Below are 72,089 nucleotides of genomic sequence, written 5' to 3'. Positions count from 1 at the left end.
CAAGTTGGTGTGGTTGAAAATAGTGAGCCCATACTTTCATCCTTCTACTCGCAGTAGGTTTCCCACCAGTCCTTGATGTGGGGGGCTGCTTTGAGAAGAGTGAAAATAATCTTTTCCCGACTGGAAAAATCATGAATAGAAAAATACCCATCTAGTAGATTTAACAATTTATCTACGACATTTGTGTCTATATGACCCTCGAATATGGGTATTTCAAAATCAACTTGTACCTTGAAGGGTGTGGCATGTCCAGAGTAGCTGTTGGAAGTCGATGTGTCGCCTCTGGGTAGTCGCTGAAAGATCTGGGCGAAGTTTTCCATCATCGCGTTCCTTTGTCAGTTGAGGGCTTCTTCGAGCAAGATTTTGATAGGATCTCTTACCCTGTCATCTTTCTTTTCATCTGCCACTGGAGGCTGTCAAGATTTTCCAGGATGGTCTTGCAAAGGTTCGACCAGTTCAAGCCCTAACTCCTTATATCTCGACATCGTTGGGGACATGCAAAGAAAAATAGAGAAAAAACAGACTGCTCTGATACCACTGATCTGAATTTAAACAGGAACGCAACATATTACAGATACAACCATAAATACAGATATGCAGAAGAAATAATACTTCATTTCATTAATGTAAAATACTGAAATATGCTTACAGCAAAAAATGGAAATAAACCAGCTAGGGCGATGGTAGCTTATCTCTGAGAAGGGATGTGGTGGTTACATGCCTTTGAACTATCTTACAATGAGGCTCGAAGGCCTATTTATTATTGAGAAACAATGGAAAACCCTAAACATCCAAAAACCCAACCCTAGAAGATGAAACGCCAAATTGTGGGTCCCGTTTGGGTAAATTGGTACATCAACTTCCCGGGGTCGTAACTTTGGTATACGATCTCCGTTTGACACACACAGTATCTCATTAGAAATATCTATCCGAGAACTACAACTTTAGAAAGAACATCATCGGTCCATGGACCCATGTTGCTCCCAGTTTTCCCAAAAAACGTCGTTCAGGGCCTCAAAACGGATCTGGAAGTTCAAGACCTGAAAAGATGCTAAAAATAGTAAACTGTGCTACAATTAAGGAAATTGAAAAGTTGACAGAAACAATGGTGGGGGTCTAAGTGGACTTGGCGGGTGGCCACCAATATCCACCTGGATCAGCTGTGGAGGTGCAGTCTGTTGTGAAGGAAAACTAGACCATTTGCAGGCGGCCCAAGATGCTTGGAGCATGCAAACACTGGATGAGTTAAGCTCAGAAGGAGTAGCCAGTGGACCATAGTAAGCACCAAGCGAAGTGGAAAGTTTGTAGAATCCTGGAGAGACATTGGTGAAGAATGAGACATTGATATTATCAGCCATGGAGGAAATGTTGGATTGAGGTGAAGTGTGGGATTTAGGATCATATTATGTCAACTGATCAATGGTGATGACCTTTCCATTATGGGGAAAGTCCATCTTATGGTGAACCGAAGATGCAACAAAGGAAAATTTTGAGGATGGAAAATATTCTTGAAGTTTAAAAAAATTGGAAAATCTCACTAATCCATAATATGCAAACTATAAAATGTTTATTGTTATATTTATAAATTTATTAAAGTTTATAATGATTTTATATATAGTCTCTATATAATGTTGGCTATTTTAAAGATAAAATAATTTTATATTCTAAAATTTGGCCAAATCATCTTTTATAAAAATTGGAAATTGGCAAATCTTTTTTGTGGAAAAATCATGGAAAATTAGCCCACTAGGCGAATATTAGCCCCTAAAATTTTCCATGGCGACAACTGACATGACATAAGTATAACTACAACCCAAAATGATGTTATAGTCTGGTGGCACATCAATGACCTCAATGTTAATACATAAAATCTTGTCGGCAATTGAGACTGGGCAATTGCGATATAAGCCAAGGGGATGTGAAGGATGGCCATCCCATGCCCGAAGAGTGATGGTGGACAGGGATAGGTTAGTGCAACCAATTTTCTTCCAAACATTGGCAGCCATCACAGAGGTGGAGACACCTTCATCAATGATACATCGTTGAACAATGGCATTTCTAATGGAGATTGGTATTTGAAATGAAATGGAGGAAGGCAGGGGAGGATTTTTTGACTTTTCAACATGAAAGAAAATCATCTGATCGTATTGAGGATCCACGACACCCAAACCTGATAGCAGAGCTTTCCATTGGGAGGGGCACATCTGGAGGACTTCTAGCATTGACATGGTAGCAGGAGATTGTGCCAAGTCATCTACTATGATATATGTATGGGCAGCTTCAGTAGAAGCAGTATTTCTGTGTAACAGACCTTTAGGGATCTTGGGAATAACCTTGACCTTCATCTAAGGGATCTATAAGGTACCTTTCGGTGATGATAGAGGTTGGGTGGAAACTTTGGGTTGGGACTCAATTGCAAACTTAGCGGATGGATTGGGGTATTGACGTGATTGAGTGTGAAGGTTGACTTGCTCGGTATTAACATCATCATAATTCATCATAAGAATCTGATAATCATGGTGACTAGATGGTGGAGTTGGTTGAGCTACCTGACCTTGTGTAGGTTGGGTAGCTATATATCCTTGGTGAGGGAAAGGATTGGTAAGCACTGCCAGTTGAGATGAAGCAGGAGGGGGAGGAGGAGCGGTTGGCTACGATTCTTGATCAGCTGCTTGAGCATCCCATACTTGCAACATCTAAGGTAAAACAGGACACTAATGGGTATAATGACCATATACGCTGCAACATGCACATCATTTCTTCGTACAAAGACCCCTGTTTTGCTTGGTTTGACCACCCTATTACTAGGTTGCAGGATTAGGTTGAGGATTAGGTTGAGGATTAGGTCGAGGATCCTGAGGGGCATTGGGTGGAGGACCCTGGTTGCCTTGATTACCTTGAGACTGTTGGTTCTGATTAACCTTCCCTTTGTTCCTTTTCTTGGGGTTAGGGGGATTGGGTCCACTCTATTGAGCATAAACTTGACCTTGTGGAGGAGGTGCATGTTGTGGCAAAGGGAGAGCAATCATGGGGGGCTGGGGCATTATTGTCAGAGGGGATGGAGCATTAGATAGTGTATACTAATAATAATGGGATGGGGTAGCATTGGGATAAATAGGCAGTGCAACAACTAGCCCTGACATATTTTGAAGAAGATGGGGATATGCATATGGAATGTTAGGACCTGGATAAGGTTTTCCTGGTGGAGGATTGGGGGAGGGATATTTGTAAGTGGAACTGGTCCCTCCCTGAGGTGGACCATAAATTTTCGAAGGTGGAGCATATGGTTGGGGGTGTGAAAAGGTTCTAACTATTCTATCCGCGAGATGAGATTCCCCCATTGCATTGGAAACACCAGGCCAAGGCAGATCGGGGTTGACAATGTAAACATAACCTGATTGGTCTTGTAGGAAATAAGTTCTTGTCTTTCCTAGATGGATTCAGTGGTTATAATCAGATCCAGATTAGCCTAGAGGACCAAGATAAAACCACCTTAAATTTTCCTTGGGGTACCTGTTTTTTATAGGCTCCTTCCTTTCAAATTATGTAATGCCCCTACCACTTTTCAAAGGGAAGTTATAAGCATCTTTGCTGATCTAGTCCATGAATCTGTAGAGATATACATGGATGATTTCACTACCTATGGGTGTGACTTCCTGGAGGCTCTCTCTAACTTGGGAGAGTACTAAAGAAGTGCACTGAAATGAACCTATCAGTTAGTCTCTAGAAGTGTGAATTCTTGATGAATGTAGGGACCATTTTGGGTCATTCAATATCCCAGGAAGGAATGCAAGTGTGTTGGGAATGAAAATTTATGTTAAACCAAAACCCACAGGTGTTAGTCAACAATCACATCTTTAGAGATAAGGATCCACGAGATGTGGTTATTCCATGTCGCGAAACACACGAGGAGCATTGGTTTATCCAATGTCCAAAAATCTTCCCCCCAATGGGATTCGGGTGTGTATCAAACTCGTGACCTACGCTCTGATACCACTTGTTGGGAATCACGATTGTTGTTAAACCAAAACCCGCAGGTGTTAGTCAACAATCGCATCGTCAGAGATAAGGATCCACGAGAGGCGGTTAGTCCATGTCGCAAAACACACAGGGAGCATTGGTTTATAAAATGTCCAATAAAGTGGACCCAAATAAAATGGCTATCATAAAAAGGTTCCTTACTCCTCAAAAGCAGAGGGACGTCAGGAGTTTCTTAGGCCAAGTTGGATATTATAGGAGGTTTATCATGGACTTCAACAAAGTAGCCTCACCATTATTTGGATTGCTGGCCAAAGACTCTGGCTTTTTCTAGTTAGATAGTTGCCAAGAGGCCCTAGAAATCTTGAAGGATAAGTTGACTACTGTACCCATAGTTGCATGCCCAAATTGGGTTCTCCCTTTCCACATCCAAGCTGATGCATCCAACAAATATGTAGGAGTATCTCTAGGCTAGATATATGACAAGTTTCCTTATGCCATTTACTTCATTAGAAAAATTATGTCTAAGGCTGAACCGAATGACACTATGATTGAGAAGGAACTCCTAGTTGTTGTCCATTCCTTGAATACATTCGGACACTACATCAATGGTTATGAAAACTTTGTGCATGTTGTTGGGTGATTTAATGGTCAGTTAAATCCCTGTCATTTAATTCTTCAACCCAGGGTTTCGTAAACTGATGATGTATACCTGTACTATATGTACTAGGTGGTTATATTTCATATTAGATTAATCTAAATTCAATTAAAACTAAGAAATCAAATAAATCTAATCTAATCCAATCCAAAACAAACATACAGAAACTAAAATCACACTTTCATAGATGAAAATCACACCACGCTTATGGAATTGAAAGCACTCTTACTGAAAGGAAATCACACTCACGCTTTCATAATTGAAAGCACACTTGCATGAAATGAAATAAAATAACAAAACTATATTATGTTACCAATGTACAAATATTTGCAAACTATGGTTGATGGGAACCCTCCATTCCTCAGCAAGCACACCAAACTACCATCACATCTTCAAAGTAACAATATGCTGGAGAATCTTGGACTAAACTATTTTGTTGATTGGAAGAATATATATATATATATATATATATATATATATATATATATATATATATATATATATGTTTCTTTTGAAGGATGTACCCCTATTTATACAAAAAATGAGGATGACTGATCAATAAATGCAAATCCCTCAAATCCTTCCTAAATCTACATTTATCTCATGTGGTTACAACCAATCTCCTAAGAATGTGAGATACATATCCTCTCAAAATCCTCTTATCCATGATTATTCTCCTTTGAATATGCATAGATAATGATCTTCATCTTCTATAATTACTCCAAAAATCTTCATGAGTTGGAACTTGAAATTTGAATTTGTAGTTAGGAGGCCAAGCAGGACCCTTCTAGAAGCTCCAAGTAGGCTTACAATATCACAAAAGATATACCACTTTCATGTATATATGAAAACATGTTAATTTTATAATATTTAATCACAAATTCACTTAAAATACTTAAAATAAATGACTTTCGAAAATATAATGCTAAACCTATATGATCATGAAAGTGGTTATTTAATGTAGGGTTAAGTAGTTACAGAGTTATGGAATGCGGGTAAAACGATGGACATTAAGGTGAAAGTGGATGAAATTTTTGAGTCCCAACACATACTGACTATGCTAATATCAAGTACTCAATGAAAAAGTGTGATGTGAATGCTATAATTATTAGATGACAAGATCTTCGATCTAAAGCTAAGTTTATGGAGATTTTGACACTTTGCGTTTTGAGCCTAATTTAGAGAACTTATCACTCCTCCCCGCTAGAAGCATTTTGGACCCCAACAAGATCACTTTAAATTGTCCAATAGGTGAGGGTATAGTTCCCTCACCTTTCCAACCTCCATCCATTTGGCTTTTAAAGTATTTGCACCCTTGAGCCCCACTCGAAGATAGTCGATACTTCCCCTTTTTGATGTCCTTGTTCTTCTATCAAGTATAGTGTCTTGCTAAAGCTCATCAAGGAATTCATGAGAAAATACTTAAATACATGGAATTTGAATATTCTCTTAGTTATATTCAGTAAAAGGAGGCTCATACAACCTTAAATTCTCAACATTAACAACAACATAAATTTGCATATATGAAGGAAAATCCAACCTGAAGGCGTTGTTACCAATCTTTTCCAAAATTTTGAATGGACCATATCTAATTGGTTTTAGCTTTTTAACCTCTTCTTGGAGCCTATCTTTATTAATGTGAAGCCAAAATTCATCACCAACTTGGAACTTGTGATCTTGACGATGCTTATCGTGCCTTTCTTTGTACTTGCCTTGGATTTTCGCAAGTTTTTCTTGAACCTTTCAGTGTACTAATTGGACTTGTTCAATGAAATTTCTTGCTTTGCCTATGTCGCTATGACCTTTAATAGCAACATATTTTCCAAAAATAAAATCCAAAGGGGATTTAGCAAAGTATCCCAAGCATGCCTCAAATGGCGAAGTTTGAGTTGAAGAGTGCTTGGTTCGGTTGTGAGCATGTTGAATATAGTGAAAATGTTCATCCCACAACTTAGGATGCTTGCCTCAATACCCACGAAAAGGATGTATCATTGTTCTGTTCACCACTTCTCTTTGACCATCTGTTTGTGGATGAAAACCTGTACTCTTTTTCAATTTGGTGTCCATGAATCCCCAAAAGATTGACCAAAAATTCCCAACAAAGTGAGAATCTCGATCACTAACAATGGATGTGGGAAATCCAAAATGCACACAAACATTCTGAGAGAATAATTGAGCAGTTTGTTCAGCTGTAACTTTCTTTTTACAGGGCATCAAAATACACATTTTCCTAAACCTATCCACACCTACATACAAATAATCATGACCTATTTTTGACAATGGAAGACCTCCTACAAAATCCATAGAAACACTCTCCCGCGGTCATGAAGGACCTGGAAGTGGTGTGTACAATCCTAACTTCCTATTGCTACGCTTACTGATTGCACATAATGAACATCCTTTATTAAAACGAGACACACTTTCAAGCATATGAGGCCAATAACAATACCTCTATAGATGTGCCACCATCTTACTTACACCAAAATGACCAGCAATAAGAGAAGTATGTGCCTCTCTTATGATGTTAACTCTTTCTCCAAGTGGAATACAAAGCTTGCCAAGATGGTACAACAAGTTATCATGCAAATGATAATCCAATTCCGCTACTTGGTTACCTTGACTCAAGCTTGCATAAACATCTTTAAATTCATTATATAATGCATATTGCTCAATATAACTTTCATGTAAAAAAAAATTATGCTTGAGTAAAGTAGCTGCACTAACAATATGACTAGAAAGCAACTTTATTGTAGATACCTTTCTTATACTTGATTACCAAGTGGAATTGTTGAAGAAAACCCATCTATTGGAAGTGCCTTGATTGCTGCAACTTTGATTGTGATTGCAGGTATTGAAATGCTTGATGATCAGTGTGAATAACTGTTTCCTTACCCATCAAGTAGTGTTTCCATTTTTTCACACTTTGCACCAATGCATGCAATTCCTTGTCATATGTAGGATAGATAATCATTTCACCGTTAAAAGTTTATGAATGAAAACATATAGGCTTACAATGTTGCATGAGGATTGCACCCATAGTGTAGTCACTAGCATCAGTGTGAATCTCAAATGACTATCTCAAGTCTAGAAGTGAAAGTACTGGAGCTGTACTGATATTTTCCTTCAATGCATCAAAGGCCTTTTGATGTTTGCCTCCCCACTGAAAAACCTTTTTCACGCTTGTCAACGCATGCAAAGGAGTTGTTATAAGAGAAAAATTAGCAATGAATTTCCTCCAATATTGGGCTTCTCCCAGAAAACTTCTTACCTCCATAACTGTATTGGGCCTTGGAAAATTCACAATGACATCAACCTTGGAGGGATCTAATTTCAACTCACCTCCTCCAGCAATATGACCCAGGTAATCTAACGAGGTTTTTCCAAATTTGCACTTTGACATATTAAGATACAATTGTTCTTCTTTTAAGACATCAAGTACTTTTCTTACATGCATGACATGTCCATCACAAGATTTACTAAAAATTAAGATGCCATCTAAGTAGACTATGGCAAACTCATCAAGAAATGGCCTCAGTATATCATTCATCACACGCATGAATGTAGTGGGAGCATTACATAAACCAAACGCCATAACTAGCCATTCAAACAAACCCTGTTTTTTTTTTAATGCGGTCTTCCAAATGTCTCCTTCACCTATTCTAATTTGATGGTAGCCACTTCTTAAGTCCAACTTAGTAAAAATATTTTTCATCTTTCAATTGAGCAAGTAAATCATCTATTCTGGGCAGTGGGTAACAGTTCTTTACCGTAATTTTTTTCAATACACGAAAGTCCACACACATGCGCAATGTTCCATCCTTCTTTGGAACCAAGACAATAGGTGAACCACACGGTGAGGAAGATGGTTTGATGATCCCTTTTTTCAACAACTCTTGAATTTGCTTCTTAATTTCTGCACTTTCCATCACTGACATCTTGTACATGCCAATGTTAGGAAGAGGACAATCTTGTTGTAATTGTATCTCATGTTAGATTCCTCTCTTGGGAGGTAATCCGTTTGGTTCCTGAAACATCTCGTCATATTGGTTAACTATGTCAACAAATTCAAATTTCAAATTTGAATCACAACCTTTAAAAGCTTCATTATCAACATCATCGTTGGGTTTGATCATTAGAAGCACAAAATTCTTGCTCTAATTCACTTGTCTTTTCATGTTCCCTGCATTAACAAGCGAAAGATTTATTTTCTTGCTATGAGCTCTCACAATATATTCTACTCCTCCTTTGAATAAATGATATTCACTTTCATGTCTATTGAAGATAGCTTTTCTGTCATAAAGGTATGGGAAGTCCAAAACTATGCCACAGATATCTAACAACACAACGTCAAGCTCCACTTCATCTATTAAATTTGCAGTAATGGAAAATTTCAATTTACCCTTTCTTGTAACCTCCAATTGCGCATTGTCACACACCCATCCTAGTGGATATGGTTTATGATGTGGAACAATTTCCAAATTTAAACTTTTGACAATGTTTTCAGAGACAATATTGGCTTGAGAGCCACTATCGAGCAACGTATCAATCTTGTTATGTTTTGATATCGCCCTTATGTGAAAAAGTTCTATTCTCCTCTTTTTATTTGGAGTTTCATTATGTGAGTTTGAAGAACTAGTGCTAGCAATGAATTCTTTTCCTTTTAACCCATGGTTGTGATTTTAGTTTCATCACCTGAATCAAATCCCAAATATTGTTGAGTGGTTGAAGTTGTTTTTTGTTTTCCTTGTTGTTGTTTTTCTTTGGTCTCATTTTAGGATGAAACTTCCAACAATGAGCTTCATCGTGACCCTCTCTGGAACAATGTTTGCATCTATTTTTCTCTCCTTATTTTTTGATAAATGCATTTTTCATTGCCTTCCCTTTAAAAGCCTTTTCCTTTCCTTTACTCTTAAATGGATTTTTACTACCTTCTTCTTCGGTGTTTTTCCCTGCTCTCTAACGATCCCACTCATCTTGTACCCTCCAAACGGAGCATCAGGAAAAAATGCGTAGTAGCAGTTAACCCAAATCACTCCTGCTCTAATAGATCTCGAAAGCCTATTGACTGTATCTATATTCTTTGACACAATTCCAGCAGCTAAACCATATATTGCCCAGTTCTATGGTCCTGCAAATAATTAATAAATTTTTTTATTAATAATTTAATAATTAAGACTGCACACCATTCGTTATAATTATAATCTCTCTAGGTGAGGGGCATAGAAACTCTCCTTTTACCTCCGTTACTTTACAACGGAAATTCTTATTTTCCGTTACCTTCCATTCACATGACCAGAAACTGTTGAATGTCATCATGCGTAACGATATTATTTGTCAATTAATAATACTTCTTCATGTCTCTACAATGTTTTCTTGACAGCCACTCAAGTAACGAATTTTTTTACAACTACTGATCCTATTTATTGGGTGACCACGCCAGAGATTAATGTGATATCCCCTTTGAATGCGACTATTTAATTTTACTACTAGTAAAACAAACTGGAACTGATTTGAGTTTTTATAATTAGAAATTGTGTTTTCAAATTGATTAAAAGAAATTTAGTACTGGAATATGTTAGGGAAAGAAACTATTTTAATTCAATTCATGAGATATGCCTATCAGAAGGGTGATGGAAATGAGTTCTCAAGAAATAGTTGGTTGGGCAGTTATCCAACCCTAACAGCTCCTACGAAAAACCCATCCCTAAAAGATCCTCTACAGGGGCATTGCGATCAAGGGAATGGAGGAGTAAGAAAGGAGAAAAGATCCTCTGCAGGGGCATCTGCAATCAAGTGAATGGAGGAGTAAGAAAGGAGAATTTTTGTGCTATAGAGATAGATAGACAAGCAATGGATAAGACTCGTTAAGACCATATATGTGCTGCTATTCAAGATGGAGTTTTCTTGAATAATTTACCCAAGTTCGGGTAGCTCGGGGGGAGACTGAAGGCGCTGGAGTGCAAGTCTCAAGGTTGGGAGGTTAAACGAGTTATAAAGTTATAGGCGGTTCAATAAGTTAGATAAGTTTACATCTAGAATATCTTCCTTAATTATTATTAGCAATAATTTTATTAGAATAGAATGCCAAATTACAAGCCACACAAGTTTACGTCTAGAATATCTTGCTTAATTATTATTAGCAGTAATTTTCTTAGAATAGAATGCTAAATTACAAGCTAGACAAGTTTACATTTGGAATATCTTGCTTAATTATTATTAGTAGTAATTTTCTTAGAATAGAATGCTACATTACAAGCCAAAAAAGTTTGCATCTGGAATATCTTGCTTGAATACTATCAGTAGTAACTAATAAAATAGAATGCTAAATTACAAACAAGATAAGTTACATCTGAAACATCTTGCTTAATTACTAACAGCAGTAACCCTTGAAAAAAATGTTAATCTCAAATATAGTCGTATATACGAATAGTAATTAAAGAAAACTGATTCACTAAGCATGTATAAACTGAAACCCCTTTAAGTTTAGGAGTTGGCAACAGGAGACAGAATTTTTGGAAAGCTTAAGAGATAACATTGTGTATCTATTCAGAATAATTCCCAGATAGCAGCATAAATAATGACCCAATACCAGTAGGAAAGAACATCATCTATGTTTCAATAAATACAGAGAACCATTTCCTTCTCAATATTAAAACAAAAACATAACTCTCTTCCAATCCGACAGAATCCCAAAATCTGGGTACAGATAAACGAAACTGGAACTAATTCTTTAGTTGGAAAGGAAGAAATTAGTAGGAAATTGTAAGAAATATAGCCGCAAGGCTATAGTTATCCCCGAAAGGAAAGATTTAAACATCGAAAACCTATAGCAAAGAAACAGTGTGCGTGTTCAAATACATTCAAGCTAGGAAGCAAAGAAAACATAGTACTAAATATCAGTGAGCGAAAGAGTCACTTAAAATTATCTTCCAGTACAGACACCGAGAAATGAGCTACAAGTTTTTCATAAGCAATAACCGTGAATCATACATTAACCAGAGATAGAGACCATCCTCAGAAATTATAGTTCAAGAGGAAAATGTCCCAGTAGTACATAATCAAACTTAGGCCAAGCCGGCTTATTCATGCAACCAGTTTGAGGACAATAGTCGCCACCAAAATTAAAGAACAGTACCATACTTTCGGAAGGAGCAGAGATTTTTGGCCCAACACTCATAAAACTAAAAATAACACCTCAAAGGCTAGAGACTCGTGGTCTCATTAACAAAGAATACATGTCAACTAACTAAACCTAGCTAAAAACTCAGAAGCTCTAAATTAGATCAACCTCGGCTCTGCTAACATATACACGCGACATAACGATTCATGAGACCAGGGGCACGCCCTTCAATTCTTGAAAGATACACAGAAATAAACTCATACTCGTTGAATACCAAGCCGAGTTTCGATAGCCGGAGCAAGGCCTTTGAAGCTGCACCTGCATACCTTGACAATGAGGCTAGTTAGAAAACATTGGAGACTGAATCAAACACTGCAACTCTAAATAAACAATGCCATAGTGTTGTGTTGACTTACCCGGACTGTCACAAAACACCTCTAGTACCCCTGTAGCCGTGCCCAAAGCCATAATAGCCCACTCTATTCAAGAAGGAAGAAAAATCAAGGAGCGAAAGGCCTTCCCGAGCAGCAGTGAGGATGAAAAGGCAGAAGTTGGGTTCAGAGTTTTACCATGGTGAAACCCTCTGCGCGTGGATAGGAGCAAAAACCCTCCATCGTGAGCAACAACAACAATAAATACCTTTCCTGTATTCGACCAAGCATAATACTGCCAACAGCGACCTCCACCATTTGATTCGACATGGCAACGAGAGCCCTTGATGGGGTACATACCTCGAAGCAGCAAGGGATAGCTGTCTGCCATGGAGAAGCATCCCGAGGAGGTTGTCCCCTTGTCCTGGCAAGTGGCCTACGAAAATTAAAGTTCACCATAAAGAATGTAGAGTTCCACAATAGATCAAGTCTTTGGATATTTATGATAGTACCCCGATGCGTAGAATGAGGGTTTGTATAGTTGGAATAGTCAATTAGGTGGTTGACAACCATTGATAAATGTAAACCTTGGAAATCATAAACCTGCCTACAAATTAAGCTATGGTTGTAACAACATCCCGCCAACCCCAAATGTATAGTGATGACATATGTATACAGTGCTTATTGTAGTTAATAATATCATTAATGATAAGTCAATATAATTAGCAATTATGGATATGTTGTGATTTGTAATCATTTTCAATTTTTTTTTATATAGAGACATTGCATATGGTATCAGAGTGCTTAGGTTGTAAAACTGAGACCTCTGGGTAATAAATAACAAGTTTTGTTGTATGCATGTAGGAAGCAGGAACAATCAGCATTAGAAGGACAAGGAACCTACCATCTAGACCTGCAATAGGAGCTAGAGCAGGAGCCCCGCCATTTCAGTAGGGCAATCTTGAAGTATGGGTACAGCTGGGTGAGGAACCTTGAGATATCGGTACAGACATTAGAGAGACAGTACTAGAGTTAAAAGATGAAATGGCCCGTTTATGGGTAGAAAACGAGAGATTGATGCTGGAACAAGAAAAGATTATAAAAAGCTTATCTAATAGACAAAATAATCGGCCACTAGTTCCTAGCCCTGAATGTAGGAATATGTCAGGGGAGCCAGAATTCCGGATGGAAGATGGGGAAACCAAGGGTGGTGAGGAGAATCGTGAAGAAGAGTCTGATAATGTATCTAACCACCGAACCCAGAAAAAACAAAAAGTGGAACTCCACGAGGAGTTTTGAAAGATAAAGCCCCCACTTTTCGATGGAGAGCGGGAAGAAGCAGCAGAAGCATGGCTCATAAATATGAACAAATACTTCCAGCTGTACGAGTATGACCATAACTTGAAGGCTCGCTTAGCCATTTTCCAACTACAAGGAAAGGCCACATTATGGTGGGAGGAAGTAAAGACTGTTTGGGGAATGGATGAACAAAGTATAACTTGGGAGAAATTCCAAATATATTTTAAAGAAAAGTACCTACCAGAAAGATTTTATGATGATAAATCTAAAGAGTTTCATGATCTTCGGCTAGGAAAATTGAGCATGGATGAATTTATAACAAAGTTCACCTCATTTCTTCGTTATGTGCCCTACATACGTGAAGAAAAATCAAAGGTGTAGTGATTCATCAACAACTTACCTTTATTTATGAAAGAACGACTAGAATTTGACAACTTAAAGACCATGGACGAAGTGATCTGCAAAGCATGGATTTGCTATCAGCAGAAAAGACCAAAAGGGGACATGAACAAGAAATGGAATGACAAAAAGATAAATAAATTCGTTCCTGGACATAAAGGAAATAGAGGATCAGGTAGCAAGGGAATTTTCAAGGGATAGACTAACAAAACCTTCAATAAAAATCCACCCAGATTTAAGGTACCAAGTGAAGCAAAAAATAATGAGAAACCGGGAAAAATTGAAGCTGCATTGGCCGCAAGGCCCCCTGTACAATGTTGGGGATGCAGAGGGCCTCACTATGTCAAAAATTGCCCACAGCGCAAGGGAACTGACCAAATATCTCAGCTACAAGAAGCCTCTACAGTAGGGGAAATAGCAAGGAGTCTGCCCAAAATTAACGCAGCCCTGGAAGACCACCAAGTAGAATTTCAGCCGACAATGGTCAAGTTTGAAGGTAAAATTTTTAACCAAACTGTAGCTATTTTGATTGACCCCGGGGCAACTTTAAGTTACATTAGTCCCAATATTGTGGAACAATGTATGTTACAAGCAGTAAAATTTAAAAATCTAGGGTTGGTGCAATTAGCCACAGGAGCTAAAAGAAGAGTTTTGGCCAAGGTCAATAATTTCCCTTTAGAGCTAGTTGGCCAGTCCATTCAGGTATATTTGAATATACTACCCTTAGGATCATATGGTATCCTTATTGGTATGGATTGGTTGGAAAAGCACTGGTCCCTTATTAACTGCAAAACTAAAACCATTAATTTCCGAGACGATAAGGGGGAAAGACAAGAAATACGGGGCATTCAGAAGCCTCTGCAAATAAGGCCTGTAACAGCTTCCCAACTAGCAAAATGCATCAGAAAAGGCTATCTAATTTTTTCCATTCAAGTAGGTTATGTTGACACCAAGGAGAAATCTGTTGTGTTAGAAGATATACCAGTAATACAAAACTTTCTTGATGTTTTACCTAAGGAAATTCCAGGTTTACCCCCAAAAAGGTACATAGATTTTTCCATTGAGCTAATTCTGGGAGCTACCGCAGTCTACCGAGCCCCTTACCATATGGGTATTCCTGAACTGACAGAATTAAATATGTAACTACAGGAGTTTCTAGATAAGAAGTATATACAACCAAGTGTGTCTCCTTTGGGAGCTCCAGTATTGTTTGTTAAGAAAAAAGATGGAACAATGAGAATGTGCATGGACTACCGTCAGTTAAACAAGATGACCATTAAGAACAAATATCCCTTTCCCTGTATAGATGAATTTTTTGACCAGGTTAAGGGGGCAGCCGTTTTATTCAAGATTGACCTCTGATTAGGTTATCACTAGATCTAGATAAAGGAGGAAGAATAGCAAAAACAACATTCAGAACTCGATAATGGCACTATGAGTTCGTGGTGCTACTTTTTGGACTGACCAATTCCCCAGCCACCTTCATGTGCCTCATGAACATCATATTCCATCAATACTTAGACAAGTTCTTGTCGATCTTTATTGATGATATCTTGATCTATTCACGAAGCGTGGAAGAACATAAGGAACATCTCCGCATTGTCCTGCAAGTTCTAAGAGAACACCAGTTGTATGCTAAGTACAACAAGTGTGATTTTTTCAAGGAACAAATCCAGTACTTGGGACATATTATCATAAAGGAAGGAATCATGGTAGACCCTAATAAAATTGAAATCATTATGGAGTGGTCGGTACCGAAAGATGTGGCTCACATAAGATCATTTATGGGCCTAGCTGGATATTATAGGCAGTTTTTGGAAGGTTTTTCTAGGGTAGAATACCCTATTACCTCTCTGCAAAAGAAAGGAAGAGCCTTTAGGTGGACTACTGATTGTCAAAGAATCTTTGACGAGCTTAAGCACCTGCTCACCACTGCTCCAATTTTGAGTATTGTTGACCCTAGTAAGGAATATGTAGTGTGTACGGATGCTAGCAAGGAGGGGGTAGGTGGTGTACTAATGCAAGAGGGTAGGGTCATAGCTTACTAGTCAAGAAAGCTCAAGGAATATGAGCAAAAGTATTTTGCATACAACTTAGAGTTAACAACAGTAATTCATGCTTTGAAAATGTGTCGGCACTACCTGTTGGGCAAAAAATTTCTGCTTTTAACAGATCATCAAAGCCTAATAAGCTATTTCAAACATCCCACATTAAATGCTAGATAAGCTCGTTAGGCTAACTTCCTAAGTGAATTTGATTTTGAAATCAGGCACTTGAAGGGAAAAGAAAACTGGGTAGTGGATGCTCTAAGCCGGAAGGTAAATTGTTTATACGAGATTTCTTTTAGTGAGTCCCGCACTACCTTCTATAATCAGATTCGAGAAACAGCCATGCAAGATGTGGTATGTAAACATTTGTGGCAGCAAGAAAAAGTGGAAAATAGCCACGAACAACAAATGGGGTACGAAGTGACTCCAAATGAGTTGTTGGTTTATAGGAAGAGACTTTATGTGCCTAACCAAAAATTGCTTAAAGAATTAATCTTGAATGAATATCATAAAAGTCTATTAGAAATTGATTTCTGTCCTTAGGAAGGAATTATTTTGGCCTGGTATGAAGAAAGAAGTAGCATAATACCTAGGACACTATTTGGAATGCCAGCTCGTAAAAGCAGAGCACCAGCACCCAATAGGATTGCTTCACCCACTACCCACTCTAGAATGGAAGTGGGAGACAATATCTATTGATTTCATTACTCGACTACCTAAAACAAAAAGGATAAACAACTATATCATGGTGGTGGTAAATAAGCTGAGAAAATATGCTCATTTCATACCTGTACAATCAACTTATAAAGCAGTACAAATTGCTAACATTTTTATGCAAAATGTTTTAATTTGCATGGCTTACCTAAGATGATCATTTCTGACCGAGATGTAAAATTTACGTCAGCCTTTTGGAAGGCCCTATTTGAGGGATTAGGGACCCAATTACATTTCAGTACCGCATATTATCCTCAAACGGATGGGCAGACTAAAAGAGTAAATCAAGTTGTCGAAGATATGTTGCAAGCCTATGTAGTGCAACAACCATCTAATTGGGACGATTACTTGCATCTAGTATAATTTTCCTACAAAAATGGATACCATACATCCTTACGGATGAGACCATTTGAAGTATTATACAGGCGTAAGTGCAGGACACCTCTGAGTTGGATCGGGCCAGATGAAAAACTAATGTTGTGACCAGATATGCTGGAAGAGATGGAAAATATGGTGAAAAGTGTGTGAGTTAGTTTAAAGGCTTCTCAAGACCGGCAAAAGAATTTTTCTGATCGGAAAAGGAGCTTCTGAGAGTTTCAAGTAGGGGAGCACGTGTACATTCGGGTTAATGCCAAGAAAATCACCTTGCAATGGATCGGATGTACTAAGCTAGCACCCCGATTCTGCGGGCCTTTCCATATTTTAGCTTGAATTGGGCCAGTGGCATACTAGCTCGCTCTACCCAGCCACATTCATGTGCATAATGTTTTTCATGTTTCTTTACTTAAGATAGATATTTATGATGCTAAACATATAATAAACCAGCAGGGCATCAAGGTGATTCGGAAAGAAAAATCTCTCAAAACAATCTATTGTAGACATACATACAAATGTATAGATATACAGATACGGAATTAAAATTTAGCAGTTGAATGGATTTTGTTTTATGACTGAATTCTTTTATTTTGTCAAGCAGGTCAAACCGGAAGGATAATTCTTGGTGGAGACAATGGGTATACTCGATCAGAGAGAAGTAATGCTATGGAGACGAGTTATCACCCAAGTGAAAATCCAGTGGCAACATTATGGCCCTAAAGAAGCCACCTGGGAAGATGAGCAGACTATGAGGGAGGTCTATCCACGGTTGTTTCCCATAGAGGAACATTGGGACGATGTTCAATCTTGGGGTGGGAGATATGATATCCCCTGTGAATGTGAATATTTATTTTTACTGCCAGTAGACAAACTGGAACTGCTTTGAGTTTTTATAATTAGAAATTTTGTTTTTAAATTGATTAAAAGAAATTTAGCACTGGAATATGTTAAGGAAAGAAACTATTTTAATTCATGAAATATATCTGTCATAAGTGTGATGGAAATGAGTTCTCAAGAAACAATTGGTGGGGCAGTTACCCAACCCTAACTACTCCTATGAAAAAATTGTCCCTAAAAGATCAAGAGCATGGGAAGCAGGGGGATCTGCGATCAAGGGAACATAGGAGTAAGAAAGGAATATTTTTGTGTTGCAGAGACAGACAGACAAGCAGTGGATAAGTCTGGTTAAGATTAGATATCTGCTGCTATTCAAGACGGAGTTTTCTTGAATAATTTACCAAGTTCGGGTACCTCGGGGGGTGACTGAAGGCGCTGGAGAACAAGTCTCAAGGTTGGGAGGTTAAACGAGTTATAACGTTATAGGGAGTTCAGCAAGTCAGATAAGTTTACATCTGGAATATCTTGCTTAATTATTATTAGCAATAATTTTCATAGAATAGAATGCTAAATTACAAGCCAGACAAGTTTACATCTGGAATATCTTGCTTAATTATTATTAGCAGTAATTTTCTTAAAATAGAATGCTAAATTACAAGACAAACAAGTTTACATCTGGAATATCTTGCTTAATTATTATTAGTAGTAATTTTCTTAGAATAGAATGCTAAATTACAAGCCAGACAAGTTTACATGTAGAATATCTTGCTTGAATACTATCAGCAGTAACTAATAAAATAGAATGCTAAATTACAAAGAAAATAAGTTACATCTGAAACATCTTGCTTAATTACTAACAACAGTAACCCTTAAACAAAATGCTAATCTCAAATATAGTCATATATACGAATAGTAATTAAAGAAAATTATTTCACTAAACATGTATAAACTGAAACCCCTTTAATTTCAGGAGTTGACAACATGAGACAGAATTTTCGAAAAGCTTATGAGATAACAATGTGTATCTATTCAGAAGAATTCCCAGAGAGCAGCATAAATAATGGCCCAATACTAGTAGGAAAGAACAACATCTACGTTTCAATAAATTCATAGAACCATTTCCTTCTCAATATTAAAACAAAAACATAACTTTATTCCAATCCGGTGGAATCCCCAAATCTGTGTATAGATAAACAAAACCAGAACTAATTCTTTAGTTGGAAAGGAAGCAATCAGTAGGAAATTGTAAGAAATATAGCCGCAATGCTACAGTTATCCACGAAAGGGAAGATTTAAACATGGAAAACCTATAGCAAAGAAACAATATGTGAGATCAAATACATTCAAGCCAGGAAGCAAAGAAAATAGAGTATTAAATATCAGTGAGCAAAAGAGTCACTTAAAGTTATCTTCCAGTACAGACACCAAGAAAATGAGCCGTAGGTTTTGCATAAGAAATAACCGTGAATCATACATTAACCAGAGATAGAGACCATCCTCAGAAATTATAGTTCAAGAGGAAAATGTCCCAGTTTTACATAATCAAACTCAAGCCGAGCTGGCTTATTCATGCAACCAGTTTGAGGACAGTAGTCACCACAAAAATTAAACAACAGTACCATACATTTGGAAGGAGCAGAGATTTCGGTCCCAACCCTCATCAAACTAAAAATAATGCCTCAAAGGCTAGAGACTCGTGGTCTCATTAACAGAGAATACATGTCAACCAGCTCAACCTAGCTAAAAACTTAGAAGCTCTAAACTAGAGCAACCTCGGCTCTTGCTAGCATATACATGCGACATAACGATTCATGAGACTAGGGGCATGCCCTTCATTTCTTGAAAGATATACAGAACTAAGCTCATACTTGTTGAAGGCCAAGCTGAGTTTCGACAGCCAGAGTCAGGCCTCTCATGTTAAACCTGCATACCTTGATAATGAGGCTAGTTAGAAAACATTGGTGACTGAATCAAACACTGCAACTCTAAATAAAAAATGCCTTAGTGTTGGGTTAACTTACCCGAGCTGTCACAAAACACCTCCAGTACCCCTGTTGCTGTGCCCAAAGCCATAGCAGCACAGTATAGTCAAGAAGGAAGAACAATCAAGGAGCGAAAGGCATTCTCGAGCAACGGCGAGGATGGAAAGGCAGAAGTTGGGTTCAAAGTTTTACCACAATGAAACCCTCTGCGCATGGACAGGAGCAGAAACTCTCCATCGCGAGCAAGAACAACAATAAATACCTTTCCTGTATTCAACCAAGCATAATACTGCAAGCAACGACCTCCACCATCCGAGTCAACGTGGCAAGGAGAGCCCTCGATGGGGTATAAACCTTGAAGCAGCAAGGGACAGTTGTCCTCCATGGAGAAGCATCCCAAGGAGGTCGTCCCCTCGTCTTGGCAAGTAGCCTCCAAAAAATAAAGTCCACCATAAAGAATGTACAGTTCCACAATAGATCAAGTCTGTGGATATTTATGACAGTACCTGATGCGTAGAATGAGGGTTTGTATAATTGGGATAGTCAATTATGTGGTTGACAAACCATTGATAAATTTCAACATTCGATAAATGTCAACATCGTCATGTGTAAACTACATGTACACTCCGAGTTTCTTGCTCTCGGAAAATAATAACAGGGTATTTCGAACGAACAAACAAATATAAATAATAGCATAATGGGCCAATAAGATTATTTTTCTTTTTAATCTCAAATATAATTTTCATTAACATTAAATTATATATTTTCAAATTTAAAAATAGTTTTGATGGCATTGTTGTTGGATCTTTAATTTTCGCCGAATTTATACATTAAAGTTTAAATCTAAAATTAATTTTCATAGAATTCTTGTCGAGAAAGGATTCCCACATCCTTTATGGACAAAAAAATATTTTAATTTTGAAAAGAAAAAAATATTATTTGTAAAATTTATAGAGTTAAATTTTGAAAGGCAATCAACTGTGAGGGTAGTATAATTGGTGATAATTATGAAAGTAATATAATTGATGATAATTATGAAAATGAAGTATTATGTTCTAAAAATTTTAAATTTAAAAATAAAGTATTATATTTCAAAAGATTTCAAGTAAAAACTAAAAATAAAAAATTGTAATGCAATTAATTTAAATACTTTGTCAATTTTTTTTACCATAAATTATTAATTTAAATTCACTTTATAATTATGATACATTATCAAATCACTCCTTACCATGAATTATTAGTTCATATCCACTCATAACTGTCCCTTAAACAAAATAGATTCCTCTAATATAATATAAAAAAAAAAAAAAAAAAAAATAGATTACTCTAATGTAATACAAAAATAAAAATAGATTCTTCTAATATAATATAAAAATTAAAAATAGATTCTTCTAATATAATATAAAAATTAAAATATATATATATATATATATATATATATATAGATATATATATATATATATATATATATATATATATATATATATATATATATATATATATATATATATATATATATATATACAATTTATTTAAATACTTAGCCAAAATTTTCTTTACCATAAATTATTCATTTAAATTCACTTTATGATTATGATACATTATCAAAGCACTCTTTACCATAAATTATTAGCTCAAATCCACTTTATTATGATCCCTTAAGAAAATAAAAACTCCAATTTACTATTTAACAAACATCCAAATATAACAATGGCTACAATTTTTTTTTAACCTATTCAACATCATCATTTATAGTTAAACTACATGCATATTAACACACAGAAATATTTTTTATTAATATCTAGAATATAATACAGTTGTAATTTAATTGTCAAGTAAATTTTAAGTTTTAAATAATTTTGATAACGTTGTTTAAAAATAGAATTTTATATTAATGATAAATAAATAAATATGATTAATACAATTATATTAAAAATATTAATGTGGTTGATATAGCTGAAGATTTTATAAATATAATTAAAAAATTATTGTAACATAAAGATTAACCATGTATAAAAAGGTTATGAGTCTATTTTAACTTAAGGTTCTTTTTTTTTTAAATGAATGTTATAAATAATAATTAGAAACTTATCATGAAGGAACTAATTAGAATTGGAATAATCTCAAATCCTTAGGAAATTGGTGGGTGGGAGTCATGAATATAAATTTATTAAATTTATTAAAAGTAATGGACCATTTTGCTAAATAAAAATTGCTTATATATAAATGAATGTTATAAATAATAATGAGGAACTCATCATGGAGGAACTTATTAGAATTGGAATAATGTTAGATCTTAGACCTTTTTTTATCCATATTGCAAGTGAGGATGGGAGTCGTCTATGAAGGCCAGGAATTGCTCGCTAAAAAAAATTAAAAAAATATTGCCAGATTTTTCAAAATATCGTCGGGATTTCCACAAGTTTCAGGGCAAAAAAAACATAATCGTTAGACTACAACATGACGATGTCTTTCAGATTAATCACATCTTTTTTTCCACTGGAAAAATCCGTAATATTTCATTAATATAAGAAAGATTACATATATAAGAGCTGTGAATCATTTCTGTTGTTTTCTGTATTGCTGTACATTCTCAAAATTGCATATCTCAGCTGTATTTTCCTATTACATTCCTCTATATGCTGTGAAAATTGATGCCATTTGCATCCTTCTGTTACAAAATTGCGTCATGTTGTTTTCAATTGATAAATATCTGATGTTAATAACTGCAAAAATTATGTGATATTTGGACCCGCTGTAGGATAAGTCGGGTCTATATATGGACGGTGGTAATATTTCCACTCCTGCTGTTCCAAAAGTTCTGTGATCTCCCATAAACCATTTTCCATCAGCGCGGCCTCCTTGGATAGTCTGTCAGCATCCTGGTTATGTTCCCTGTAAATATGAGATACATTGATTTGGTTAAATGCTTCTTGTAACATATAAACCTCATCAAGTATGACATTTAGTGTGTGCGAGTGACAGCTAGAAATTCTATTGATCCAATTTGTTACAATCTGTGAATCTCCATAAATGTTGATGATGTTGCAGTGATGGCTCAAAGCAAAGTGAAGCAAATGCCGGAGTGTGATGAGCTCGGCGAAGTTGTTGGTGCCCTCTCCTAGTCCTAATTTGATGTGATAAAAATGGCTCGCGGATATGTGAAAGATGATGCCTCCACCGCAGCTTTGTGTGTTAGATGCTCCATCAAAGAATGCCCACGGGGTACCCTGGTGTATAACGGGAGGAGGTGTCTGCCTGCGGAGTTTTGGGGCCGGAGGATCCGGGAGTTCATTGAAAGCAGTAATGATACCAGCTTCTATGAGAGGCCAGTGTGCCTCCCGGTCTTCAAATATCATTCTATTCCTGGTTTTCCAGATTATCCAGTTTACAATGATAGGGAGATTTACAGCCTTTGTGCCCACGTTTATATTACCCCAATCGATCCAGGTGTTAATAAGATCAGCACCGTTCCAGTCTCCCAAGTAATGCACGAAAGGTTTAATGTTCTGCCATGTTTGCTGTGTGATGGGGCATCGCATAAACAGGTGTTCGGTTGATTCGGATTCGGATTTGCATAACACACATCGCGAGGGCCCGTGTATGCTCCTGCGCATTAGATTCTCACCAGTGGGAAGTCTGTTCCGGAGGACACACCATGTGAACAGCTTGGATCTGGGCGACGCTGATAGCTTCCAGATATGGTGCCACCATCTATCTAAAACCTCCGGTTTCCTGTCAATGATGATCTGTTTATATCCTTCTTTCGGAGTGTATCTTCCACTTTCTGCCTGCTGCCAGATGAGCTCATCTGGTCCTTCAACAATTCTGATGTGAGATTCGGTGAGCGCAGAATAGTATTCCCTCCAGGTTATATGCCATCTTTGAGGGAGGTTAAGTTGGGCAGCCGTAATCCAGGCCTGGTGGAAGATATCAGAGTTCTCCTGGTCGGCAATCTGAGCGATGGCCTTGATACCTCGGTGGTTGAGGTATGTGACCAGTTCTTGAGGAAGCCTATGTCTACCTCCGCACCCGCTCCATGGATCAATACCAAGACGGGCACTGTGTCCATTCCTGATTCGCCAAACAATATTGTTCCTGATGAGAGGGAGCGAGTGCAGTAGAGCTTTCCAAATAGATGAGATGCCAGCTCTGTTCCAATTTGGGAGCCTGGCCCACTTGATGGTGTTGAGGGGCCAGATGTACTTGTGGTAGGCGATGTCTGTCCATAAACTGTGAGATGTCAGCACTGCCCAGCCCATTTTGGCTGCCAGAGCCTTTGCGAATGATGCAAGATCCTTTAAGCCCCATCCCCCCCATTTCTTGGGCAGTGCGATCTTTTGCCATCCGATCCAAGCAAAAATGCGCTTCTCCTCATTGCATGCCCAAAGATATTGATTGCATAGGCGCTGGATCTTGACTAAGATATTCCTGGGGATCCAAGCCAGTGCCATCCAGAAAACTGGAGTGGCTTCTAAGACAGATTTTATCAGAGTAAGCCTTCCAGCCCTGGAGAGGTATCTGAAATACCAGCATGTAATTTTCTTTTCCACTTTGGAGACTAACCAAACCCAGTCTGCAATTTTTTGGTGTGTGGGTTTAAGCCAGTAGCCAAGGTATTTAAGGCCCCTGTCCAAGGCCTGTGTGGTGTATGGGAAGGCTTGCTTGGCAATGAAGGATTCATTTACAGAGGTGCCCACCATTGTAATGGTAGATTTATCCTTGTTGACCTCCATCCCGGTGGCATGTGCGAACAGCCTTAAGATATTGTTGAAAGATGATGTGTCCCGAATACTGCCATCAAGGAGGATAAGGACATCGTCTACAAACAGGAGATGTGTTAGATAGCATTCCTCTGAGATTTTGAGGCCCCTGATCGTACCATCCCTTTTTACAGATATGATGAGTCGACTAAGGGCTTCCATAACAAGAAGGAAGAGAAGGGGGGATAGAGGGCAGCCCTGACGGAGTCCTCTCTCCGAGTGGAAGAAATGTGATGCAGCTCCATTAATCAGAATACTATAAGTGGGAGTGGTGATGTAGGCCATAATCCAAGTGATGAGCTGGTGAGGGAACCCCAAGTGTATAAGAATCATGTTGATATAGAGCCAACTTACCCGGTCAAAAGCCTTGGAGAGGTCGATCTTGAGGAGAATGCTTTTGAGATGCTTGGTCCATATGGTGTGAATAGCCTCCTGTGTAGTGCCAATGGCTTCATGAATTTGTCTGTTCTCCAAGAATGCAAACTGCTGAGGAGCTATGTGCTGAGATAATATGGGCCTGATTCGATTGGCAATGATCTTGGAGATAATTTTGTAGAGGACATTGCAGAGAGAAATGGGGCGAAAATCTGCGAAGGATGTAGGCGAGTCTGATTTGGGTATAAGCGCAATGAAGGTGGAGTTTATGGCGTGGTAGAGCTGTCCAGAGGTTCTACTCTCCTCCACAACCCGCAGGATGTCAGCTCCAATGATATCAAAGAAAGCCAGATAGAACTCGATGGTCCATCCATCAGGGCCAGGACTCTTTTCTTTTTGGAACCACTTGATGGTATTCTCAAGTTCATTCATGGTAACCGGGTCATTGAGGGCCTGCAAGTCTTCATCGTTTACAAACCTTGGAAAATGAGAGGCAACATTTATGATTTCAGCAAGGTTTGTACCTGCGGGGCTTTTGAAGATGCCTTTGAAGTGGGAAGTGCCTAATTGGGAGAGCTTATTGAAAGAGTCCGCCATGCCCCCATCCGGGAGGGGTAGATTCCATATGGTATTTGCCATTCTTCTCCCATTTGCAAAGTTGTGGAAGAATCTAGAGTTCTCATCCCCCGCCTTTAGCCAGATAGCCCGACTCCTCAGCCTGATCGATTCCTCCCTAGACTTGAGGATGTTCTGCTTCTGCTGCTCTAATTCAACAAGTCGGGTCTTATTCTCCACCGATGTGAAACCCAAATTGTTTTCATCAGTCAGAGCTCTTATGGTTTCCTCCACAGTGATGAGTTGTTCATCATCTTTTGCCTTTTTTACCTTTGCCCACTCAATCACAATATGCTTGAGTTCCGTCAGATTTTTGACAAATCCCCTAGCCAGTGAAGATTCTCTGTCTATGGGGTGGGCAAGCCAGAAATCTGAGACAATTTTAGAGAAGCTAGGATCCTGGAGCCAGAAATGATTGAACTTGAATGGCGCTTTAGGCTTAGGGTGAGGTCCCAGAATCTCCATCAGAATAGGGGAGTGATCAGATATACCTCCCGTACCCACCCACTGCTTGAAGTGATGAAGATGATTAGCCAGGGGTCCCTTCATCAGGAAGCGGTCAAGCCTTCGGGCCAGAGCTGCAGACCCGATCCTACGGTTCCGCCAGGTAGGAAGAGGGTGATGCATGGGGATGTCAATGAGATCGTGTTGTTCTAGCATCCTACGCATAAAATCCGTTATAGAGTCCATTTGTGCAGATGATCCCCATGACTCACGAAACCCTAGAGAGAAGTTTAAGTCACCCCCCAAGATCAGATTTTCAGTGTTCATCAGGTTCCTTCCAAGTAGGTTGCGCCAGAATCCTTCTCTCTGTTGGCAGGGACCGTAAATATTGAAGATACGCAATGACAGACCCAGGTCCTTTGAGAAGATGTCCGCTCCCAAGAAGCCCAGTCCTCCCCAAGAAGAGTCCATTCGGATGGTATATGGGTTGTATCCAATGGCTAATCCTCCAGATCTGCCCGAGGCATCCAGCCCAATAAAATGCCATCTAGGCGCAATGGAGTTGAGGACGTGAGATATGTTCTCAGCAGAACCCAGGGTTTCCTGAAGGAGGATAAAATCCAGTATTTCGACCTCAAAAAGTCGTTTAAGTGCTTGTTTTTTAGGGGGACTAGCCAAACCCTTGCAATTGAAAGATAGACACTTCATGGGGTACCCCGCTGCGAGGGGTTTGTAGCTCTAAGGGCCCCAACTATGGTGGATTGGCGACCAGAGGCTACTTTCGCCCCAGCCCGCCGGATAGCTTTGTTAAGATTTGATTTCCGACCCCTGGTGGAAGAGGGGCCCGGATTAGATGGAGTAATGCCCAGCCCAAATAGGCCATCAGATGATGCAGTGTTCGCGGCACGAGGCCGAAGGGAGTAATGATGTGGAGGTTTTGATCCGGGTATAGTCTCAGAATGAGGTGATGAAGGAGGGGAAAGTGCAGAGGTGAGTGAGGGTGGGACAGTGGATGTAATCAGTGGAGGCGGGGGAATCGAGCATAGAGCCATAGAGCATGAGATAGATTTTGAACAATCAAGCGAGTGTGTAAGGGACACAGAGGGGGGAGAGAGATTCATATCCAGATTTTGTGTTGCTGCAGCGGCCGCCCTTGTCCTTGTCAGAGGAGGTGCTACTGAGTCCTCAGTGATATTCTCTGGTTGCTGTTGTGCTCTGTGAGATGCAGGATCTCCTGGCATTGGAGGAGATATGAGAGGCCCGGTCCTTCTGGGAGCAATAGGAGTGTTCTTTGGAGGGCTGCTCTGACGATTGTTGAGTGGGCAATCTTTGTATAGATGCCCAACTTGGCGGCACCGGTTGCAACGAAATGGGACACCCTCGTAATCCAGGATCTGAGTTCGCCTATGTCGTCCCCATTGCAATGTGATGTCCTCCTCAAGTCCTTCCCTGGTATCAAGATGTACCAATATGCGAGCCACAGTTCTCCTTCGAGTTTCGATGTAGGATCGATCATGATCCAGATAGGCCCCCAGTGCATTTCCGATCTTTTTAAATGCCTCTTCATTCCAGTATTGACGGGGGAGCCCTGGAAGTCTGACCCACAGAGGTCCAGCTGCAATCTGCTCCCGCTCCGGATCAAATAATGGGGTCCAGCGCTTAAGAAGTACCGGGGTCGATTCTATGTGCCAGTATTGCTCAAGTACCATATTCGTGTGCCCTTCGCTTGCAAATTGGAGCGTGAACCATCCACGCGGGAGGACCTCGATCTCCGGCAATTGTGGCAGCAAAGTTCCCCAAATTTATTTTACCCAGAGTGTCAATCGGTCCGCCGAGAAAGTACGCCCACGAACGTGCCCAACCAACACTGTACAGGCAATAGCCATGGTATCCTCGAAGCTCAGCGAGTTTGCAAACGTGATTGTAGTATCCTTCCTGATGGCCCTAACGCATCTCGCTTTCTGCTTCTTTGTGCGAGGGGCAGACGGATGATCCGAGAGAGGGTTTGTGGATCCCGCTGCAGAAGTTCTACTAGGGTTTAGATGGACGACCGGGTACCAAAACATCCCGAGGGTTTTGGCCCAATGTACCGAGGGGGGTTTTGTGTATTTATCTGCAGAGGTGCTGGAATCCGGGGTTCATCATTCAGGATGGGAGGATCAGATGGCGGCGAAGGAATGTCTTCGAGAGAAAGTGATACAGGGGACGAGGCAGCAAGTAAGAAAGCGGTTCCAGGCGAGAGCGGTGGTACATCTAACCCCAGGTAAGGTAGGGCAATGTCTGTCGGAACGCCATCAACCAGAATATTCAACCCAAGGGAACCTTCTGAGTTAGGAGTTCCATACCTCGATGAAGCCGGGTTAGGGTTTGCAAAGACCGGTTGTCCAGCCAACGGATCCTCGGAATAATCCACGAGGTCCGTTGTCCGATGATCCTCCATGCCGGACTGTGACCCGAAACAATCTCCTGTCGATCTGTCATCTAAACCGGTATCCAAACCTCCGATTCCGCGAAAAACTCTGTTATCGTTCTCGAGCTCCTGCGGCTGCGCTGTTTAGATTTACCCGAGACCGTCGCGGTTAGTGGAGATGCGCGGCTTCAGAGCCATCTCTCCCTTACTTTCGGATTAATCACATCATTAGTATTTGGTCTACTTTTAGACCAACTAATGTGGTTCATCTCAAATCCCAAGGAAATTGGTGGGTGGGGAGCCACATGGCATGAATCTAATTTTTTAAATTTTTCAAAAGTCAATGCAACTTAACAAACTTTTTAATACACTACAACGCTTGATATATATTAAGACTAAGCATATGATGAGCATGTTCCATTGAGAATCAATCTAGGCCCTCAATTAAAAATATTAAAAAAAGTCAACAAATCCTTATCAAGCTTAAATTGAAATAAAAACTTTCAAGAATAAATTATCAAATCAATTTCAATTTATCATTACTATTTAAAAAAAATAAAATTTCAAATTTCTCAACATTTCTATATTTATCAAATAATAATTTACTATTTAACCAACATCCAAATATAAGGATGGCTCTATTTTAAATTTAAAAATAGTTTTAGTAGTGTTTTTTTTTAAGTTTTTTTGTCTCGTGGTTCACTATTCAAATAAATTAAAGAGAAATTGAAGAATGAAATTTATCATAAAGTGTAAAAATTTGGGTTAATTTAATTAATCTTGAGTACACAAATTTAAAATATTTAGATATAATTTTATAAAAATATATACTTTTTAAAAATTTTATATGTTTCTATAAAATCTTGGTTGTTAAGTAATTTTTTTCATAAAATTTAGGTGAACCATTTTTATAAAATAATGGAAACATGTAATTTTTTTTGGCCAAAAACATGGAATTTGAGATTAGGAGAAATTTAACCCTTAAAATGTTCTTATCAAATAACATATATAAGTATGGGAAATGGATTAGACATATAAAACTACCTAAGAAGAAATTGTGTTTCTAGGTCCAATGAAGAATTTAGGTACAATGAATGACTTAAGAAAATATTTTAAAGTTTTAGATCATGTTGGAGTTGACCAAATCTAATTTAAAACTACAATATGAAAACATAGTGGAAACTGCTTTAAACAAAACTAGGCATTATGATAGAATGACCTATTTGAAACTCATGGGATTAGAACAATCAATTACATATGTTTTCTAAGGCACTCATTGTGTGAAGGTTGCTAGTTCAAAAACTCAAGGGAACAAAAAAAACTAGAAATGTTAAGGGTTGGTGCGGTCTAGGTCGAGTGCAATCCCTTTGTGATTTCGATGTCTTAGATTTCCCCTAACTCATGGCTTCTTAGCAAAATGTTAGTCTCACAAGTCGTGAACAAGCTAGCAAATAAATAGAAAAAAGAATGATCTATTTGAAGGTAGGGATTAGCCTAGATATATTTTTAAAGATCATCGAGCATCATGGAGTTGACGTAATTAAATTTTGACCTCCAAATGTTCAAAATCATAACATTAAAAAGATCTCACCAAGATGCAAACTTTTACATTATGCTTTATAGAGTACATAAAAAAGGCATCAAAATGTATGATGCAACTAGTCCTCAAAAAACCCTTTGTATTTTCTATGCACTACTTCTTATGGCACACCATTTATGCTTCATATGCAAGAGATATAACAATTGGAACCTTAGAAACCAGGGATTCACACATTTTTAGTGTTTTTTTTACATTTTAAGGTTTCAACTAGATAATGCTCTCTTTTTGGTTTGACAATTGTGAAGTTGTTTTAAGGGGTTGTTGATAAGATTCAGTGTTACCTATGGAAAAGTTCACAGGACCCATGTAGAGCATGTCAGAAACAATAAATTTACAAACATGGCCATGTTTATGTGCTTGGAAATCCAATTTTGGCTTATTCAAACTTGGAACTAAGCCATGTTCTTTCAAATCTAGGCATGAGGATCACCTATCTCAATTTTTAAGATTTGGAATGCATCACAATGGGAGCATTGACAACAAAATTAGCTAAGCATACCAAAAAATTACTAAGAACTTTAAATGAGCAAATGAATCACATAGCATCAATCGACACTTCTCAAGCTTTGTCGTTGATATTCAAAACTTATTGAGAGGTCACTTATTCCAAGATTGCTCTAACTCAATTGAGCTTAGCTATGTATCTTTCCCTATAATCAATCCCACTTAGGTCTCTACCGCATTTTCAAAAACCTTAGCAAGTATTATGCCCAATCAACTACTAAGTTAGTTCACTTCACTCTTTTATTTCAACATCGAGGGAATTTCATAATTTAATTTTATGAAATATCATTTTTGAGATTATCTATAAAGAGTAAGTCATTAATCGATAACCTGTATTCATAAATATTAGTTACAATTAACTAATTTATCATCATTTGAATAATTCAGTTAACACTCATTAAATCGAGTGATTCTCAAATGAACAGTAAAATAGAATTAAAACTAGTAAAATCCATACTTTAGAATTTACACATAGTAACTAAGACTTCCCTAAAACTTCCCTTTAGACAAACCACAACTGTTGTAACATCAAATAAAGTTTACAATGTTGCAACATCAAATAAAGTTTATAATATTCTTCCTCATGTTTAAAATTATTAATGCATCAAGTCACGTGATTCTGGATATTCAAAGTATGGTTCCCAATCTAATAGGGGTTCCACCAACTTGTTAGTAGGGTTATTGAGAGAGGGGTACCATGTTCCATGGCCCTAATACCTCCATCTCTCCAATCTACTCGTGGGCATTGTGACTCTTCGCAAATTTTTGGAGGAAAATATATGAATGACTCTAGTTGTTCACATCAAAAGAGTGAAATTACTGGTGGTCATTTCATGGCGAGGTTTGTGAGAAGGGGAAGGCCCCACGAAAGGAAAAGGCCCATGAATGAGAACCCGTCCAAAGCCATTCGGCGATCGATTTTTTTTTTTTTAATTAAGCCATTACGTTCATGGGACGGTGATAATTTTTTTTTTTTAATTTGGTGATATTATTTCAAGCAAGAATGTGATTTTTTATTATTTAAAAGAAATTTATGCACAAATGGCTTTAGTACCCAAAAACACCCTTGGGAAACTCCAATTTTACATATTAAACAACTTAAACTCAAGATTTAAAAAATCTCTTCCATATTTTGGTTAAAATTAACAAAGAAAAATGCCCTTAAAAAAATAAATTCATCTATTAATTAGATTACTAAATTTAATATTAAAATTAATGTATCTATAAGCTACCTACTTCATCCGCCTCAACTCTTATTTATTAATCATGGATTCCATCGTCAATTTTATTCTTATCATATATCATATTTCATGGCTTATCCTGAATTCATATTTCATAACTTATCCTAAATTCATTGTTTTAAACTAACCTTGAATTTTTCTTAATAGTTATGTTTATTTTGTAACTATATTTTTTCCTTTTTACAATCATTTATCCTATATCATCTTTCATAGCTTATTCTAGGGTGAATGCATGAATCTGGGTTACACTTTTTGGTAAGCACACAGATTAGAAGGGAGAAATAACATAGCTCGACCGAGAAATAGTTTATCCCTCTATCAAGCTATTTTAGGGCTTAAAAATAACCCTCAATCGAGCTCCTACGTAACCTACAATTACATAACAACTTGATCGGGCTATTTTTTCAAAATTCCCGCCGAAAACATAATGATGGATTTATGGTTTGAAGGGCTCGATCGAGCCCTTGTTTAACCATGTCAAGAGCTTGATTGAGGGTTTTTAAAACCTTTGATCGAGTTATTTCAAATTTTACTTTAAGCGCTTGATCGAACTTCTTAAGTGCTCAATCGAGCTAGTGTATCTCATAGATTAGTTGTTAAATTGATTTTGGTGTTGTTAAATTACAAGAATTGGTAGATTTGATTAGTTTGCTTCCATTTGTACATAACTTTAATAGTAGCATAACATATATAACAAAATATTCAAAAAAAGGCAGATAACAAGTGGCTCTTACCTCATTCCTCCCTTCAGGTACCACGGCTTGAGGAACAACTCTCATTTAGCCCAAAAAGACAAAATTCTGGTTTCGTATGAAATTTAGCATTCTTCTGCTAATTAGGTCATCCTCTTTGAGTTTTACAAGATAGGGTGCAATTGTCGTTTTTGATATATTAAGTATTGTATTAGATTTCATGTTGCTTTCATAATAGGTTTCAAGCATTTCCATGCATGAACTTCGCAAATAAATGATGCAAATTATGTTTTCTCATATTTTTGTAAACCCTTCTTGTTTTAAGATGATTTATGAATAAATGTCATCGATGATGTATATGTTTCCGGAGTTTCTACATTGAAAGAAGACCTTATGTCATCAGCCTCAGCCACACCATATCCACCCATGACCGCCAAGGGCCACTACATTCTCAATTCGAAACACTGTTTTACAAAGACAACTTATGCTTATTGAGAAAATCCAACCATCATAAAGCTTTGGTTTTAGTTCTGAGTGAGTTCCAACCACTCCCTTGCCTTATTTCTTCTATTCCTCACCTTCCCTAAGGTCCATACCACTTTCCAAATCACTCATTATGATTTCGTCCTGTTCCCGTATGAAAACAGGGGATCGTGTAGCTGAACTAGGACATCCTATAGACATCATGTAGGAAAACCTATAGTCGCCTGTTTTGAGCCTAATTTGTGAAAAAAACATCACGAAAGCTAGGAGAACACCCCTACTTGCCTCCCAAGACATTTGACCCATTGCACTCATCTCCCTCCACACCTATCTCACTTGCCATGCAACCAAGAAGGATTAGCATTCATGTTTTTACAAAAAGATAAAAAGGAAAAAGGTCATGTTTATTCATATGCACAACAATTAAGTGCTTGTTTAGATTAGATTCCATGCTTAGGGTAGTTAAGATTTCACATGTGTTAAATTAGAATTCTTTTGAAATCAAGGTACATTAACAAATATCTAGATGAGTTGTGTGTTTTAGGCATCTCTTTCAGTCTTTCATTACTATAGTAGGTAGCAATTCAATCCTCTCCATTAGGGTAAAATTATCCTTTCTCAATTCATAATAAAACTTCTTCTAAATCAATAGAAGGATGGTTTGAGAAACCCTAGTGGTCTATCAGCCCATCTCAACAGTGACAAAGAGTGGACCCATTACATCTATTTGTGTATACAGCGTAGTGACCTCCAAGTTTGTATGAACCCCGAGTTGATGAAGTAAAGTTGGTAGCCCCAATAGGTGCAACGTTCTTGCTGCAATACTGGTGCTCATCAAAAGGAAAGGGTAGGAACAACAAGTTGGACCGAGGTCAAAGTAGTGTAAGGTTTAAGTTGATTGGATGGAGTGTTTGCAGGAGGATCGATGTACCAGATTGGGATCCCCAAGGTAATGTTGGGTAGACTCAATGTAGCCATGACAGGTGTAGAATAAACTCTAGGAGGTGGAAATAAGAACAATATCCGACTAGAAGAATAATGGCATGAAGGAATTGATCTATGATGGTTAAGGCATGGGGAAATGGTTCTGGGCATAAATCGATTAGGAGAGACACCAGCAGAAGGAAAGGGTCCCTGAGGAGTAGTATTGGGAAGCAAGATTGAGTTAGGAACAATAGGTTGTTGATCTGGATTTAAACCTGACCGTAGAAGATGAAACACCAAAGTGTGGGCGTCGTTTGAGTAAATTGGTACATCAACTTCCCGGGGTCGTAAGTTTGGCATACGATCTCCGTTTGACACACATAGTATCTTGTTAGAAAGATCTATCCGAGAACTACAACTTTGGGAAGAGAATCATAGGCCCATGGGCCGATGTTGCTCCCACTTTTCCCAAAAAAATGTCATTTAGGGCCTCAAAATGGCTCCGGAAGTTCAGGACCCAAAAAACTGCTAAAAATAGTAAACTGTGCTATAATTAAGGAAACTAAAAGGCTGAAAGAAATAATGGTGGGGGTCCAAGTGGACTTGGTGGGTGGCCACGAATATCCACCTGGAACATTCCTCCCCCCTTAGGAAGCAATGGTCCCCATTGCATTGAGTTCCTCCATGAGATGAAGAAACTTCTGATGAACCTAGTCGCCGGTGAGCCACTTGCCATGGTGAAGGAGTTGGCTTGCTTTGAAAACTCGATACAGTTGGATATTCTGCTGGCGAGTGTGTTTGATCTGTGTGTCTTTTGGCTTAGTGAGGCATGACCTAGGTTCGGAAGTGATTTAGCCAAGCAAATCCCGGTATTGCTGGCCCATTTGGCAACAGTTCGCAGAGCGCGGAATGAGGTCTCACCCGAAGTAGTATGGGACGGTGCTAGAACCAGGTTTCCACACCCTGGGGATGTCTGATATGAGGTGATTGGTACTTTATCCAACCTTCACACTTACTGCGCTACGCACACTTGCGGGCAACCCACGCCCTGTGATTCTGTCTTCGCACAGTTCTAGCTGCAGCACGACCTGTGTTATTTACCCAAGTCTTCTTTTATTAGTCTTCAGTAGCTAATTACTTAGATTAAATTCACATATAAGCATTCATACGGGTATTCATCAAGTGCGCACAGTAAATAAATAGAGTAAAAGTAATGTATAACATCAAAATAAGGATTCAAGAACAGATGCTCAAAATAAACTTCTCTTTATTAACTTTAAATTCCAAGTACAGACCCGACTCCGTCCTGCGCACTCAGGTGCAGGGTTCCATGCACTCAGGTGCAGACTCTACTAGGCCTCTGCACACTCAGCTACAGAGCCTCTACCAACTACTATGACCCAGTACACTTCAGATTCCACTCTAACCTCGAACCATGCCTTCGCTATTCTATATCTGCTTTACTAAGCTATCTTTACACTTAGAGCCTCACTCTATTTATACAATTCCATGGTCCACGTACCATGGGTAGGCCAACACAAATTTACATTAAATTACAATATTTTAGGGCGGACATCCCTATGACTCGTCCTAAAATTCGCGCTCCACACTCGCAATTCGCGGAGTCTTACACCATCTTTCACCAAAACTTGGGCTTTGAGCCCCAAAACCTATTGCGGGGATCCCATGCCCAACATGCCTGCAACATAATCATCGTGACTCGTCCCGAGTCACTTTGCTGGTGCAGCAATCTTGGTACAGAGCCCCTAAAACTGTGCCTATGTTGCGCGAAGGTCTGCAGCGCACTGTTCTGCCGTCTGTTGGATCTGCTCTACTGTTTCTGCCGAATGCTCGCTGTCAGCGGCAGATCCTTGAATTATGGCATGCATCACCTTCATCTTGGTGAGTTTTCCTTCAATATCGGTAGTGATGAGGAAGGCCTCATCAATCCAGGGTTGGATGTGTGCTTTAAGTACTGCCTCTTTTTGTCACGTGGCATCCACCAATTCCTTCAATGCCTTCGCCTACTGGAGCTTCACCAGTCGTTGAATTAGGACAACTGTCTGTGTCATTCTACGCACACTTTGATACTATACTTGAAGTTGTCGTGCCTTTGTTTCCAGGCTCTGTATGGTGGGGTCCTCCTGTAAGGAAGTGACGACCGCGAAGCATTCTTCCAACATACTCGTACAGGTTTGCACTGTCTGTCCTATTTCCTCCAACCCTTTTTGGATAGCGTCAGTGCGCTGTTCTCGAACTTCCGGGGCCGTGGATGACTGTGCATTCAATCATAGTTCGGAAATCCAAAGGTTGAGGTCTAGTTGTATCCTCGTTGCTTCCTCCTTTGCCTCGCGAAATCCACTATCCAATCTGTGAATTCTCTCTCCTACTTGTAGATCTGCTAGGACAACCAATTCCGGGACAGTTCTATAAGCATCGTCCACCGCCTGTGCCAGTCCTTCAGTCTGTGCAACGAGTTCATCAGGCTGCCGGTTGAGCTCTTCCATATTGATCTTTTGTTCGCTAAATACCTGTAGCGCACGGCCTTCTCTAGCACGAAGCTCTGCTATGACCCCATCTTGTAACTAGTACAGGATTTCTCGCGAAAGGGCAACCAAGTTTATGCTCAACCCCTTAATCCTACCCACCGCAGCTCATTCAACTTCGTTTGCTGCCGCTAACGGGCCCTCGGGGAACAGAAAAGTGTTGGTCACACGGGCACGCAACATCTGTTCCGTCTCTGATGTACCTGCTACCACATCTGGGGCCATCATTCCTGTTTGTGGGGGCTACACCTGTAGTCCCTATAACTGCGTTCGTAGCACCCCCAACACAGTGTTCTGCTCCATCATCACTTCTTGGAGCGCATCCTTAGTGACATCATAAACCGTCTCGCCAATGTCAAACAGATCACCTTTTGTACGCGTGATTGGGTCAATGGACGTCTTAGATGCCTTTGTCTTTTTTCTAAGGACCGGTTTCTCAGGGACGCACGGCCGTTTCAATTGTTGCGAGGTAGTTTCCGGATACGCGCGTTCTCTGTCCAGGTCGATGTCCTTAGCCTACTGCCCTGTGGACATTTCCTGTCCCCCTCTACCTCTTTTATTGGTGCTGTTGTGGTTTCTGCCATCTATGCCACTGCTGCTGCATCGACCGTCTTCTGTTGTGTGGTTGCTTCTTGTTCCTAGTGCTTCTTTTCGGCCAGCTGCATGATGCGCAACTTGGTGTCCTTCTTCCTTTGCTGGGCTCCGGCCTTCTCCATTCCTGCCAAGTCTAGGGCGTGCCACTCCGCAGGCGATGTTTCCAATGCTACAAATATGGCGTCATCCGTAGCAATAAATGGAAGCTTTGTCCATTCCTTCGCTGGATCCTTCTGCATCCGGACATGAATGTTGTGCATGTCCACTTTAAACTCTACAAAGCTCTGCAGAGTGGCATACACCGTGGGAGACAATCAAAGCCTTCTATTGCTCCATATCTGGATGCTCGCCTCCATCAGCACCCAAAACACTTTGACTGCGTGAATCTGCTTTGCGTCCTTTGTGGCCCAGAGCGAAGCATACTTCGCGCCCTCAGGAAGGTCCTGGTCGATAGGCGTGAACTGGCTCTCTGCGTACAATTTGCCTGCTACCAGCGCAATGTATAAGAGTAACCATGAATAGTGGAAGGTCTTACCCTGCTCTTGGGCCTCCTTGCAATTTATCAAAAATTCCTCACAGAGGAACTCAACCCAGTTGAACTGGACCCCCTCCGTGCACTACTCGTCTAGCACAACCATAAGCGTTGGTACTTCATTGGCACGACACTTATGCATTAACTTGCAGGCCAGGAGTTGGGTGGCTATGTGCACACCTTTGTCCTTGATACTTGCAATTGCATAACCGCGCTTCTTCTTCTTCAGCATGTACTTGGATTTCATGGCTTCTACAAGAGCCAAATCGCTTCTTTTACCAGCTATTTCTACGGGGTCCCTTCCCTTGTAGGGAAGCTGAGAAATCCTATGAATAAGTTCCGTTGTGATGGGAATCAGCTCCTCTAACCATAGATACCCATCATACACCTCGCACAGCAGCTGCCTGATGATGAAAATGGTGATGGGCGTGCGGTGAAAGTGGGTTATCCATCGTAGATGAAGTAACCCGGCCTTCTCCACACAGCGCAACCATTTTCGTGGTTCCAACGCGATCACTGGCCCCTCCAACTTCTGTTTCATCAAGATTTCCGTCGTCAGGTGCGGGAACTTCTCGCTGTCTGCGAGGTCCTAATCTTTGAACTTTAGGGTAGGCACCCGGTGATGAGCCCCAAATTTGGTAACTTGTTGGGCTCATTTGGCCTAATTATCCTTGTTCAATCCTTCATTTTTCATAGCTTATGCATTATTTTTCAGTATGTTTATGTCATTTGTACGAATAAGGGTAGTGACTCTTCCTAGGTGGATAACACGTGCTCATTTCAGGTTTTTTGACACATGTTGGAGCAAAACTGGGCAATCATGGGCTAGAAGACAGCCAAGCTTGGGGTGAGGATTTGTAGGGGGGTTGTCTATGCATTAAATAGCCTTCCACGGGATCTTCACCCCCAACTCCGAGCTCCAAAGACCACCAAAACCGGATCTAGAAGGCAGCCAAGCAGATTTTGGAAGAAGTTGTCTACTCACAGTTTGGGCAGCCAAGTCCCATAGATTTAGGAGGCCAGCTAGGGCCCTCGTGGTGTATAAATGTTAAGGCCTCAGCCTTCATGAGGGACTTTTGGAAACTCTTGCATACTTTGCACTATAGTGCTGCTGGCTTCATTTTGTTCTCTTGTAGCCATTTTTGGCATAACTCTTGACTTATGATCATGTTTTAATAATGAGAAGCAGCCCGATTTTATACCAACTCTGAGTTTTCTATAGGAGCCATATCTCTCGGGGTTGGGCCCAACCTGAGAGCCTAGGGCTTCCTTCTTTGTACTCTTACCTTTTCTTTATGCATCGTGATTTTCCTTTTATGCATTTGAAACGTATTTCTGCTGAGCAGATTTAGCTGTGTTGGTTAAATAGGTCATTGGTTATGAATAGAATTGCTTCAGATGTTTAGAATAGATTGGTAGGATAATAACAGATAAATCTCCAAGAAAAGGGTCAACAACACTCTCAGTTTCACCTCATCCTTATTGGATGAGGGGCTGGAATTGCAGAAATAGTGCTGCCCCAAGAAAAACACTAGTTTGCTTGACCATGCAATCCTTGGTGTACTGTTTTCGTTTGTAGAAGTTAGTTATGAGTTCAGATCTCTGAAATGTTTCTTTTCTTAAGTGATGTACATGGTTCTCTTTACAAATAAAGTTGTTGTTCATTTCTTTCATTGACAGTTAGAGTAGATTAGCTAAGACTTTGATTGTGTGCAGGACTTTGTTGATTTGGTTAAATGTACACCGTGCAGGGCATCTCTACCACTCTCTCATCCGCCTAAGCTCTGTCCAAGCCAGCTGCTCCATCTCCTAGTTAGGTTCCTCGTCTCACACCTGCTCTTTTGCCCACGTAACCCTACCTTCTTGCTCCTCCATTGTCTTAGCCTTCTTTAAGCCAAGTCAGCCTTCTACACCCTCTCACCACTCCATCCATCAGTCCTTGGGTCACTCCAGGCCCCTATCCTACCTCCCTATCCATTCATGCATCTTCCGTCACTCACCTATCCTCTAAAATCCACTTTTTAAACATCCTGTAGAAATTTCTGAACATCATGTAGAAATCTCTGAACATCCTGTAGAACCCATGCAGACTTCCTATAGAAGCTCACAAATGAGGTTTCTTGATAGCCAAACTTTGTGAAACTCTCCGGAAGGGTGTTATGGACTCCTTAGACCCTCTCTGAACCTTCCCAACCTTTTCCAAGCATTTCTCTTCCTTGATCCACCCCTGCACAGTAAAAAGCCAGTTAAAAGCACATGCATGATAATTATAATAACTTACTCAAAATTACAAAAAGATGTTTTCTTCAGGTAGAGGTAGTCTAGAAACATGTATTTTACCTTCGTAGAAGTAATGGCATCTCTTTCAGAAGTTTGCATTCTCTCCTTTGCATCAGTAGGATTAGCTGGTAGAATTAGGGTTTGCTAGGGTTTGCGTTTTCCTTCAGTTTTTCAATCTCTTTTCGCAAATAGATTAGCTTCCTTCGAGTTAGCTTTCATCCATTAATTAAAAAGCTTCTTCTAATAGCTCATAGAAGTTGGCTTAAGCTCCTAGTGGACTTGTGCCAGCTGACCAAGTGACATCTGCGGTAAGAGCTAGTACTTGTGCATACAACACCATCGCTTCCAAGTTTGTTACGAGCCACCGGGTTGATAAAATTAAAGAAGGGAGTCTCAGGAGTTGCAGCATTATTGCTGCAATACTGGAGCCCACCATCTTTTTGGCGCCATTGCCGGGGAAGGATCAGAGTATTGGTGATTGTTGCTTTTCTTCTATTTTCCTACTCTCGCCTTCTGCTAAATAGTTTATTTCATTTCCATTCTGCAATTTCATTTCCGCAAAAGTAAAGTAGATATTCCCTGCTTTCATAGATTAGCATTTCAATTTCGCAATTTCAATTCTGCAAGCGTAGATTAGCGTTTCAATTCAGCAAGCGTAGACTAGCACTTCATTCCTGCAATTTCATTTGAGCAAAATAAATTAGTCCTTTCTTGCTTTCATTTCAATTCCGCATTTCCATTTCAGCAAGATAGATTAGTTGCAATTCAATCTATTTTAGTTTTGCAGGTACCAGAAGAAAAAAACAACAAAAGAAATCAAAAGTCTTTCCATTTCATGCCTTGTAGGAACAGAGATAAAACCGACAAATTCTTACCCAACACCCCCACCACTTCACTGAGTCACCCTTCTCTCTTCTTTGGTGACAGTGATCCAGAAGAACCTATAGGAGAGCCTCTTGAGATATACGAAGATCCTATAAGAGAAGAAGAGTTAGAGAACACTCCATTTGAAGCCATGGCTGAAAACCGAAATGGTAGAAGAGAAGATGAGAGAATAGAAGGTGCCTTTCCCATCCGAGAGACCAATGGAGACATGAAAATGAAAAACATAAGCCCCTCTGCTTTACCTCACTTCCATGTATTGACTACTGAAGACCCTGATACCTTCCTGTTTGAGTTTTTTGTCCTTTGTCGAACCTATGACTATACAGAATATGAGCAAAAATTGAAACTCTTTCCCTCTACCCTCAAGCATGCAGCGTTACGTTGGTTCATGGGGTTACCTGGAAACAGTATCACCACTTGGGCTCAGATGCAACAAGATTTCAATACCAAATACCGAGACTACTGTAGGTCTAAGGAAGCCAAGGGAGAAATCTTTCGGATGACCATGGGAAACGATGAGTCTTTAGAAGATTACGAGGAAAGGTTCCAGCTTAGCTATAAACGGGCCAGGTGCACACTTGACCCCGAATCTCTAAAGCTGGTCCTGCTCCGAGGAGTCCCTGAAGATCTTCTAGATACTCTTCACATGCTAGCTGGAGGAGATATTTACCAACTACCTTATGAGGATATAAAAACTGTATTTAGAAACCACTCTAGGGCAGCCCGGAAAAGAGGTAGGGGAAACCCACTTTCAGCTAGTACTACTTTCTCCAAGCATGAGTTTGCTAATCAGCTGGAGGACCTCAAAAGTGAGGTGAGACAGACCATTGCCATGCAACTAGATACCTTCCGAATCCAGCAGGAAGCTGAGAGGGCTTTGGCCATCTTTTGTCCCAGGTGTACGAGGAAGCACCCTAAGAACGAGTGTACATTACACTCAGTAGAGGTATGTCTCGTTTGTCAGGAGGACCACCCCACAAACCAATGCCCAACCTTACCTGGATTTAAGGCCATATACCAAGGGACTAAGGCACCCACCGAACCTCTCTACTTCCTCAACCAAAGGAGGCCGCATGGACCTAGACCTTACTAGCAGGGGATGCAAGGGACATCCCAAGCTTATTATATCCCCAACCAATCTGCGCCTATGCGTTCTTGGGGTTCCCCCACTCATCCTTCCTGGTCTGTACCTCCTCCATGGTCTTACCCACCTCAATACCATACTCAGCCCACTACTCATTCGTTTCACTCACATGTCCAGCCACAACCTCAGTGGAATGCACCTCAACTGGGGTGGAGGCCCCAGTACAACACTCCTCCTTCCATTTTGCCTCCACCATCGGCTCAACCACAACCATTACCTCCTTCTCCTCCAAGACAACCCCAAATGCCTACTCAGCCAAACCCGAACCCCAAGAACCGACAAGCCCAGCAGGTATATCCTGGGGAAACAACATGCCCTACCTATGCTGTGGAAATCCAGGAGATCAACCTGCGATCCGGGAAGACTCTTCCGGATCGCCAACCTCCTCCCCTAGAGGACGAGGAAGATAAACAAGAAAGTGAACCCAAAGCCATTCCACCCTTTCCTGAGAGACTAATAGTAACCACACAACCCGACCCAGAAGAGAATGAGCTTCTGGGAGAACTCAAACAGTTGTGTGTGAGAATACCACTTCTCCAAGCCATCAAATATGTATCGATATACAACAAATTTGTTAAGGAGAAGTGTTTCAGGCACCCAGGCAGGCGAAAAAGAGATGCCTCAACTATCAATGTCATAGGACAACTGTCTGATCTTATGTTGGGGCAAGTAATCTGTCCAAAGTATTTGGATCCTGGGAGTCCTGTAGTTGATGTCCACATCAATGGCACCATCATACCCCACACCTTGCTTGATTTAGGGGCTGCCATTAATGTGATGACCAGGGACACCATGCTCAAACTCAACCTTCAGGGTTCCTTAAGGAAGACCTCGACAGTCCTGCAATTAGCAGATCGCTCCACCGTGACTCCCGAAGGGATTGTGGAGGATGTCTTGGTCTCTATTGACTCTTGGGAGTATCCTGCGGACTTCTTGGTCCTTCAACCAAAGGCAAAGCTTACTGGATACCCCCTTATTTTGGGAAGGCCTTGGTTAGCCACTGTGGATGCTTACATAAGCTACCGAGCAGGAAACATGACCATCAAAAATGGTCCTATGTCCAAGCAGCTAGTCCTATACCCTCCTGCCCAACCTCTGCTATAGCATGACTTACCACTTTGGTTGGAAGAAGGAGAAGAGGATGAGGTATACTCTGCACCCTTGTGCACCTTAGAAACCACCAATGGAGGTCCTCAAACCGAGGATGATTTGATTGAGACCTTGATTCAGAATTTGCCTCCCACTGCATTGTCCTTAGAGAAATTGGTGGAGGATACTCAAGCCAGCACCTTAGTGGACATCTGTGTGACTGATCCAACCTCTCCTAGAGTTAAAAATGTGGAGTTTGGCCCCGAGAGAACATTACAGATCAACTCCTCCCTATCTCCTTCCCAAGAAAAGGAGCTGTATAGCCTGCTGGACAGTCATCTAGATGCTTTTGCTTGGAGCTATAAGGAGATGAAAGGAGTCCATCCTTTGGTCTGTACCCATCACATCTACATTAAAGAAGATTTTAAACCGGTCAAGCAACCTCAGAGGAGAATGAATCCATCCCTTAAGGACATTGTCAAAGAAGAATTGCTAAAATTGTTGGATGCAGGATTCATCTACCCCATCTCAGATAGCGAGTGGGTTTCCACTCTAGTGTTGGTACCCAAGAAAAATGGGAAGTGGAGAATCTGCGTGGACTACAGAGAACTGAACAAGCCACCAAGAAATACCACTTCCCTCTGCCTTTCACAGATCAAGTGTTGGATGGACTTGCGAGAAAGAAGTTTTTCTCTTTCCTAGATGGGTTCAGTGGGTATAACCAGATCCAAATCAGCCCGGAGGACCAAGATAAGACCACCTTCACTTGTCCTTGGGGTACCTTTGCTTACCGAGTCCTTCCCTTTGGGCTATGCAATGCTCCTGCCACTTTCCAAAGAGAAGTATTGAGCATATTTTCTGAGCTGGTCCATGATTCGGTGGAAATCTATATGGATGACTTCACTCGTTATGGGTCCAACTTCGAGGAAGCATTGTCCAATCTGGGAAAAGTTCTAACCAAATGCATTGAGATGAACCTGTCCCTTAGTCTTGAAAAATGTGAATTCCTAATGACTGAAGGGACCGTGCTAGGACATACCATTTCTCGCCAAGGATTATAGGTGGATCCTAATAAAATTGCTCTCATAAAAAAGGTTCCACCTCCTCAGAAGGTAAGAGATGTTCGGAGTTTCTTAGGCTTAGCAGGATATTATAGAAGATTCATTAAAGACTTCAGTAAGCTAGCCTCGCCATTGTTTGGCCTCTTAGCAAAAGATGTTGAGTTCAAATGGACGGACGACTATCAGAGGGCTCTGAATGAATTAAAGGATAAGTTGGTGTCTGCCCCGATCTTGAGAGGTCCAAACTGGGCCTTACCTTTCCACATCCACACTGATGCCTCGAACAAAGCCATAGGGGCAGCCTTAGGACAGGTTGAACAAAAACTCCCATATGCCATATACTTTGTCAGCAAAAACTTATCCAAGGCAGAAATGAATTATACTGTAACTGAGAAAGAGTTCTTGGCCGTGGTCCATGCCCTGAACAAGTTCCGACACTACATCACTGGCTATCAAACATTTGTACATACTGATCATGCTGCAATTAGATATTTAATGAATAAACCTGATGTGAATGCTCGTATTATTAGATGGTTACTTTTGTTGCAGCAGTTTGATTTGACCATCGTTGACAAACCAGGTAAAGAAAATGTTGTTGTTGACTTCTTGTCTAGACTGGATTTACCTGCAGGTGAAGATGGAACAGTGGATGACCAGATGCCAAATGAACATCTGTTTGCCATCTCAGTACTCTCTCCATGGTTTGCTGATATAGCAAACTACCTGGTCTCAGCACAGTTCGCTCCGCATCTATCCTCAAAAGAGAAGAGCAGAATCGTGAGAAAAAGTGCCTCATTCACTTGGATCGAGGGTAACCTGTTCAAACTTGGCCCCGATCAGATCTTAAGGTGTTGTGTAAGGGAGGAGGAAGTCTTTGACATCCTCCTAACCTGTCATGATGGGCCTTGTGGAGGACATTTTGCAGCCAAGAGTACTGCCTTCAAAATTCTACAGGTAGGCTACTATTGGCCCACGCTTCATCAAGATGTCAGAAGATATATCAGCCAATGTGACCGATGCCAAAGGATGGGGAAGCTGACTCCAAGGGACGAAATGCCTCTCCAACCTCAAGTGACTCTTGAATCTTTTGAGAAGTGGGGTATGGATTTGTGGGTCCTATCAACCCTCCTTCAAGGCAAAGGTCTTACATCATTGTGTGCACAGACTATCTGACAAAGTGGGTGGAAACCAAGGAAATCAAAGTAGCGACAGAAGAGAAGGTGGCTGATTTTTTAAGAGAAAACATCTTCTACAAATTCGGCTACCCAAGAGAGTTAGTCACCGATCAAGGAAGCCAGTTCACCTCCAACTTAATTGAAGACTTGCTCGCTCATCACAAGATCAAGCATAGAACTTCCACCCCATATCATCCTCAAGCAAATGGGCAGGTGGAGGTCACCAATAGAGCATTAGAAGGGATTTTGACTAAGGTGGTGAGCAGTAGCAGAAAGGATTGGGCAGATCGCCTGGTTGAGGCCACTTGGGCTTACAACACCACCTGGAAGACCACAACCGGCTTCACACCTTATGAGCTGGTTTATGGGAAGAAAGCTTTGTTGTCAATCGAGTTCAAGTACAACACATTGAGGATGGCAGCTCAGCTGGACCTAGACCTCAGCCATGCTCAACAAGAAAGGTTATTGCAGCTGAATGGGTTAGATGAACACCGAATGCAGGCCCTACTTCACTCAGAAGTGGTTCAACTTTAGAGGAAGATATGGCATGACCGACACCTCAATGAAAAACAATTCCAGCCGAGAGATTGGGCACTGCTGTATGATTCCAGACATAAGGATTTCAAGGGGAAGCTAAGGACAAGATGGCTAGGACCATATGCAGTGGAGAAGTGTAATGACAATGGTTCTGTCCTTATTCGGACCATTGATGAAGAAGCCATCCCCATGCTCGTCAATGGGCATCGACTAAAGATCTACATGAAACCTCTTTCGAGGCAAGAGTTCATCAAAATTGTGGAAAAATCAGTGCTAGTCATAGAGAAGGGTTCTGCCTCTGTTTTGGGCATACCCTGACCATCATAAAAAAAAAAAAAAAAAAAAAAAAAAAAAAAAAAAAAAAAAAATTCAAATAAAAAAGATCCTTGGGTGAAAACCTTTCTGAGGCACCCAAGGTAGATGGTAGGGGCGAAAACCTCATTGAGGCGCCCTTGCTGTCTCTCTGAAAAAGAATTGGAATAAAAAGATCCTTGGGTGAAAACCTCTCTGAGGTGCCCAAGGCAGATAGTAGGGGTGAAAACCTCATTGAGGCGCCCCTGCTGTCTCTTAAAAAAAAAAAAAGAGAGAGAGAGAGAGAGAGAGAGAAAGGAAAAAGAAAAAGAGAAAGAGGCCGAAATAGAAAAAATAGGCTTAATCTTTGGAAATTGTTGCAGGTTGCAGGGATTCAATGCAAAAAGGAGGCCTCTCAACTCAAGGACAAGGGTCCCTACCAAGCTACCGGGCAACCTCACAAACACTCCCTCCATGAACACTCATCTCTTCCAAGGTTTGGACACAATCTGGTCATAGTTTAGCCTTCTACACGAAGCTACAGGACTTTCTACAGGAAGTTCTGTATTTCTACAGGAAACATCCTGTAGATCCTTTGGGCGGGCTAGGACCGATCATCAAGAAGAATTTGAAGCTTGAAGTCCATTGAGGAGGCATTCAACCAATCTTTTCTTCCATCCTCCACTTGTTTCACCTCCTTTCACCACCATTGTTGCCATACGGTCAAAATATACCTGCACAGTCATACCAGAACTTTGTTTTCTCAGATAAAGGAATATTTTTTTTGGGAAATAAATGCATGCAAATGCTCGCATACTTTACCTGTCAAGGCAATCTCAGGACCCTGCACCTGTGAATGTGACTCAATTATTTCGGCATGCACCCGCGAAGAAGAAACGACTACAGGATGTCCTACATGAATCCTGTAGCAGCTGATACGGCTAGAGCACATACCATGGAGACACCCGCCGCTCATGAGGCCGATGCATGCAACATTCACCGCCAGGAAACCGAGTCTCAAGGTCTCGTAACCAGTAGCAGCCAATGAAGAGGAGCTCCAGTGCCTGTGCACGAAGCAGCAGTAAGCGGATCCATCATTCCTCGTCCTGAAGCCTGAGAAAACTCACGTCCACGGCTGCACAGGTAAGTGCCTAACCTTATTTCATCAAATTACATAAGCTATACTCTAAATGTGCATGACTGTGAGAATGAACGGATTGAACAAGTTGGGTATCCATTCAACTGGCCACCACAACCAGTCCGACGGCCTCATCAGATCCGAAAGGCTTTGGTTATGTCGAAAAGACAGGAAATGGACACGTGGGAAGCGTCCAGTCGGAGAGAAGGGCAGTCTAATAGGAATGGCAGCAGTAAATGCAAAGGGAAGGATTCGGCGGTCAAGGAAATTTTGCGGAATGATAGCGGTGACGTCGGCCAACAGGTCGACAAGGACAGCTCACCCCCACGCCATGAATTCCGCAGCAATTCAAATCGGTCAGCTGAATCACTTATGATGCACTGCAGTCATTTACTCACAACCGTTTTGCAGCCGAGTATGCGTCCTCAATCCTCTGAAGGTTGTTAGCCCGAGTTCTCAGCCTGTTCCAACGTCTTGTTGCTGCGCAGAAAGTCCAGAACCACTGAAGCGTTCCCCAGAAGCCGTGCACGATTTCTACAGGAAACTGCGCTACAGGGAGCCCGGCATTACGGAGGAGTTTGGATTGTTCACGTCGAAGGTGGAAATTCTGGAATAAGGTAGGCCTGAACATAACTCTCCCATGAAATTGATTCAAAAGGTGGTGAAGTCGACGTGTTGAAGGGGTAGGAAAATGTGAATAAAAGTCTGTTCATAAATTTACAAGTCATTTTCTTATCGTTGCATTAGAACTGTCATCGTAGTCTGTATGCAGGATTTTCTCTGGGGTTTTGAATTACAATTGAGCCACTGTCAAGGCTCACTGGCAGAAATTTGTGAATTTTATATAACTATGTGCATAACAGAGACATAGCTCTACGCTCTGTCTAGAAGATCTCAAAGCTCTACTTCTGTACATGAGCAGACAAGCTCAGAACAACAAAACAAGTTTTTACCATGCCGGGAGGGTTCATTAGAAAAGAGCTTTCAGACTCCAAGAAGTTGCGGGAAACCCCTGAGGTAGTGGACTTGTTTTCCCGTGCACACTAGATGTCATTTTGTGACAAGCTTCAAGGTCACGATGATGAAGTTGCAGAAGAATTCCTAAGGTCCTTGAAGCCAAAGTCAAAGACATTGGCCGTTGTAAACTTCAGAGTATTGACCCTCAGACTCACCCCACAACTCATTAGCAGAGTAACTGATCTACCGATGGGGGTACCCTGGGATAAGGAGGAGAGAAAATTGGGTCAGAAAGCTAAAAAGGAGTTCTTCTTGCCAGAGGAACAATTTTCAGAGGACAAGAATGGAGTTCGAAGAACCAGCCTACAGTCGTTCTGGAGTGAGGTCAGCCTCCAGATTATGAAGTATATTACGTGTGAGGGGCGATTTAGCATCGTGTATGGCTATCATCTCCGGTTGCTCATAAAACTCAGGCACCGAATGGACCTACCCTCAGAGAAAAAGTTGAGCATTCCTTACTTCCTCCTGCAATCCATGACTGGCTGTGCCACCAAACTGAGAGAGGGAACGCCAGACCAGCTAGCCCATCATGGGCTCATCAAGCTCCTCGTGGAAGATGCACTCCACATTTACACCGTCCCTCTCTCCTGGGAAACTTTTTGGAATATGTCTAAGGATGATGACATCCGAATTTTGGTCGAGGAGCTCACTTCCTCCAGTAGCGAGGAGAAGGAGCACATTCAGACAAAGGAGGAAGATAAAAGACAGGAAACCCCGGGCACAACACCGAAGAAAGAACTGAAGGGAACACAAGGAAAAAGCCAAGCTGCCAAAATAGGGGGTGATAAAACCACACCAACACCCAGGGAGAAAAGACTATAGAGCAGGGTGGAAAGGACTGAAAAAGTCCACGCCAGTGAAGGCACCTCTAAGGCAGCCTGAGCCAAGCTAAAAGAAAAATCACCCTCAGCCAAGCAGGCTAAAACGGTGCCGTCTGCTTCTACAGGAAGTATAAAAACGACTTCTACAGGAAGCCAGAAACTAGCCACTATAGGGCTTTCTACAGGAAGTCCTGAAAAAGGAAAACAAAAGGAGAAATTGGAAGAAATTCTAGCTAGGGAGGCAGCAGCTGTGCTGGCCACCCTATGTACCTCTCCCAAGCCAAACGAAAAACGAAAGAGGGAGACCCCTCTGTATTTCAAAGCAAGAAGAAGTGTAAGAATTAAAACCGGCAGACCCCAACCTCCATCCAAAGACCCAATTACCATTGAAGACACCCCTGCCTCGCCAAAGGAGAAGTCCCCCTCCAAAGCATCAGTCACTTATGAGCAGGGGAGCCCGAAGACATCTACCTGGAGGGAGAGAATGGAAAGATTGGCTTCAAAAACCTCTCTACAGGATGCCGAAGCTGTTCTACAGGAAACATTGGCCAAGCTCAAGGAGACCGAAAGAATGGAAGGGGAGGCAGCCAAATCACCACAAAAGGAAGAAGAGGTAGAGCACATTATGGAACCTAGCCCCCAACCCATCTTGGGCTCTTATTATAAATTTTTGGAGGCCGGAAAAATCATTCCACAGAAATTCACAGTGCCGCTTTTCGTTGCACTAGAGGAAGAAAGAGTGAGGACCCACGCATGGATGAGAATAGCCAAGTCTAAAGGAGTAGGAGATATAGGCCCTTTGGAGGAACAACTCAAGGAGGAAAGAAGAGAATTGGCTATGGAAAAACATGTGGGAAACTGCCAGCGAGTATTTCTACAGGAAGAAAATGAGAAGCTCAAACTACAGCTACAAGGACAGAGGAAATAAGGGGACACAACACAAGAGGACACCGCAGCAGAACCTCAAGAAAAAGAAGGAATGCAAGCTGATCTTGAGGAACTAAACCAACAACTACAGGAAAGAGAATTGCAGGCAAGCATAGAGATACAAGCTCTAAAACAACAGGTGCAAGAAAAGGAGGTGCAACTGGCCTGCATGGCCAATTGGGCAATGGACGCTCTGCAATGTAGGCAGTCGGCCAAATCTTATGGCCTATACCTACAGGGCCGGTGGCTGCAATTCCAAATTAATGCATTGGCACAGAGGGTTATCTCCCAAATCCAAAACCCCCAGCAGTTCACGGATTTATGTAACAACAGTTCAACAGAGGACAAGGCCAAGCTATCAAAGTTCTACCTTCATAATTTAGCCCTTCCAAATGTAACCTCGTGGGACCCCAACACAGTCGTGGGAGATATGCAGCTGATGGCACTGACCTCATGGTTAAACCACGAAGAAAAGAGAGTGGCAGAGGTCAAAGATGTCATGAATCGAGAGCTACATGAACCACTGCTGATTAGAGCAGAGCCAGGGGACCCCACCGCATTGATATCAACCCACCAGCACCTAGCAACCAACTCTTAGGCTTTATTAGAATACATGGATCGACAGGCTCAGGCTATAGCACACTTCAAGGATTTGGAGCGATTATTAGGGGAAAATTGTGTTCATGCTTGCACCCGTAGGTGGAACACATTGTCCCACAGCCTCAAAATCAGGGAATATCACACTCCAACTCGAATGAGGGAGGCCCTGGCACGGGTGCCTCTCTACAAGAAGTCCATGCAGAACCTCCAGGCCAGCTGGATCGGCCTCAAGCTAAGCCCAACTTTTCTTTTGAGATTGTTAGAAGGAAGCACAGAAAAAGATGAGCATAAGCAGTGGGAAGAGGTGGAAAGGAAGGCCGGATTCCATGACAGTGAGGAGGATACTACTTCAGAAGCCTGGGATGTGAGGGTGGAGATTAAAGCAATGAAAGACGAGGAGCTGGACTAGTTTCTCAAAGGATGAGCAACCATTTTAGCAGGGGGTGATGATGAGCCCCAAATTTGGTAACTTGTTGGGCTCATTTGGCCTAATTATCCTTGTTCAATCCTTCATTTTTCATAGCTTATTCATTATTTTTCAGTATGTTTATGTCATTTGTACGAATAAGGGTAGTCACTCTTCCTAGGTGGATAACACGTGCTCATTTCAGGTTTTTTGACACATGTTGGAGCAAAACCAAGCAATCATGGACTGGAAGACAGCCAAGCTTGGGGTGAGGATTCATAGGGGGGTTGTCTATGCATTAAATAGCCTTCCTCGGGATCTTCACCCCCAACTCCTAGCTCCAAAGGCCACCAAAACTGGATCTAGAGGGCAGCCAAGCAGATTTTGGAAGAAGTTGTCTACTGACAGTTTGGGAAGCCAAGTCCCATAGATTTAGGAGGCCAACTAGGGCCCTCGTGATGTATAAATGTTAAGGCCTCAGCCTTCGTGAGGGACTTTTGGAAACTCTTGCATACTTTGCACTACAGTGCTGCTAGCTTCATTTTGTTCTCTTATAGCCATTTTTGGCATAACTCTTGACTTATGATCATGTTTTGATAATGAGAAGCAGCCCGATTTTATACCAACTCTGAGTTTTCTATAGCAGCCATAGCTCTCAGGGTTGGGCCCAACCTGAGAGCCTAGGGCTTCCTTCTTTTTACTGTTACCTTTTCTTTATGCATCGTGATTTTCCTTTTATGCATTTGAAATGTGTTTCTGTTGAGCAGATTTAGTTGTGTTGGTTAAATAGGTCATTGGTTATGAATAGAATTGCTTTAGATGTTTAGAATAGATTGGTAGGATAATAAAAGATAAAGCTCTAATAAAAGGGTCATCAACACTCTTAGTTTCACCTCATCCTTATTGGATCAGGGGCTGGAATTGCAGAAACAGTGCTGCCCCAACAAAAACACTAGTTTGCTTGACCATGCAATCCTTGGTGTACTGTTTTTGTTTGTAGAAGTTATTTATGAGTTCAGATCTCTGAAATGTTTCTTTTCTTAAGTGATGTACATGGTTCTCTTTACAAATAAAGCTGTTGTTCATTTCTTTCATTGACAGTTAGAGTAGATTAGCTAAGACTTTGATTGTGTGCAGGACTTTGTTGATTCGGTTAAATGTACACCGTGCAGGGCATCTCTACCACTCACTCATCTGCCTAAGATCCGTCTAAGCCAGCTGCTCCATCTCCTAGTTAGGTTCCTCATCTCACACCTGCTCTTTTGCCCACGTAACCCTACCTTCTTGCTCCTCCATTGTCTTAGCCTTCTTTAAGCCAAGTCAGCCTTCTACACCCTCTCACCACTCCATCCATCAGTCCCTGGGTCACTCCATGCCCCTATCCTACCTCCCTATCCATTCATGCATCTTCCCTCACTCACCTATCCTCTAAAATCCACTTTTTAAACATCCTGTAGAAATTTTTGAACATCATGTAGAAATCTTTGAACATCATGTAGAACCCCTGCAGACTTCCTGTAGAAGCTCACAAATGAGGTTTCTTGATAGCCAAACTTTGTGAAACTCTCTGGAAGGGTGTTAGGGACTCCTTAGACCCTCTTTGAACCTTCCCAACATTTTCCAAGAATTTTTCCTCCTTGATCCACCCCTACACAGTAAAAAGCCAGTTAAAAGCACATGCATGATAATTCTAATAACTTACTCAAAAATACAAAACGATATTTTCTTCAAGTAGAGGTAGTCTAGACACATGTATTTTACCTTCATAGAAGTAATGGCATCTCTTTCAGAAGTTTTCATTCTCTCCTTTGCATCAGTAGGATTAGCTGGTAGAATTAGGGTTTGCTAGGGCTTGCGTTTTCCTTCAGTTTTTCAATCTCTTTTCTCAGATAGATTAGCTTCCTTCGAGTTAGCTTTCATCCATCAATTAATAAGCTTCTTCTCAGAGCTCATAGAAGTTGGCTTAAGCTCCTAGTGGACTTGTGCCAGCTAACCAAGTGACATCTGCGGCAAGAGCTAGTACTTGTGCATACAACACCATCGCTTCCAAGTTTGTTACGAACCACCGGGTTGATAAAATTAAAGAAGGGAGTCTCACGAGTTGCAGCATTATTGCTGCAATACTGGAGCCCACCACCCGGCTGAGGGGCGGACCTTTAAAAGTAATGCTGTCAGGGAGGAGTGGGGTCTTGAGCACACTCTTCGTGGCCTCCAGGTCTTTGGCCACCCTAACTTTCCCTTTCCACAGAGGGACGTACGTGGGTAACTTTGTTGCGGAAGGCATTGGTGGGACATCCTCCTCCACATCATCTTGCACCTCTATTTGACCAATTAGAGCCTGTAAGTCTTCCTCCTCTGCATCTGATTCAACGGTGATGGCTTTGCCTTTCTCTTGCATTGACAATTTTCCGAACTGTGGGTTTCTTGGGGATACGCGGATTGGTTCCATAGTTTGCTTACGTTTCTTCAGCCGCAACGTTCGTGTCAATTTTGGAACTTCTGGTGCAACCGCCACATCTCCGGGTCCCTCATGGACAATATGGGGCGCCATGGCCTCACCAGCGCCGCGGTCTGATCCATCATTAGCTCGTAACTGTGGAAAGTGTGCTCATCGTGGCCTACTGACCTGCAAAAATTACAAAACAATTGTTGGCATGTCTGTGTATACTTCTACAGCAAATGACAATTATCCGTCATGTGTTTCCCTCCTATCTGACAGATCACGCACCATAAAGCGGGTGTCGCACTTGGCCCTGCCTGCACCTCTGGTCTCAACGGCATTGGCCCTCCTCCTGCCAAGTAGTTTGCGAACACTAGACAATGATCCTTGTCATGGCCCTGGCCTTTGCATTTTATGCACCATACTTCCTCGCGCGCCTCTGGCCACAGTGCCCTATCCTGCTTCAAGCTTTGCATTTCCAAACATAGATTTTGTAGTTGCACGTGGATTTGTTGAACTCCCAACCCAGGGTCTTGTATCGGGATCTCATGTAATCTCATCGCCATTTCCAAAGCTTCGGCCTAAGTGGAAAGTTTCTGTTGTGACAACGCTGTCCTCAAGTGTGGTGCCAAAGATGCTACAAACCGTGCTCAATGTTGTGCATCCATTAGCGTCATATTGGCTTCGTGGATCATACTCTTCATCCGTTGATCTAGATCCCACGGAGTCTCACTCGGGAGAATCGCAATATCTTTAAACCCGATGATTGATTGTGTTTCCGACTTTGGACTGCTAAATTCCCTGTTCAGCGCATTATGGATCTCTACTATCCCTGCATTTGGGTGGTGGTTAGAGTGCTTGATGTACCATGTTAATGCATGATCCTGCAGCGCACTCACCAATGTAGCCTTTTTAATATTGTCATCTGTGACACCTTGTGCTTCCCATATTTCTCTTACCACGAACCAGAATTGGTCCAGATCTTCATTCCCTACCCCTTTGAATACTGGCAGTTTGATCGCGCTCGCCATACTAAACCATGGGGGTGGTGGAGGTGGAGTGGGTAGAGATGGAGGTGAGGGAGGTGAAGCCGGTGGTGGTGTGGGTGGAGGTGGTAACCATGGAATGCACTGCCTTATTAAACTGACCACACCTCTCGGAGAGACCTTAGCGAACTCCTCCTCTCTTTCTCGCGAGGGTGAAATTAAGGGACTGTTTTCTAATTCTTCACTACTTCCGCTTCTATAGATCTTTCCACTCCACGTAGTTCCAAACATTAATTTGTTCGCATAGCCCTATTTTCACATAACATCATCTTAATCTAGGTGTTCAAAGATTTAATATATGTACCTCGCAGTCCCCTGAGAAAACGTCGCTCTGCCTCGGTGTAACTGATGGTGGTGTCCACCGCGAACTCAATGATAAATCCTCCTATTATTCATTCGAGTCAGTGGTCCACAACTCACGCTATCTTATCTTCTAAGGCTTCTAGTCTGCGCACTAGTTCCGGAGTCCACATTATTGGTTTGTCGAGCCTACGCATTCCTTAGCTATCTACTAACTTCGTGATCCACTGATACAACTTCGACAAAAAGGATGCAAAGAAAATCTTGTGGATTTCTGTATACACATAGCGCTCCAATCACTTTTCCTCATATACTTGCGAAGTTCTGTTTTCCTATGTCGCGAACTCATGAATATTCTTGTCCAACCACTCTTAAATTTCCTTCTTTGTTGGGTTCCAGTGGCCCGACATCAGACATACCTTATGCAGATCCCAATCCTTGCAACGGAATCATTTGTTGGCTTTTTGGGGTCTGACCCAGGTTCGGAAGTGATTTAGCGAAGAAAATCTCGGTACTACTGGCCCTTTCGGCAATAGTCCGCGGAGCGCAGACTGAGGTCTCACTCGAAGTAGTATGGGAGGGTGCTAGAACCAGGTTTCCGCACCCTGGGGATGTCTGATATGAGGTGATTGGTACGCTGTCCAACCTTCGCACTTACTGCGCTATGCGCACCTGCGGGCACCCCGCACCCTATGTTACTATCTTTGCGCAGTTCTAGCCGCAGCGTGACCTGTGTTATTTACCCAAGTCTTCTTTAATTAGTATCCGTTAGCTGATTACTTAGATTAAATTCACATATAAGCATTCATATGAGTATTCATCAAGTGCGTACAGTAAATAAATAGAGTAAAAGTAATGTATAACATCAAAATAAGGACTCAAGAGCAAATGCATAGAATAAACTTCTCTTTATTAACTTTCAATCCCAAGTACAGACCCGACTCCGCCCTGCGCACTCAGCTGTAGGGGTCCGCACACTTAGTTGCAGACTCTACTAGGCCTTTGCACACTCAGCTGCAGAGCCTCTACCTACTACTATGACCCAGTACACTTCAGATTCCACAATAACCTCGAACCATGCCTTCGTTATTCTATATCTACTCTACTAAGCTATCTTTATACTTAGAGCCTCGCTCTATTTATACAATCCCATGGTCCAGGGGCCATGGGTAGGCCGGCACAGCTTTACATTAAATTACAATATTTTAGGGTGGACAACCCTATGACTTATCCTAAACTTCGTGCCCGCAATTCGCAGAGTCTTACACCATCTTTGACCAAAACTTGGGCTTTGAGTGCCAAAACCTGCAGCAGGGGATCCCATTCCCAACAGTGTCCATGATCTGATAAATTGCAACTTGTTCCATGCAATCTAGATTTAACTCTGTGGGTGTCAGTTGTTCTGAAATGTTGGATGTGTCTGGTAATGGTGGAAAGTATGGTCGAAGGCGGTCAACATTGAACATTGGGTGCAGGCCAAGGAATGGGGGAATGCTGAGCTCAAATGCATTGTCTCCCACAACCTTGGTAATGGTCTAAGGACAATATCAGAGTGGTCTGAGTTTCTGATAGGCTCCGGTAAGGTGTTCCTTTTGCAAATGAAACTAGACTTTGTCGCCCACCTGAAACTTGTGTGGCACCCGATGTTGATCATGTCGCTACTTGTACTTGACATTTGATTTCTCCAGAATGTCGTGGACCTACTGGCGAATATGTTGGATGTTTTCAATGAAGTTGTTTACCTTATCTGTTTCAGATTGGACATGAGCCGAATCTGCGTGAGTAGCTGCAAATGGCATGGCCACATCAATGGGACATATTGGCTAGAATCCCAAACCCACCTAAAAAGGGTTGTGGCCAGTCGAGCTGTGGATAGCCTGGTTATAGCTGTGCTGAACATAGCGAAGGCTCTCATCCCATGTGCGTGGATGCTTTGAGTTGTACATGCGCAAAATGTGTATGATTAGTTTGAGGATGGAAGGTTGTGGACTTAGTGAGTTTGGTGTCTAGGATCGACTATAGACTGGACCAAAATGTACTGAGGAACCTATTGTCCCAATCTAAGATGATAGACTGTGGGATCCCAAAGTGTACCCACACTCGTTCAAAGAAGAGTTTAGCAGTGGCTTCTTCTATGATATTCTTCTTGCAGGTCATTGTAATGGCCATCTTCGAGAACCTGTCGACGACCACAAAAACACAGTCGTTTCCATGCTTAGAGGAAGGAAGGACCGACATGTAATCCATGGAGATGGATTCCCAAGGTCGACAAGGGGTAGGCAGTGGGGTATAGAGGCCTTGCCTCTTGATGGTCACTTTTGCAATGGCACAGGAAGTGCATGATCTGATGTACTTCCCAACATCCTATCGAAGATTCGGCCAATATAAATACTTCTACAGTACTGCCACCATTTTCTCGACCATGAGATGCCCAGAAATCCAACTGTAGTGTGCTTCCCAAATCATCTTGGCACGCTCGCTTAATGGAACACAAGGGTAACCCAGGTGGCATAACAGGGCATCCTGGAGGTGAAAATATGGAACATGCTAACCCTACAAGAGTGGCTGGTATGTGTGTCCAAATTCCAGGTCACTTTTATAGAGAAGTGGCCAATAAGAAGCTCGTGCCCACAAGAGTTGAGAACAGTGGTTAATGCCATGATCGGTGGTCGATTGAGGCAATCTGCAACATTATTGGTGCTACCCTTCTTATACTTGGTATTCAAATGGAACTGATGCAGGTATGTGGACCACTTCTGATGGCGATCATTCTGCAATTTCCTTTGGGTCTGTATAAACTGCAAGGGTTGTTGGTCTGTGTCGGTGACCATTTCCTTCCCCAAAATGTAATGCTTCCACTGTTGGCAGGCCTGCACAATGGAATACATCTCTTTGTCATAAGTGGGATACTTCCGGACTGTGTCTAAAAGTGTCTCACTGTGATATGCCACTGGATGCCCGTGTTGAGTAAGGACTGCCCCAATGGCATAGTTAGAGGCATCTATCTCGACCTCAAATGGTTGTTGAAAGTCTGGTAATGCGAGCACTGGTTCTGAGCAGAGACAATATTTCAACTCTCTAATTGCCTTTAGTTGAGATTCATATCAAAAGAATTTCTTTTGCTACTCCATTGGTGACTTGACTCAAGGTCCAAGTGATATGAGAATATCCCAACATGAACCTGCGGTAGAAGTTGGCAAGACCTAGAAAGCTACGGAGCTCTGTCAGAGTGGTTGGAGATGGCCAATCCTGAATGACTTGGATCTTGGCGGGATCCACATGCACCCCCGTTCATCAATAATGTATCTCAAATACTGAACCTAGGTCATGCCAAAAGTGCATTTCTCCAAATTGGCACATAACTTGTGTTGCCACAGTGTTTGGAGAACCTGTCGGATGTGGTGGATGTGCTCTTCCCAACTCTTGCTGAAGATCAGGATGTCATCCAAGTATACCACTACAAATGAGTTGGCGAATGGCCACAAGATGTCATTTATTAAGCTCATGAAGGTTGCAGGAACATTCGTCAATCCGAAAGGCATAACCAACCATTCAAAAAGGCCCTCCTTGGCTTTGAAGGTAGTCTTCCACACATTGGATGGTTCAATTGGTACCTGATGATATCTTGACTTCAAATCAATATTTCTTAAATATGTTTTCCCCTTCAGTTGGTCCAGGAGGTCATCGATCCGTGGGATCGAGTACCTATTACGAAGAGTGATCTTGTTCACCACCTGATAGTCAATACAGAGTCTCCAAGTCCCATCCTTCTTCTGTACCAACATGATCGAGCTCCCACAGGGCAATGAACTCGGATGGATGTGACCTTTCTGTAGCATCTCGTGAATTTGCCTCTTCATTACATCGTTCTCTAGAACTGAGCGCTAATAGATTGGTCCATTGGGCAGCGATGCACCTGGGGTCAGATCGATGGAGTGCTTGACCTGACAGTGTAGAGGAACCCCTGTGGGGGAGTTGAAGATGTCCTCATACTCCTCCATGACCTTGTCCATCTGTAGTTGTCATGTGGAGGGGCCCTGTCTGGAGGTCGTGGCCACCATCTTCTTCTTTCCTTGAGGGCGTATCATCAGGAAAACAAATTTCTGGATTTTGGAATGAGCTTACTGCATTGTTTTACAGTAACCAAACAGATGGCAGTAGGTGGTGCTACCTCTGGTATCCTGTACAACTTATTTCCCCAAGTAACAATAACAACATGGGGCCTTGATTCATACACAACATGTCACTTCCACAAGTATGATTGTCCTAATAATACATCGCAAACATCAAGGGGAGCAACATCACACAATACCTCATCCGTGAAGGGCTTGATGTTGTATGGAAGGCAACACTGCTGGCTCACACGAAGATCTTGTCCTTGGTGAAGCCACCCTTTGGTGTACGGTTGTGGATGTGTTATGGTCAGTAAGCCCAGCCGCTTCACGAACTCTGCCAAAATGAGGTTTTTTTGGCTCCTGCTGTCGACAATGAATTGTAGCAGGGAGCCCTTTACCCACATCTGGGAGTGGAAGAGATGCTCCTCCTCCTCTGGATCTTCGGGTTCCTCCTTCTAGATATTCGTGGTGGCAACGGTGGTGTTGGGCTCCACATCGATAATCTGCTTCCCTTTGTCATTCCCCTTGTCGGGTTCTAACTCAGAGTCGGAACATGCATCTGATTCTGAAACCTTTAACTCAGCCACAAGTGGCTACTTGGCCCGACACTCACTTGTGTTGTGAGTGGAGCTCTTATGGAATTCGCACCACTTTCCCATGTCCCTTTTCGACTTCGCGGCGTTGTTCTTTGCTTACAGCTTTGGCGGGTTGTCTTGGGCCGCCCTGCCTTGTCTTTGTCAATTGTTTTGCAGTTTGGGGTCACCTTTCCCTTGCTTCGGATTTGCATATCCAAAGTCTCGCTTCTTATGTTTAAACTTTTTCTCGATCTTGACGGCATATCGGTATGCAGTGCCGAGTGAGGAGATGTTCAGGAATTTGATTTCTTCCTAGATGTACTTGTGTAAGCACCGTGGTATTTGAGTACCAAATGCTACTCTGAATCCTTGATACCCAACTTTGTGCGAAGGGTATGGAAAATATTGGTAAACTTCTACACGTCTTGGTCCCTTCCATGCCATAGCATGGTCCAGTTTATGTATTGACCCTCACAGCTTTCGACAGGGTAGCACTGCTCCTTGATGGCATCCCGAAATGAATTCCAAGTTGGTGTGGCTAAAAATAGCAAGCCCATACTTTCATCCTTCTGTTCGCAGTAGGTTTCCCACCAGTCCTTGATGTGGGGGGTTGCTTTGAGAAGAGTGAAAATAATCTTTTCCCAACTGGAAAAATCATGAACAAAAAAATACCCATCTAGCAGATTTAACCATTTATCTACGGCATCTGCATCTATCTGACCCTCGAATATGGGTATTTCAAAATTAAGTTGTACCTTAAAGGGTGTGGCATGTCCAGAGTAGGTGTTGGAAGTCGATGTGTCACCTCTGGGTAGTCGCTGAAGGATGTAGGTGAAGTTTTCCATCATCGCGTTCCTTTGTCACTCGAGGGCTTCTTCGAGCAAGATTTTGATAGGATCTCCTACCCCGTCGTCTTTCTTTTCATCTGCCATTGGAGGTTGTCGGGGTTTGCGAGGATGGTCTTGCATAGGTTCGACGAGTTCAAGCCCTAACTCCTTATATCCCGACCTTGTTGGGGACATGCAAATGAAAACAAAGAAAAAACAGACCGCTCTGATACCACTGATCCGGATTTAAACAGGAATGCAACATATTACAGATACAACCACAAATACAGATATGCAGAGGAAATAATACTTCATTTCATTAATGTAAAATACAGAAATATGCTTACAACCAAAAATGGAAATAAACCAGCTAGGGCGATGGTAGCTTATCTCTAAGAAGAGATGTGGCGGCGACATGCCTCTGAACTATCTTACAATGAGGCTCGAAGGCCTATTTATTGTAGAGAAACAATGGAAAACCCTAAACATCCAAAAACCTAACACTAGAAGATGAAATGCCAAGTTGTGGGCCCCATTTGGGTAAATTGGTACATCAACTTCCTAGGGTTATAACTTTGGCATACGATCTCCGTTTGACGCACATAGTATCTCGCTAGAAATATCTATCCAAGAACTACAACTTTGGGAAGAGCAACATTGGTCCACGGACCCATGTTGCTCCTAGTTTTCCTAAAAAACGTCGTTCAGAGCCTCAAAGCAGCTCCAGAAGTTCAGGACCCGAAAATCTGCTAAAAATAGTAAACTGTGCTACAATTAAGGAAATTGAAAAGTTGAAAGAAACAATGGTGGGGGTCCAAGTGCACTTGGCGGGTTGCCACCAATATCCACCTGGATCAGTTGTGGAGGTGCAGTCTGCTGTGAAGGTAGACTACACAATTTGTGGGTGGCCCGAGATGCTTGGAGCATGCAAACACTAGATGAGCTAAGCTCAGAAGGAGTAGGTAGTGGACCATAGTAAGCAGTAAGCGAAGTAGACTGTTTGTAGAATCCTGGAGAGACATTGGTGAAGGGCGAGACGTTGATATTATCAGCGGCGGAGGAAATGTTGGACTGAGGTGAAGTGTGGGCTTTGGGGTCATATTACGTCCACTGATCAATGGTGACGATCTTTCCATTATGGGGAAAGCCCATCTTATGGTGAATCAAAGATGTGACAAGGAAAACTTTAAGGATGGAAAATTTTCTTGAAGTTTAAAAACATTGGCAAATCTCACTAATCCATAATATGCAATCTATAAAATGTTTATTGATATATTTATAAAATTATTCAAATTTATAATCATTTTATATATAGTCTCTATATAATGTTGGCAATTTTAAAGGTAAAATAATTTTATATTCTAAAATTTGGGCAAATCATCTTTTATAAAAATTGGAAATTGATGAATCTTTTTTGTGGAAAAATCATGGAAAATTAGCCCACTGGGCGAATATTAGCCGGTAAAATTTTCCATGGTGACAACTGACATGACACAAGTATAACCACAACCCAAAATGATTTTATAGTCTAGGGGAGCATCAATGACCTCAATGTCAATACATAAAATCTTGTCGACAATTGTGAATGGGAAGTTGTGATATAAGCCAAGGGGATGTGAAGGATGGCCATCCCATGCCCGAAGCGTGATGGTGGATGGGGATAGGTTAGTGCAACCAATTTTCTTCCAAACATTGGCAACCATCACACAGGTGGAGGCACCTTAATTAATGATACACCGCTGAACAATGGCATTTCTGATTGAGATAGGTATTTGAAATGAAATGGAGGAAGGTAGGGGAGGATTTTTTGACTTTTCAACATGAAAGAAAATCATCTGATCGTCTTGAGGATCCACGACACCCAAAGCAGATAACAGAGCTTTCCATTGGGAGGGGAACATCTGGAGGACTTCGAGCGTTGACATTGTAGCAGGAGATTGTGCCAAGTCATCTACTATGCTATATGTATGGGCAACTTCGGTAGAAGCAGTATTTCGGTGTAATAGACCTTTAGGGATCTTGGAAATAACCCCATCCTTCTTCTGAGGATTCTGTATGGTACCATTGGGTGATGATAGAGGTTTGGTGGAAACTTTGGTTTGGGACTCAATTGCAAACATAGCGGATGGATTCAGGTATTGACGCGATTGAGTCTGAAGGTTGACTTTCTCGGTATTAACATCATCATAATTCATCATAAGAATCTGATAATCATGGTGACTATATGGTGGAGTTGGTTGAGCTACTTGACCTTGTGTAGGTTGGGTAGCTATATATCCTTGGTGAGGGAAAGGATTGGTAGGCACTGCTGGTTGAGATGAAGCAGGAGGGGGAAGAGGAGCGGTTAGCTACGATCCTTGATAATTTGCTTGCGCATCCCATACTTACAGCATCTAAGGTAAAAGAGGACACTAATGGGTATAATGACCATATATGCTACAACATGCACATCGTTTGTTCGTACAAAGACCCTTGTTTTGCTTGGCTTGCCCACCCTGTTGCTAGGTTACAGGATTAGGTTGAGGATCTTGAGGGGCATCGGGTGGAGGACCCTAGTTGCCTTGATTACTTTGAGACTGTTGGTTCTGATTAACCTTCCCTTTGTTCCTTCTCTTGGGGTTAGGAGGATTGGGCCCACTCTATTAAGCATACACTTGACCCTGTGGAGGAGGTTCATGTTGTGGCAGAGGGGGAGCAATCATGGGGGGTTGGGGCATTATTGTCGAAGGGGATGGAGCATTAGTTAGTGTATACTGATAATAATGAGGTGGGGCAACATTGGGATAAATAGTCGGTGCAACAACTAGCCCTGATATATTTTGATGCAGATGGGGATATGCATATGGAATGTTGGGACTTGGATAAGGTTTGCCTGGTGGAGGATTGGGGGAGGGATAATTGTAAGTGGAACTGGTCGCTCCCTGAGGTGACCATAAATCGTCGGAGGTGGAGCATATGGTTGGGGGTGTGAAATGGTTCTAACTATTCCATCCACGACATGAGATTCTCCCATTGCATTGGCAACACGAGGCCAAGGCAGATCGGGGATGACAATGTAAACATAACCTGATTGGTCTTGCGAAAGAAGTTCTTGTCTTTCCTAGATGGATTCAGTGGTTATAATTAGATCCATATTAGCCTAGAGGACCAAGATAAAACCACCTTCACTTTTCCTTGGGGTACCTTTTCTTATAGGCTCCTTCCTTTCAAATTATGTAATGCCCCTGCCACTTTTCAAAGGGCAGTTATGAGCATCTTTGCTGATCTAGTCCATGAATTTGTAGAGATATAAATGGATGATTTCTCTACCTATGGGTGTGACTTCCTGGAGGCTCTCTTTAGCTTGGTGAAAGTACTAAAGAAGTGCACTGCAATGAACCTATTAGTTAGTCTCTAGAAGTGTGAATTCTTAATGAATGCAAGGACCATTTTGGGTCATTCAATATCCCAGGAAGGAATACAAGTGTTGGGAATCACGATTTCCGTTAAACCAAAACCCACAGGTGTTAGTCAACAATCACATCGTCGGAGATAAGGATCCATGAGATGCATTTATTCCATGTCGCGAAACACACGGGGAGCATTGGTTTATCCAATGTCCAACAATCTTCCCCCCAATGTGAGTCAGGTGTGTATCAAAATCGTGACCTACGCTTTGATACCACTTGTTGGGAATCACGATTGTCGTTAAACCAAAACACGCAAGTGTTAGTCAACCTTTGCATCATCAGAGATAAGGATCCACGAGAGGCGGTTAGTTCATGTCGCAAAACACACAGGGAGCATTGGTTTATAAAATGTCCAATAAAGTGGACCCAAGTAAAATGGCTATCATAAAAAGGGTCCCTACTCCTCAACAGCAGAGGGACGTCAGGATTTTCTTAGGCCAAGTTGGATATTATAGGAGGTTTATCATGGACTTCAACAAAGTAGCCTCACCATTATTTGCACTGCTGGCCAAGGACTCTGGACTTTTCTAGTTAGATAGTTTCCAAGAGGCACTAGAAATCTTGAAGGACAAGTTGACTACAGTACCCATAGTTTGAGGCCCAAATTGGGCTCTCCCTTTCCACATCCATGCTGATGCATCCAACAAATATGTAGGAGTAGCTCTAGGCCAGATATATGACAAGTTTCCTTATGCCATCTACTTCATTAGAAAAATAATGTCTAAGGCTAAACTGAATTACACTATGATTGAGAAGGAACTCCTTGTTGTTGTCCATTCCTTGAATAAATTTGAACACTACATCAATGGTTATAAAAACTGTGTGCATATTGTTGGGTGATTTAATGGATAGTTAAATCCTTGTCATTTAATTTTTCAACTCGGGGTTTCTTAAATTGACGATGTATACCTGTACTATCTGTACTAGGTGGTTATATTTCATATTAGATTAATCTAAATGCAATTAAAACTAATAAATTTAATCAATCTAATCTAATCCAATCCAAAACAAACATAAAGAAACTAAAATCTCACTTTCATAGATGAAAATCACACCACACTTATGGAATTGAAAGCACTCTTACTGAAAGGAAATCACACTCACACTTGAATAATTGAAACCACACTTGCATGAAAACAAATAAAATAACAAAACTATATTATGTTACCAATGTACAAAGATTTACAAACTATGGTGGATGGGGGCCCTCCATTCCTCAGCATGCACACCAAACTACCATCACATCTTCAAAGCAGCAATATGCTGGAGAATCTTAGGATGATTGATCAATAAATGCAAATCCCTCAAATCTCTCCTAATTCTACATTTACCTCATGTGGTTACAACCAATATCCTAATAATGTGAGATACATATCCTCTTAAAATCCTCTCATCCATGATTCTTCTCCTTTGAATATGCATAGATAACGATCCTCATCTTCTATAATTACTCTAGAAATCTTCATGAGTTGGAACTTGAAATTTGAATTTGTAGTTAGGAGGCCAAGTAGGACCCATTATAGAAGCTCCAAGTAGGCTTACAATATCACAAAACATATACCACTTTCATGTATATATGAAAACATGTTAATTTTATAATATTTAATCACAAATTCACTTAAAATACTTAAAATAAATGACTTTCAAAAATATAATGCTAAACCCATATGATCATGAAAGTGGTTACTTAATGTAGGGTTATGTAGTTATAGAGTTACGGAATGAGGGTAAAATGATGGACATTAAGGTGAAAGTGGATGAAATTTTTGAGGCCCAACACATACTGACCATGTTGATATCAAGTACTCAATGAACAAGTGTGATGCGAATGATAGAATTATTAGATGACAAGATCTTTGATCTAAAGCTAAGTTTATGGAGATTTTGACACTTTACGTTTTGAGCCTAATTTTGAGCACTGATCACTCCTCCCCACTGGAAGCCTTTTGGACCCCAAAAGGATCACTTCCAATTGTCCAGCATGTGAGGATACAGTTCCCTCACCTTTCCAACCTCCATACATTTGGCTTTTAAAGTATTTGTACCCTTGAGCCCCACTCGAGGATAGTCGATACTTCCCCTTTTGGGTTCCTTGTTCTTCTGTCAAGTATAGTGTCTTGTTGAAGCTCATCAAGGAATTCATGAGAAAATATTTCAATAGATGGAATTTGAATATTCTCTCCTTTATCTTCAATAAAAGGAGGCTCATACAACCTAAAATTCTCAACATTAACAACAACATAAATTTTCATATATGAAGGCAAATCCATCCTGAACGCATTGTTACCAATATTTTCCAAAATTTTGAATGGAACATATCTAATTGGAGCCTCTCTTTATTAATGTGAAGCCAAAATCCATCACCAACTTGGAACTTGTGATCTTGACGATGCTTATCGTGCCTATCTTTGTACTTGCCTTGGATTTTCGCAAGTTTTTCTTGAACCTTTCGGTGTACTAATTGGATTTGTTCAATGAAATTTCTTGCCTTGTCTATGTCGCTATGACCTTCAATAGCAACATCTTTGCCAAAAATAAAATCCAAAGGGGATTAGCAAAGTATCCAAAGCATGCCTCAAATGGCGAAGTTTGAGTTGAAGAGTGCTTGGCTCGGTTTTAAGCATGTTTAATATAGTGAAAATGTTCATCCCACAACTTAGGATGCTTGCTGCAATACCCACGAAGAAGATGTATCATTGTTCTGTTCACCACTTCTATTTGACCATTTGTTTTTGGATGAAAACTTGTACTCTTTTTCAATTTGGTGTCCATGAATCCCCACAAGATTGACCAAAAATTCCCAACAAAGTGAGAATCTCGATCACTAACAATGGATGTGGCAATCCATAATGCACCCACACATTCTGAAAGAATAATTGAGCAGTTTGTTCAGCTGTAACTTTCTTTTTACATGGCATCAAAATACACATTATCCTAAACCCATCCACACCTACATACAAATAATCATGACCTATTTTTGACAATGGAAGACCTCCTACAAATTCTAGAGAAACACTCTCCCGTGGTCGTGAAGGAGCCGGAAGTTGTGTGTATAATCCTAACTTCCTATTGCTAGGCTTATTGATTGCACCTAATGAACATCCTTTAATAAAACGAGACACACTTTCAAGCATACAGGGCCAATAACAATACCTCTGTAGATGTGCCACCATCTTACTCACACCAAAATGACCAGCAATAAGAGAAGCATGTGCCTCTCTTATGATGTTAACTCTTTCTCCCTATGGAATACAAAGCTTGCCAAGATGGTACAACAAGTTATCATGCAAATGATAATCCAATTCCGCTACCTGGTTACATTGGCTCAAGCTTCCATAAACATCTTTAAATTCATTATGTAATGGATACTGCTCAATATAACATTCATGTAAAAAAAAAGATTATGCTTGAGTAAAGTAGTTGCACTAACAATAGGACTAGAAAGCATATCAACAACTTTATTGTAGATACCTTTCTTATACTTGATTACCAAGGGGAATTGTTGAATAAAACCCATCCATCAGAAGTTCCTCGATTGCTGCAACTTTGATTGTGATTGCAGATATTGAAATGGTTGATGATCAGTGTGAATGACTGTTTCCTTACCCATTAAGTAGTGTTTCCATTTTTTCACACTTTGCACCAATGCATACAATTCCTTGTCATATGTAGGATAGCTATTCATTGCACCATTAAAAGTTTATGAATGAAAACATATAGGCTTATCATGTTGCATGAGGATTGCACCCATAGCGTAGTCACTAGCATCAGTCTGAATCTCAAACGACTATCTCAAGTCTAGAAGTGCAAGTACTGGAGCTGTACTAATCTTTTCCTTCAATGCATCTTACCTCCATAACTGTCTTGGGCCTTGGACAATTCACAATGACATCAACCTTGGAGGGATCTAATTTCAACTCACCTCCTCCAACAATATGACCCAGGTAAACTAACGAAGTTTTCCAAATTCGCACTTTGACATCTTAAGATATAACTGTTCTTCTTTTAAGACATCAAGTACTTTTCTTACATGCATGACATGTTCATCACAAGATTTACTGAAAATCAAGATGCCATCTAAGTAGACTATGTCAAACTCATCAAAAAATGGCCTCGTTACATCATTCATCACACGCATGAATGTAGCAGGAGCATTACATAAACCAAACGCCATAACTAGCCATTCAAACAAACCCTGTTTTGTTTTGAATGCAGTCTTCCAAATGTCTCCTTCACCTATTCTAATTTGATGGTAGCCACTTCTTAAGTCCAACTTAGTAAAAATATTTTTCATCTTTCAATTGATCAAGTAAATCATCTATTCTGGGCAGTGGGTAACAATTCTTTACCATAATTTTGTTCAATACACGAAAGTCCACACACATGCGCAATGTTCCATCCTTCTTTGGAACTAAGACAATAGGTGAACCACACAGTGAGGAAGATGGTCTAATGATCCCTTTGTTCAAAAACTCTTGAATTTGCTTCTTAATTTCTGTACTTTCCATCACTGACATCGTGTACATGCTAATGTTCGAAAGAGGATAATCTTGCTGTAATTGTATCTCATGTTAGATTCCTCTCTTGGGAGGTAATCCCTTTGGTTCCTAAAACATCTCGTCATATTGGTTAACTACGTCAACCAAATCGGATTTCAAATTTGAATCACAACCTTTAAAAGCTTCATTATCAACATCATCGTTGGGTTTGATCATTAGAAGCACAAAATTCTTGCTCTAATTCACTTGTCTTTTCATTTTCCCTCCATTAACAAGCGAAAGATTTATTTTCTTGCTATGAGCTCTCACAGTATATTCTACTCCACCTTTGAATAAATGATATTCATTTTCATGTCTATTGAAGATAGATTTTCTGTCATAAAGGTACGGGAAGTCCAAAACTATTCCACAAATATCTAACGACATAACCTCAAGCTCAACTTCATCTATGAAATTTGCAGTAATGGCAAATTTCAGTTTACACTTTCTCGTAACCTCCAATTGCGTGTTGTCACACACCCATCCCAGTGGATACAGTTTGTGATGTGGAACAATTTCCAAATTTAAACTTCTGACAATTTTTTAAGAGACAAGATTGGCTTGAGAGTCGCTATCGAGCAACGCATCAATATTTTTGTGTTTTTATATCACCCTTATTGAAAAAGTTCTATTCTTCTCTTTTCATTTGGAGTTTCATTATGTGAGTTTGAAGAACTAGTGCTAGCAATGAATTCTTTTCCTTTTAACCCATGGTTGTGATTTTAGTTTCATCACCCGAATCAGATCCCAAATGTTGTTGAGTGGTTGCAATTGTTTTTTGTTTTCCCTTGTTGTTGTTTTTCTTTGGTCTCATTTCACGATGAAACTTCCAACAATGAGCTTCATCACAACCTCACTGGAACAATGTTTGCATGTAATTTTCTCTCCTCTTTTTTTGATAAATGCATTTTTCATTGCCTTCCCTTTCAAAGCCTTTTCCTTTCCTTTACTCTTAAATGGCTTTTTACTACCTTCTTCTTGGGTGTTTTTCCCTCATGCCTCAAGATGAGTGGCTTGCACACACACATCATCTAGATTATTGGGATTAAAATTTAAGATATTATGCCTAAGGTAACTGTGTAAACCCCCTATGTACTTCAACAATGTGTCCTGTGATTGCAAATCTACACCTAATGTCAAAGACCTTTTTCTGAATTCTTGGGTGTAATCTTGCACGTTTTTACCTTTGAGCTGTCTAAAGTTCTGCCAATTCATGATGGCTTTCTGCATATAAGCTAGAGGGTATAATTGTATTTTGATTGCAACAATGAAATCAATCCAAGAAATTGAGATCTTACCATGTTTTTAAATCTCCTCGTGAGTCTTTGATTCCCACCATACCAATGTTGCACCCTCCATTCTCAAGGAAGCTAATTGAATCTTTATGTCATCCTCTTGAAGGTTTTGAATCCTACAATAGACCTCCAAATGACGAATCAAATTATCAAGCTTCTCTGAATTCACTTCACCATTATACATTTGCAACTCAAATTTAACATCAAGTTTTAAAAAAGGTGATTTAACGGTTGCTTTTGAAGAATGATGATGAGTATGAGTAAGGGTTGTGTTAGTGGAAGAGGGTGAAAATTCTTTTGAAGAAAAGGATGAATAATATGGTGAAGAGGGTGGAGGTTTGTTTCCATTTCCATTACCTCCTTCTAAAGAGCCTTCTCCTTTGGGAGGTTTGGAACTTTCCCCTTGCAACTTGGTATTCCTCTCTTCATAGAGGACCTTCGCCATCTCTGTCATATCAAAGAAAGTCATTCTGAAGGTCTTCTCATCTTCTATCACGTTTGTAGGTTCTTCATTTTTTATATTATATCCATAAAAATAGAAACCTAATAGATCCATAATTCTAAGGAAAATGATCCTCATAATATAGATTTTGTATTTTCAGTAAAAAATGCTTAATAGCAGTTAACCCAAATCCTGCTCGAATAGATCTCGAAAGCCTATTGACTATATCTATATTCTTCGACACAATTCCAGCTAATAAACCATACATTGTTTTATTGCCCAGTTCTATGATTTCTTCAATGGTCCTGCAAATATTATCGTAAAGTTGTAAAAAACAATTAAGTATGACAGGAATCATAACAGAGAATAGATAGTGTAATTTAATAATTAATAAAAAAAATTATTTAGATTTCAAACTTACGTAAACTTGAAAATGGACATGACTGGTCCAAATATTTCTTCTTTCCCAATCTTCATGTCCTCCTGATACATCAACGCAATAAAGAAATCCCCCATAAAACATTAGGAAATTTTATTATCCATGTGTATCCCACATGCTTTTTCTATATATAGTTTTAAAACTGTTGTCAAAGTAAAAATTTATGGCATCTAGCTGTTATTATCCATGTGTATCCCACATGCTTTTTCTATATATAGTTTTAAAACTGTTAAAGAAAAAATTTATGGCATCTAGCTGTATAGCGTTCAGTGGGAGAACGTGCACATCGGAGAAAATGGTTGGTTCGATGTAAAATCCTTTCTCACCCACGCGATTACCGCCTGTCAATAGTTTTGCTCCTCCTCGCTTCCCATGCTCAATGTATTCTAATATACAGCTACTGAGCCGAGTATCTCTCTAGGTGAGGGGCACAGACACGTCAACTCTGTACGTGGGAGTGATGCACACATTCTCAGTGTTACCTCCGTTACATTCCAATCTTACCAGCAAAAACTGAGAATTATGGGAATTTTGGTATAGTTGTGGGTAACTGTAAAAAGTTTTCTCAAAATTTATAAGAAATTGCAATTAATCCTTCCTTACCAATACATCAATACATCCAAGTTTATGTGCTACATGAGTTTTTGGAAAGTGAGAATTATGGGAATTTGGGTATGGTTGTGGGTAATTATAAAAGATTTTTTCAAAATTTATAAGAAATTGCTACTAATCAAATTCAGTGATATCCTTTTTACATGGTGGGAAAATTTATCATAACTTTGTTGTCAAACCAGCAATGAGGAATGTCCTCATCTCTGGTTATTTAAGGAAAACCATACCACCTGGAATAACCCGTTGCTGGTGTTGTTATTCAAGGAAAACCATGCCACTTGGAATAACCCGTTGTTGGGAGGTTAAACAAGTTATAAGGCTATAGGTAGTTCAATAAGTCAGATAAGTTTACATCTGGAATATCTTCCTTAATTATTATTAGCAGTAATTTTCTTAGAATAGAATGCTATAAGCTAGACAAGTTTACATCTAGAATATCTTGCTTAATTATTATTAGCAGTGATTTTCTTAGAATAGAATGCTAAATTACAAGCTAGACAAGTTTAAATCTGGAATATCTTGTTTAATTCTTATTAGTAGTAATTTTCTTAAAATAGAATGCTAAACTACAAGCCAGACAAATCTACATTTGGAATATCTTGCTTGAATACTATCAGTAGTAACTAATAAAATAGAATGCTAATTTACAAACCAGATAGGTTACATCTGAAACATCGTGCTTAATTACTAACAACAGTAACCTTTAAACAGAATGCTAATCTCAAATATAGTCGCATATACGAATAGTAATTAAAGAAAACTGATTCACTAAGCATATATAAACTGAAACCCCTTTAAGTTCAGGAGTTGGCAACATGAGACAGAATTTTCGGAAAGCTTAAGAGATAACATTGTGTATCTATTCAGAAGAATTCCCAGATAACAGCATAAATAATGGGCCAATACTAGTAGGAAAGAACAACATCTACGTTTCAATAAATACAGAGTACCATTTCCTTCTCAATATTAAAACAAAAACATAACTCTATTCCAATCTGGCGGAACCCCAAATTTGGGTACAGATAAACAAAGTTGGAACTAATTCTTTAGTTGGAAAGGAAGCAGTTATCCACGAAAGGAAAGATTTAAACATGGAAAACCTATAGCAAAAAAACATTGTGCGAGATCAAATACAT

This window comes from Pinus tabuliformis, chromosome 1_2, assembly GCF_031772625.1.
Source record: "Pinus tabuliformis cultivar Carrire ecotype Pingquan chromosome 1_2, CPIR1, whole genome shotgun sequence".
In the NCBI taxonomy this organism is placed as follows: domain Eukaryota; kingdom Viridiplantae; phylum Streptophyta; class Pinopsida; order Pinales; family Pinaceae; genus Pinus; species Pinus tabuliformis.
Note: the sequence above shows the minus strand (reverse complement) of the source record.